The sequence below is a fragment of the Mytilus californianus genome, unplaced genomic scaffold (assembly GCF_021869535.1).
Source record: "Mytilus californianus isolate M0D057914Y unplaced genomic scaffold, xbMytCali1.0.p SCAF_7, whole genome shotgun sequence".
Lineage (NCBI taxonomy): Eukaryota > Metazoa > Mollusca > Bivalvia > Mytilida > Mytilidae > Mytilus > Mytilus californianus.
Genome location: NW_026262723.1, coordinates 55,689,153 through 55,761,241, shown reverse-complemented (window position 1 = coordinate 55,761,241; position 72,089 = coordinate 55,689,153). Strand labels below are relative to the sequence as shown.

Sequence of the window (72,089 nt, the reverse complement as noted above, 5' to 3'; positions counted from 1 at the left end):
ATCATCCTGGTCGTCTTGTAAATCCTCAATTTGTTGTTGTCTTGCCATTGCCCTAGTAACAACACAAGCTGGATACAGTTCAGTATCATCTTCAGGTGATTTATCATCCACCATCGGTTCACTGGTAACAGTTGGTTCAGCAACCACTTTGTTCCTATCTAGATCATTTCCTAGCAATAATGAAACACCCTCAACAGGGTGATTAGAACGAACATCTACAACAACTGTCCAGTAACTAAATCTGACTTCAAATAAATAGGATGGAGAAAAACATTAATACAACCTACCACCACACCCTGTAACAAAGGGGAGGCACCAACAGAAGTCTCCTTGGACAAAGGCAACACACCTAATAACAATAATGTCTGAGAAGCTCCAGTTTCCCGTAAAATCATAATGGGCTGAGGAGTAGTATTATCAGCAATAGAAACAAACCCATCAGACATGACGGGTTTGTAATCCTCCGTGTAATCACAAAAACTGAACATAAAAGCCTGACTCGCAGTACATTCCAACTTATTGGTAACAAGGGGTGTCATACAAGCAGTGGACTTGGGTTTATTATCTCTTTCATTCTTCTTCTGGAGTCTAATACAATCAGCCATCACATGACCATTTTTCCAAAAATAAGCACACGTTAGTGACTTCTTCTCAAAAGGATCAGATTTTGAACTAGACATATCATAACTAGACTGACTCTTATTCTGTGCAACAGGCTTACTATCATCATGCTCAGTACTTTGATTTTTGTAATTTCCGTTAGAAGTACTAAAATTTTGACCTTTGAAACTTCTTTAATGTGAAAGGGTATAATTATCGGAAACAACAGCTGTATTTTGCAAAGTCTCAACAGTTTTGTCATCTAAATGTGTGTTTTAGTCTAAATGAACTCTTCTAATAACATTAATTGTCTTATTTTATCAAAATTGTCATCTATTTTCTTTGACGTAAGTCATTCATCAAATATATCTTTTTTCCCCTAGCAAATTCAATATAGGTTTGTGATTCAAACTTTTTATTAGACCCAAATTTCTGTCTATATGCTTCTGGCACTAGCATATACGCTGTCAAAACTTTCTGTTTTACAGTGTCATAATCAGAACTTTTTTTTCTGACGAAAGCGCTGAGTAAATTTCAGCGGCCTTGCTCACAAATACACTTTGCAGCATTGTAGTCCAGTAAGACTTTGACTTTCTAAGTTCTGCCTGTTTTAATTTAAATTCATCTTCTTTTTCTTTTATTTTTTCCATCTCTAATCTTTCTTCTTTTTCCAATTGTTTTGATTTGAATTCATGTTCTTATTCAAGTTGTTATAATTTGATAGCATTAACATTTTCAACCTTAAGTTCAAGAGCCTCTTCACCAAAAAAATCTAAATCAACTAAATTGTCTATTACCAAATATTTTATAATATGTTTTATCATAGATACTCTAAAATCTATTTTCAGATGTTTAGCAAGCAACACTAATTCCTCTTTCTTTAATTTATCCAACCCTATGATGTTTTCAAAAATTTACCGGCATCAAATGCCATTCTGTAAAATTATGTTGGCTAATTCTAATTCAATAAAATACTGAAAAAATTATAATCTTATATTAACGTTATCCTGGACGAGCCCCCATATTTCTGTAACGGCCAGAAATCACCTTAAAATTGTAGCCAACAAAAATCGAAAATTTTAACAAGATTTATTATAATACAATTTTACAAGAAATATTATACAAATACAAACGTCAACTTAACTGTTAAAATATATGTCCGATACTTTGTCTTTTCTTCATCAAGAATTCCTCTCTTAACTTTAACGGAATATGTCCAATAAGTTCACAATCTAGTACGAGGTAGTTAACGTAAATAAAAGTGTCAGGCCAACGACTCCAGAGAACTTCTGAGAATACAAGTATATTTTTGTCTGTCTGAAAGTGTAACTTTGATGTCTGTATATATATATAGTTGTCACAGAAACTTCTAGAACACTGTAGAAGGGAAACTCCTAGAATATTATAGAAGTTTAAATTACACATCGTAGATTATGATCATTCCGAAATTATTATGCAACTCAAATAGAAAGTTCTAATCATTCCATCAGTATCTATGATTGTTCTAGTGATTTCTAAACTGGACAGTTATAACATTATTTTGTAAACAACTATAAGGCCACACAAAACAAATTAGGCAAATAAACATAATACTTACAATAGCATAACACATCACAAAGACGTAACATCTAAAATTCCAATTTATTTTCCAAATTAGTCTGTTCCTAGTGTATCCTACAGTTACACTAAAACCATTGCACCTAAAGTATTTAACTATAAGCAAGCATTGCAGGACCTTGATTTTGAAAAAAAAACCTTTAAAAAACTCAGACAATTGACAGTTCCCACTCGCCTTTTAGTTACAGCCCCTCTAGCCATGTTTTTACTGGGGATCTAAACATAATTAAACATGAACATCTCCGAAAGGTGATATTTCCTGGTCTTAAGTTCAGAGAACCCCAACACATCAGTTGGAACCATATCATCAAAATGATTATGGATTCCATTGAGGACTACGCCAGAGCATGAGCGAAACGAGAAGAAGTTGAACTGGGCAAATTGTCAGAATGGGTCAAAATAATCAGGTGTCTGATAAAACGTCGAATTCATAAGTTGAAAAACTGTATAAATGATCGACCAAAGTCCGTTTTCAGGGACAAAGATGCTGTGAAATATCTATCATCTCTTCACGATAAATATGTTGTTGTTCCTGCGGACAAAGCTTCAAATAATATTGTGTTTGCATGTTCGACAAAGGAATTGTCCATTAGATTGACAAAAATTCTGGCCGCAGTGAAAGAGGGTCTTCAGAAATACTGTGAAACTGTTTACTCGCGAAGTGGTATTAACCAAATGTGGATTCTAAAAAACTCTAAAGAACTTCTTGAAAATTATAAATTTCGATCCTCCCCCGAAATTAGTTCTATCAAAACTTTTGATTTGTCAATCCTGTATACCACTATTCTCCATTTGAAATTGAAACATCGTCTAAAAGAAATAATCCACAATGCTTTTGAATATAAAAATGGCAGTAAACGCTATAAAGTTATTGCTTTGGGATACAAAATGGCATACTTTGTTAATAGTGAACAAAAAGGTAAAACATGCTGAACAGTTGAACAAGTGATAAGCATGCTGGAGTTTCTCAACAAGTTATTTTTTTAGGTATTTTTGTCATATAGCTCTGTTTCGGTACTTATACATCCTCGGATTTCAAATGTTTGGCTTTGAGCGTTCCTGATGGAGGTAAATCCAGAAAAGCGCTTCGGGCGCATGAAATTATTCAACGTGTTGTTTTCAATTTTTTGTCGGCATTCCTAAGGAACGTTTAGACAAATACATGCTACACGGACGAACAATTGATCAGTATGCTGGAGTTTCTCAGCAAGTTGTCGGCATTCCTATAGGAACGAACTGTGCGCCTCTCCTTGTCGACCACTTTTTATTTTCATATGAGTCGGAGATCCTTCAGACACTTGTCAAAAACAAGAAAATCAAAGAAGCCCGATCATTTAATTTTACATTCAGATATACTGATGATGTTCTTTCCATTAACAATCCACATTTTTCTGATTGGGTTCCAATAATATATCCTCCAGAACTAGAAATTAAAGAAACAACAAACAAGGGTTAATCCGCCTTATTTTTAGACTTATACCTCGAATTTGACATAAGCGATCATCCTAATACAAGAATCTATGACAAGCAAGACGATTTTAATTTTGAAATTAAAAATATTCCCCACCTTAGTAGCAATATACCAACTTCACCTGCATATGGGATATACATTTCCCAACTCATTTGGTATTCAATAGCTTTCAGCTGCTACCCAGACTTTATAAAACAACACCAGTGTCTGAGCAGACAGTTGATGAGCCACGGTTATGTAAAAGAACGTCTCGCCCTGTTTCTAAAAAAGTTCATTGGAAGATACCAAAATCTTGTTAATAAATATTCTGTACCAATTACACAAATACTACATGATGGTCTTGAAGTATAGATTCTAGGTACTGACGTTGTTTATCATTTAAATTACGTGTTATAGTTCCCTTTTCTTTGTCCTTGTGTATTTTTTACATTTAATGTTTAGTCCATTTTTGATTATATACTTATGACGTGGCTCCGTACTTATACATCCCGCCATTGTGTTATTGTGCTATGGTCAATTTTGAATTCTTGTCTTTCATTTTGGCTTATGTACTTGGTCTATTGCATTTTGTGTTTCTTTGTTTGAACAGTTATTTATTTTTATAGTGATTATTGATTATATTACAATGTTGACTGCTGTACCCCAATTTTTGACGTTTTTACCTATTTTGTCTGTTTGTTTTGTCACACATTGTTGTCAATATAATGGAATTCAATGCGACTGTCATACAAGTGAATGGTTTAGCTAGCTATAATACACCATTTTCTACATAAGGAAATGCCTGAACCAAGTCAGGAATATGACAGTTGTTTTCCATTCGTTAGATGTGTTTGAGCTTTAGATTTTGCAATTTTATAAAGGACATTCCGTTTTGAATTTTTAATTTCCCTTGGAATTCGGTATTTTTGTTATTTTACTTTTTTCTATTCTTTCGAAATAAATATCAGAAAATTTAATACTGGTATCAAGTGAACTGAATATTCATGTTATTTGTCATATCATAATAACAAAAATGAAGAGAAATTTTGTAACAGGTCTACATCAAAGCACTTCTGACCTCGTGTCTTGATAAAGTTCTGAAATAAGGCTATTGATAAAAATAACTTGTTGTTTATTGCTGATGGAGTCCGCTGGCCACTCAAATCTTTCTACATATGAAATATATTGCTCAATTTGAACGAATTTAAAACTCGATCTGTAACTGGTTTTTATATGACTATTTATAAGATATTGTATCAATAGTCAGACATTTTTAAGGTTTCCTGTGTAATAAAGAAATTATATTAATACATTGTATAGGAAATGTTGTGGTATTCAATAGCAGGTTTTCAGTTCAAAACTCTGGCAGCTAGTCTGCAGGAATGAACGAAGTTGCACCAATGTTGCTCAGACATTTTTAAGGTCTCCTGTGTAATAAAGAAATTATATTAATACATTGTATAGGAAATGTTGTGGTATTCAATAGCAGGTTTTCAGTTCAGTTATTGGTCAAAAGCAATTCTAAATTTGTTTGCGTTGTAGACGGTTTCAATTCACCATTCAGTCGTAATTTTACTTTCATGGAACTTTTTGTTTGCGATGCTTTTGAAAAACTAAGTAGACGATATTGGAGGGCAATCCAAAACCCTAATTCAAAGAAAGACATAAAACACAATTAAAATAATCGAAACGACAACTAGGAGTTTTAAACACAGTATGCATTACATTAAGAATTAAACAACATTAAATCTACAAAACTCTGACAGCTAGTCTGCAGGAATAAACAAAGTTGCACCAATGTTGCTAAATATTTGTTACTATTATATAAATGGGTAGTATTCCATTTTTGTAACACGATTTACAGTGAATGAAAAGGATAACTGTTGAAAGTGCCTTTCTTAATTTAAGATGATGGACGATAGCATGGAAACAAATACCCCATTTTTAACAGTGCTATCGTCTCCTGTAGCAATATGACCACACGAATCATATTTATGTTCTTAGTCAATACTTCAAACGAACATACATCGTTTATAAAGAAAAACTCAACACTGTTATTTGGTTATCAGCTCGCCCCGACAGCACAGAAAGCTTATTTTATTACAAATAAAAACACAAATGTCCAATTTGCTGTCATTGACCGCTGCCATCACATATAAACACAATCTACAATAGAAAAGTATTCTATAAGTTGAAGAACAAAATCTTTACAGTATTACATATCATATATTCTATTTACTACATAGCATACTATGTACTTTCTTATGAAGTCTTGAAAGGGTGGGTGGGTGGGAAACGATACTGTACTGTCGGATAGGCGAACCTCGAATGACAATTCTAGACTATAATACTATAATTTAGCGCTTAAATTCTAGCATGAAGTTATCATGATTAATATTACCTAAACCGGTAATAACTTACTGTTTGTCCAATCAAATTAAACATAAACATGTTTTGATTTGAACGCACGTGCTTAAAGTAAACAAATACACGTGTCCCCGAGTAACCTTTATAAATACATTTATGTTCTTATTCAATACTTCAAACGAACATAAATCATTTATAAAGAACAACTCAACACCGTTATTTGGTTATCAGCTCGCCCCGACAGCACAGAAAGCCTCGAATGATAAAGAAAGGGACAAATAGAAAATAGAAAAAAAATTATATAAATAAATAAATGAAAATAGTAAATAGTAATAAAATATTACAAGCCTAAATGTTTTGAGACTGACAATCTGTTTTGTATACTCTAGATCTCTTTAACATAGCCATATTTGGCTTTATCACTTTTCCATCTCCCGTGTTTCTTAAACAATCGATCATCTATTCCAGCTTCTGCCGCGGCAGTAGCTCCTCCTGACCTCAAACTATGTAAGCCAAACTGTCTTTTATCAAGACATAAACTGTCAAGTGCTGATAACAATAACTCTCTGGCTCAAGTGTAGGAAATATGACTAGTCTTTCTAAGTTTGTATATGTTCAAAGATTTACAATAACAAATTGATCTAAAAATGAATTCATTAGATTCTTCCGGAATGTTAGCTAACTTTAGATAACGCTGAAGTACATCTACCGGGCATGTAACATTCCCTGTTTTTGAAATGACAACATCTCTCCCTTCCCTATATACATCAGTTTTACTCTTGACTAAATAAAGTGTAAGGTAAGTAGGGGAAAACTGTATATCAGACCTTCTCAAGTTAGCTAACTCGGAGAATCTTAAAAAACCAGCATATGCTAATAAACACATACATGCTATTCTTACATCTTTTAAATTACAAGTATTATTAGCATATTTACATACAATATTTTTCAAAATGTGTGGTGTGATAGGTTCTTTTTTAATAACTGAATGACCTATTTTTCTATGAGCCCCATCAAGAACAGATGCAACTAGATTATTTTCACTGGGATCAGCAACGCCAGCTAATTTGTGTGCCCATTTTATGGCGTAAAAAGCATCATTTAATTTAGAAACAGATTTTGCAGTTTCAGACAAATGAATTAAATATAAAGAAATATGCAAATGAGATGCCGATAATGGTGAAAAAGAATATTGACTAGTTCACTTACACCATGAATTGAAGGCATATCTATATTTCTTCTGAGTACTCTCAGCCTTGGATGAAAGAAGGAAATCTGGTAACTGGTTGAACAAACTGCTCAGCTCATTATTAGAGGCAACTTGTAAATTAAACTCTGACCACTGTCCTACTGAAAAAATATCTGAAAAACGTAAAATTGCAATAACATTTTATATACATATACAGAGAACGAATTATTCGCATATTTCAAATATCTATACACAGAGTAAAATATAATATATATATTCAATATTACCACGCCAGCTACAATATCATTATAGATACTAGGGCCACGTACTGTAAAACAACTGACCATGCTTGCTACAATATCATTACCGATACTAGGGCCATGTCAACATAAAAAACCATGCCTGCTACAATATATATATACATATACTAGGGCCATGTAACAAACAGACCATGCCTGCTAAAATATATTTACATATATAAGGGCCATGTCTAAGACGCATCTAGCAAAACAGCCAAAACTGGCGAACCAAACGGTTCAACTCCGAATATCGTATTCTTATTAGAACCTTGTTCATAAATACCATCAGTATTTTTAAACACAATAACATCTTTATAATCAAATGTTTATCGAATATCAATGGCCAGAATGCAGCAGAAGTCCACTTAGGCACAACTAACGTGCCTCGAGCTTTACAAGCTATAATGTGTTTAATCGATCTAATCACAAGATTAATTGGTGGAACCAGCCAATTATTTTCATTGGTCCAAACTTGAGAGAACGCATCAACTGCTTCAGAATCAGGTTGCCAAAATAAGGAATTAAATCTCAAAACTTTTCTATTTTCGACACTAGCAAATCTGTCAATCGAATAAGGACCCCACATATCACTTAAAAAATTGAAAAATATATGTGTGACTCCCCAGTCCTCGAAATCAACCATTTTACTGATATAATCAGCCTTTTCATTTTCTTTTCTGGGAATCCATTGAATATCAATTGATATTCCTTTCTTAATGCAAAATGAAAACATCGATTTTGCTATAATATGAAGCTTTCTTTTATACTTCCCGAATTAACAATTTTGACGCAATTTTGATTGTCAGTAAACCACTTTATAGTTTTTCCCGTGAAACTATTTTTAAAAGAAAATAGGGCTAACTCTATTGCTTTAAGCTCTCTCCAGGTGGAGCTTTGCACCATTTCACTACATGTCCACATCTAATGGAAAATCTTATTTTCTAATTCAACGGTATATGCACCGGCGGCAATATTACTAGCATCTGAGTATATAACAGCAGACGATTTACTGTAATGACTTAATTTACGACAGTTAATCAGAGTGACATTTTCTAACCAGAACTTTAACTCTGATAAGACTTCGACGGGTTTATACCCTGAAATGGGATTATCCCACCCGATTATACTTTCAATTTCCATGTAACAGAACTTTGACATGATTCTTGCCACATTTCCGATTACGGGAGTCATAGAAATAATTCTGCCTACGACCTGAGCTAAAGATCTAGCTGTAATATAAGGAAAATTAGCCGAAATAACATTCAATGAGGAAATTAAATCGCAAACTCGACGTTGAGTAATAGACAATTTGTATTCTTTCGAGTTCCATACTATTCCCAACCATTCTAACTCAGTAACAGGTTTAAATACAGACTTTTCTTCCTTTATAAGGAAACCAGCATCAACCAAAGACCTTCTCACGAAGGACGACTGCTCATTACATGTATTTTCATCTGGACTCATGCCAAATCCATCATCTAAATACAAAACAACTTTTATACCGTTTTCACGCCAAAATTTTACTAGTGGCTTTAAACATTTGGTAAAAATGTACGGACCAGTAGTAATTCCGAAGGCTAAAACAGTGTAACAATAAAATTGACCTTCCCACTGAAAACCTAAGAAAGTCTGTTGCTGTGGGCAGATGTCGATGTGAAAATAACCAAATTTAAGGTCAAATTTAAACAGATTCATATTTTAGTCAAAATATTGTAAAGCTATCTTCCAGTCCTCGAATTTTATTTTTTTCGCGCTTTATGTGTTTATTCAATTGACTCATATCTAAAATAAGTCGTTTCTTACCGGACTTTTGAGTAGCAACACTCAATGGATTTACCACATATGGTTGGAAAGGCACTTTTATTACGCAACCTATTTGAACTAAATCTTCAATTGCCTTTGTGACAAATTCGGTAATCTGCCTTGCTGATCTATTATTTGTGTGATACATATTAGAAGGTGTATCTATAAATGGGATAACATAACCATTCTTGATTGTATCAAGCACAAAAGGACAAGCGCCTATATTTTTCCAATACTTTATATGACTTGCTAATCTACTTTTCACCCCTTTAAAATTGTCGTATGACTGACAATTTTCAAAATATTGAACTTGTTCTAAAAAAAAATTCTATATGATCGTTATCGTGAAAGCATATTGAAAATTGGTCATTATCTAAATACTTATCATTCACGATGGCTGAAGAGTGAAGTGCAGGCTCTACTTTACGACTTTTGGTAGGTTGTGGAGTTGCTGTTGGATGACCTAGAGCTGGCGAGAAGAGGACAGTTCTTTCTCCAGTGGCCTTGCTGCTTGCAGTAGTGGCACATGTCGAGTGAGCAAGGCTCACGCCTTGCGAAGCTCCCACGAAAGGGCGGCTGGTGAGTACGTTGATAATGCTGAGCATAAGCAGGGTTACCATAAGATTCTGCAGGTTGTTGACGAGGCGGATTCTTAGGGTAAGGTTGCTGGCGAGATTTAGACTTCTCCTTAGAGGTACGGATAGCTCTGGTCTCTCATCTTCAGAATCTGAAGCCACGGCATTGGCTTCATATTCCTTTACGGTTCCCCACCCAGCAGGGGAAGATCAGCTATGCGAATTTTCTTATTACGGCCTCTAAGCTTATCTGTAAGATCAAGAACTATTTTATAGGCTTGCGTATTAGAGGAAGGGATGAATTTTAACAGTTTGTTTACTGTTTCTAATAATTCCTCGTTAAAAGTGTATTGGATTCTGTTACCTTCACCCTTGAACTTTAAAGTGACGTCTTCCTTAATCTTTCTCTTAAGGCTGTCTTGCTCTTGGATGAGTTCTGACTTCAACTCACCTGATTTGCTGTCTAAGATAGTCTTGAAAAGCTCTGCGGTATCAACCAAATCAGACGACTTATCAGCTGCTGTAGGAATCTTAGGTTGCGGTATATCTCCTGCAAGTAGAAGGTCTTCGTTCAATTCTAGATGTGGAGACGATTCGGACATTTTACCAGTTGACAATTTACGAAAACGACACTGTATATCGGATAGGCGAACCTCGAATGACAATTCTAGACTATAATACTATAATTTAGCGCTTAAATGCTAGCATGAAGTTATCATGATTAATATTACCTAAACCGGTAATAACTTACTGTTTGTCCAATCAAATTAAACATAAACATGCTTAAAGTAAACAAATACACGTGTCCCCGAGTAACCTTTATAAATACATACCCTTGTTTTTATTAGTTCAAGAACTAATAGTATTTTAAATATATCGATTTCGTAATGTATAGATGTGTGTAAGATAGAATAGGTAATTCATTAACACTACAGTAAGCAATTAAATTTGTGTAAATTTATTTTTATAGATATTTATTTAATTCATAGGAAAATTACAACCCAAAAGTGATGTCGATCAAAAACTTGCCTGTTCCGTTATTGTGCCTAGAAATGATACGTTTGTATTGAAAGTTGTTGACTGCTATTCAAAATACTGGACAATATGTGTAATATATGGAGGTAAATTTTGTCAAGAAAAGTAAGGTTTCCAATTTTCATTCCTGATTCAATAGTATACAGTTATATAATAATTACACTTACTAGTTATCAGGATTAACATACTTTCTCTAAAACTTGTTTTTATATAACTTTAATTGATCCTTTTACAAAATTGAATGTATACTGCATCGATTCATTATAACCTTGCGCTGTTATTACATGACGTTGTTTCACATACTCATTTAATGATTAACATCTGTACATATTCTTCACTCAAAAATGGAAAAGTGTAAATTATAGGAAATATTGCATATTGATATCATAAAATATTAGCCACAATTCACAATATGAAGTTTTAAAGTGATTATTTGTTGATACAATTATCAATTTTGCGTCCCATAAACATATTTTATGCTACCAACAACATTTCAGGACAAATAGTCAATGTCTTTGTCCGTCCTGTCATTCGTCTATTCGACTGTTTGTACTCAACCAATTGTTTTCCGGATGAGAACTTAATTTCCCGAGCTTGATTTGCATGGAAATAGTACTGATACTGATGTAAGACATTAGATAGGAGAAGATCACTATTAATTTGTGAGTCAATAGCTCTCAAAATAAAATAAAAAATGGGACAATTGGTTTCCATTTGGTAACTATTTCCCTTTCCTGATTGGAATGAAGGTTAAGTTACATTGAAATATTACTTATTTTTGTTAGTGTTAATAGTAATCCCAATATCTGGCGGGCTAGACAGTCAGAAAACCTCCTGCCCAATGTGTTTAAAATTGAAGCCTTCACAACATTATATTTTGGGATGATAACTTGCGTATATGTATGACAATTATTTTAATTTCCTCTCAATAATGTTGCAGTAAGGTGAACAAGTGTTGGCAGTGTCAACTTCCCATCTGTTTAGCTTGTTTGTCCTTTTGAAAGTTAACTGAAATCTTCTGATGTCAATGTTACGTCGTAATCAGTTCTGTTTTCCACAGTAATAAAGCTTTGATACACAATTTACGGAGCAAATATACAGGGTAAAATAGGTTAAGGAAAGTACGATACATTAATCATGTTAATAGCGTACAGATACACTCAATGTATGGTCAGCTCTGTAAGTGCCTTATAACATTTTAATGTAGGAGTTGCCTTTAACGTTGGCGATATTAACTTTTCATTGCGTCGAAAACAAACCATTAATCTTACAGCGGAGATTTTTTATCCGATTTAGTAATTACTTTAATAAATCGCTAATGAATTTAGTAATACATTAACCTGTTTCAAACCGGTCTACATCGAGATATTCTATCCATCAATGGTTTTTATTTTTTTATAACAGGACACGTTTGTACTGACCAGGAAAATCTATCCAAATGTTCGTTGCATTTCAAAGATGGAATGAAAGCATCTCCATTGTGTTGCTTGTAGCTCCAAGTTTATTTCGAGCTTTTTCTGCATATAGCATGTATTAATGAGTGAATTGATAATTTATTTTTATTTAAGGTTTAATGTTGACAAGATTGGTATATTAAATCATAACAACATTCCCGTTGGGTTGATAGTTATACTGGTGAACACCATCATCTAATCGTCGACTTCCGTAAATTAACTGTCCGCAACGAGGATCATTATACATTGTTTTTTGTATATGTTACTTTTATATCTTTGGTCAAGTCTCTACAATTGTTGTTTCCATTTTAGTTACTAGACAAATGGGATTCACAGAAACTTATCAGTTGGCAATTAGTAGGTGTTCCTCGTTAAATGGGACAATACTTAGCATCTTCGACAATCTTGATAATTTGGAGGATGGAACAGAGAACTGGTCTAATATCTTTAGATCCAGGTTTCTGAAATGGATAACTAATGAATCATTCGATGAAATCTGCTGTAGGTTTATATGTTTAACAATTGTTGCATTAAATTCGAATTGTTCGTACAACGCTAGCCTCTGGTAGCGTTTATGTTAACGATAATGGTATTTATTAATCATGCAAGTAAACTTAAAGATACTCGATCCAAAACGGTCCTCATAACATGTTAACATGATCATTGAGGAGTCAGAACTTTAGTGCAGGAACGTTTCTTAATTGGTAAAGTTTAAGGTTTGAAATTTACATAACTGATGGTTAAAGAATTTAGTGATGTTAGCGTTAGATAATGGTCAGTTACAATCAACTAGTGTGCAGATTAATCACTTGCATTTACTTATTTACGTATTTTATAAGAGGACAACGATGAGTATCACATGGTGAGCAGGATCTGATAACGCTTCTAAAGCATCAGCTGAGATCACCCGAGGGTTTTTTTTTTTTTTTTTTTTTTTCGTGTTGCTCAGTTTATAGTTTTCTATGAAGTGTTTTGTTGGCTTTTTTAGTTTTTACGTTGTTTTTTTTTTTTTATACGTTTGTCTATGACGCTTGACTTTTGAATGTGCTCTTGGTATGTTCAGCCTTATTTTTCAAGTTAGTTTATTTTTTTTGTTAGGACTACTTGAAAAAACACAAAACGGGTCACACATTAACGTCCACCATTCGTTATGTATTCAAATGAATTTCTTGTAGAGAACTGCAGACATGGTCTGCAAGCTGCAAAACATATTCTCGAGACAATTTTGTGGGTAGCTGAAATACCTAAAATGATTGAAGCACAATTAGCTAAACTGAGCAACGAAAAACTGTCGATGATTTTGGAGTAAAGGAAAATGATTTTAATTTATTTTCTATGTTAAATCAAGCTCGTTCTAGAATCAAAGCATTTGATACTGTGCAAATGATATCTTCATATAATAACATTCCAATACATGAGATACAAATCATGTAGTAGTAATATTAACATATGATATCGAATTAAGTACACAAAACACATATTTTTGGAGCTATGATCGGGGGTAGCTAAATAAACACACGAGAGAATCGGAACCGCACGACTTTTCAGAAAACTCAATATCAGTCTTCCGAAATTATTGACAGACTTTCCATCCTTACAATAAACTTATCATAGATAACACGGTTGAAATTTTGTATGACAGAGGCGCGTTTCATCTACGAAAGATTCATTAGTGACACTCGAATCAAAAAGATAAAAATGTCAAACTAAGTACGAAGTTGAAGAGCATTACAGACCCAAAATTTCAAAAGGTTTTGCAAAATAAAGCTAAGGTAATATATTCCTGGGAAAAAAATCCATAGTATTTTAAAACGATTCAAAGTTTTGTTATAATTATGACCATATCAATGACCATATCAATGATAATATTAATGATAATTCATGATAATATAGAGGACCTCTTTAAACAAATATTATCGGTTTTTTGGAAATTGCTCACAGATCACTCTATATACATGTAAGCGATATAAACCCTACTCCACGTATTCTCCATGTTTAATAGTATACATAAAAAGTAAAATAACAAAAATACCAAACTCTAAGGAAAATTCAAAACGGAAAGTCCCTTAGCAAATGACAGAATCAAAAGCTCAAACACATCGAACGAATGGAAAACAACTGCCGTATTCCTGACTTGGTACAGGCATTTCCTTATGTAGAAAATGGTGGATTAAACCGGTTTATAGCTAGCTAAACCTCTCATGTGCATAATATACCAAAATGTTGATCATGGTGAGAGAGAAATTGTATTAAATTAGTCTTATTCAACACACCAGTCACGTGCACTTGGTTTTTAGGTACGTCCGTACTTTATTAAACAAATTTATATCGGCATCACAGTTAACATTTGGTTGGTTTTTTGCTTGTAAGCTATATGAACAAGACGAGTTTTACGTTTTGATGTGATAAACGAAAAATCAGTCTAATGACCAATTGTAAAAAGCAAACTCGCTGTTTGTGGCCAAGTTATGAGACACTTCTTTGCTTACTTTAAGGATATTTATATATTCAAAATATTTGTCATGAAGAAAGAAGTGATTCTTCTAAAACTCTGAAAGACAAGACGATAAAACGAGACATGTTAACACAGTAGAAATCCTATGTTTTGATACCTTTCATTTCCCCTCCTGCTTTATTTTATGCTTTAAAGACGTCTTCAAATGTACTAGGAAAATGACAGAGCTTTTGTGAAGTCTAAAACAATTTACATTCCTCCCTAAAAAATCCTATAAGATGTCCTAAATTGTAGTCCACTTTCATAGCAATATATCAAGTCGTTCAATATTTCCGTAATTCTAATGTTAAAAAAGTTTGATAATTATTAAAAACAACCTGTTGTTGACATACACGATTTTGAAGGAGCGCATTCTTAAAATTGATCAATTCCTTTCAATTTTTTATGGTTGTATGGTTTAGGTGTTAATATCAATTTTCATCCAAATCAAACTTCGATTTACGAAAAAAACTAATTAAAATATTCAAGCTATTTGTGTTATTATCTCTTTCAGATGAAGTAGATGGATTGTTGAATGTTTATTGTGTATATTTAACAGTGAAGTACAGGAAGATTAAGTATATTCCATTGCCTTGTAAATACGTACACGACCATCTGCAAACTCAAACAACCAGGAGATCCAGCCGTCATTAGACAGTGTCAAACTAGTAAAGATTTTTAATATTTTTGCATAGTACTTAATATGTTCTCAAAAAACGAATATAAAAATAGGAACATTGAAATAAAGTGCATTTGTAAAGGAAAGGCGAAAGATACCAAAGAGATATTCAAACTTATAAGTCAAAAACAAACTTACAATGCCATGACAAAAAAACGACTATAGGTCATGTTTACTTAACAAAATTTTCAAAAGGATAAATTAAGGTGACAGAAGATGAATGATGTTCAAATCTCGTAAATCGATTTCGAAGAGACAAATCAAGGTAACAAACAAAAACTGAAGAAATCGTATAAACTCCATTAGGAGCAAGACCGGATGAGTCGACAGTGGAAGGGGTTCCTTAATAAAACAGATAAAGATGCGTATTTAAGAAATTTAAAGTAATCAGGTAAAATTACTGATTAAAGGAAAATGAATGTAAAATATAAAAAAAAATATTTATTTAATATTTCGGTATTTTGTTGCAATCATTTTTGATTAATTGTTATCTGTTCGACGACCAATAGCAAATACTTCAAGCATATTCAGGTCGAGAATAATAACAACAGCATTAACAATAAATCAAAGAAATAGGTTTAAAAAGTTGATTGATAAAGGCTGGCTAAGACAACCATTGCATCACATTGAGGTATAAAGATCTTTATAGGAAACTTGATCATGGTAGTGAAATATAATTGGACATATTGTGGCGTGTATTTACTGAATTTGACCATAAACCATAACAGTACAGGCACAACTTTGATATTGAGAGGTTGAATTAGTGTCCATAGGAACACCTATAACCTGTCGATAAATTGTACTGCAAAAAGTTCATAAATCTTATCAAGAAGAAGATTATCATCTTACCATAAGGCTTTATACGAGTTACAGCAAATAATTTTGCAACATTTTTTCAAACGACTATTTCATCAAATACCAAAAAATGTGTTTGATACGATTATGTTAAAGTGTAGTGTTAACAGTCGAAAAGTCAAAACTGTCAATTAAAAGGACTATCACAATCAAGGTGAAATTTGATTATGCACACACTTCTTGATTTTATCATTCCTCAATGTATGATTTAGAATTTACTTAAACATGTGTAAATATATTGCACAGAAATGTTTACTACAGCAAGTACAAAGGATGAAATACCAACAAGAGAAAGATCTACATCAAGTACAAAAGAGGAAATCTCAGCAGAAGAAAGCAAATTCACGTCAACGACGATTTTAACCTCGTCTCATGAAAGGACGGACGTAACTGCATTTTTAGCATCGAAAAAGTCAACAATATTTTTAGGACCATCAATGCCAATCAAATCAATAATAGTTGTAGCATCATCAACGCCGAGCATGTCAACAGATAGCAAATCAACGAATTTAGATTATACTAAACTTGTCAACAGATCTTCGACAAAGGAACTTCATTTCAGCGTCACTACCACATTTAGTGAGTACTTTTATAATTTGTCTGTTTATCATTGGTACATCAATGTCATGTTTTTACATAAACACGTTGATTTTTTTAACGTATAAATGTATATGAATGTTGCTTCTCTGTTTTGTATGGGCAACACGAAAAACTCTCTCAAAATGTGTTATAAAAGCAATTCAGTCTTTGATACATCGTCGAATTCGCAAGTTTAAGAACTGTGTAAATGTCCGACCTAAGTATGTATTCAGAGACCAACAAAATGTGAAATTACTGTGCTCTCCTTTCAACACATATGGTGTTGTTTCTGCAGAAACAGCTTCAATCTGTCTGTGAATCCTTTTACAACAAGTGTCTTATCTGAGAATTTGAAATAAATCAACGTTATGTGATGCTACGTACAGACATGTAATTTTTGACGAGGATGATATCTTAGCAAACCATAAGTCCATCATGTTCTCGTTTAATACTTTTATGAGCAACAAATCTGACATCTTACCTTGGTTGTATTGATTGCACGTTACACGTAAAATTCACAAAAGACGGTACATCGCCGGATAATCTGTATGTTACTTTAAGAAATTGTCCATTAGTTTAACCCAAATTCGTCCGTAGTGCAAGAGGGTTCACAGAAATACTGTCATTCTGTTTTCTGTCGTAGTGATATTAACCATATATTTATTTTTGAGAACTCAAATGAACTTCAGACACATTTAAAATCTCTGTTATTCTCTGAAATAAATTATATCAAAACCTTAAATTGTTCTACCCTTTACACCACCATAACCCATGAAAAATTGAAAAAACCCGACGTCAAGAAATAATCCACAGTACTTTCTACCGTAAAAAAGGTACCATACGCTAGACATTTATTGGTTTGTATACACTTGGGCATATTTTGTCGAAAATGAGCCCGAAAATAAAATATGATACACCAAAAAAACAAGTGATCAGTATGCTCGACTTTCTGATTGACAACATGTTTGTTGAATTCAGAGGTAGAATTTTCCGGCAAACTGTCAGCAATCATACGGGAATCACCTGTGCGTCTCTTCTGAACGATCTTTTTTTCATATTAGTCGGGATTCCCTCAGATCCTCAAAGAATGTAGATCATTTAATTTCACATTCAGGTGTATTGGTGATGCTCTTTCCATTAACAATCCAAACTTTTGTGACTGGGTCCAATTACTATATCATCCTGAACTGATGAGCAAAAAATCATGCACAGAAACAACTTCCTTCGACTCATTTCGAATTAGAGTATGGTAGTCATCTCAGTACCAGAATCTACGACAAACGAGACAATTCCAATTTTAAATTATAGATTTTCCTCACCTTTGCAGCAATACAACAACTTTATCCGCGTACGGAATATACATTTATTAATTCATATGACATTCAAGAATGTTTAGCTGCTATCCAGATTTTGTAATATCTCATCAGTGTCTGAGCAAAAAATTAATGTGCCAGTGTTTTTGTAAAGAACGTCTTGCCCTTTCATAGTTCAACTTTATTCTATTACGGCATACGTTTTACCTCTAGCCAACGCTCTATCTGATTAAAGTGTCATCTAAAATTGTTATCATTTGCTTCTGGTTGATCCACTTTACATCTCGTCGTGAATTTGCATGATATATTTGCCACTGGACATCAAGGGAGCAATTAATTAATCAGCACCATTTAGTGATGTTTAATTATTAGTCTTCAGTTGATAATTATCTCAAGCAGTTTTCCATTTTTTTGTACTTGATTTTTATTCATATTTGATTTAATAAGCGTATACTTTATCGTTTCTTTCCTCATTTTTCTCTCTGCATTTAATCTTTTTTTTAACATTAAATTACGTAGTCCACATCAAGGGTTACATTGTATCCTGTCAAGCCAAACTAGGAGGAGGGGAGTAGAACAGAAAAACAATCTTCACTGAGTGGCAATAACTCATATATTGAAGTGTGCAACGACGGCAGTCTCGTCTAGGTGACAAAATTTGCTGTTTCAAGTTTTTTTTTATACCTAGTATAATAGTTGTTATAAAAGCAAAAATGGATAAAAAAAAATTGTTGGCAACAGTTTATATAAGGATTCAACTTATTTCGGCCGTTTCATTTATTTTTTAGATATAGTCTCACTGATCAGTTTTGTTATTCAAATTTTTTTTCATCTACGATTGTCCTAGCAAAAGTCGCAAAAATGTGTTAAAATCAGCCATGCGAATTATTTGAAAATTTAGGTGACCTTTGTTGTTGTTGACAGATTTCAATCATTTAACTTGTGTGTAGATCGTTTTCCCCCCCTCAAAGAGTTATTCAAATGGTTCTTTAACGTATAGATAGCGTGAAACTCTCACTACATCAGGCATCGGATATACGACATTTTTGTTTCGACCGGATGAAGCTGCGTATTTATATAACCGAGCAGCCGAACGGACGCACCTCTTTAGCAAGGGTATACTGTCGGACGGGAGAAGTCTAGAGATGTCAATATTTCTATACCCAAGTCAATCATTTGGTTTTAAATAAAGGGGGACAAAGGTATGCATTAATGCGACAGTAACCCAACGACACCGACAAATCAAAATATTAAGAGTCAACATAGTTTTTTGTTATAGAAAGATGCGTATAAATGATAACAAGCTCAAAACCGTCCCATGACTAACAAATACGGAGTTAATTAAAAAATATTTACCGTCAAAGATATCCCAACAAACACATTTGATTTAAAACTATTTACCGTTAAAGATATCCCAACAGGCACAAATATTTGGTTGAAAAATATCACCTGCCCTTTTTTGATTTCGATCGGTGGAAATTAAAGAAGGTGCAATATAAACCAGTATAAGAAAATACACTTCACTGTATAGTATAACGGTAAAATAAATGATGATAATGAATAACGTCCAGCGGCAAACTAAATGAATATTCAGGACGATAACATGTTTACAAATATAATAACTTTGTACCAGACCGACACGCTGAGCCGTTTTTTTGACGCGCAAGTTCACAAGATATCAGTTCGCAGGAAGAAAGACACCTTACCCGGAAACATTTCTGACTCCGAGCCGACAAGTCAGTTGCTCTTACTCTTAAATGCCGCTTGTTTAGCATTGAAACAGCAAATACCAATTTTAACTTCTTTGTTTGACAGGGTCTGGATTCGAACCAACGAGCTCCCGCTCTCGAGGCGAAAACACTCCCACGAAAAAAAACAAGGATAGCGGCAGTATACAGAATATCATACAAAAACTAATGTACAACAAATACAGTTTCACAGAATTTCATAGTTACTAAAGCGAGCTAAAAGTATCTAACATAAATTAGATGCGTTAAATGATATTGGAAACTACACGTAAATATGGATGGCCGACTTCAGATTAGATTTCATGGATCAACGCTCTCTGCAAATAAGAAACTCTTGCACTAGTTATTTAAGGGGTGTGTATGTGGCCGGATGTGGTCTCTTGCACTAGTTGTTTAAGGGGTGTGTATGTGGCCGGATGTGGTCAGCAGTTGCAAAGCTAAATTTCTGTTATTATTCAATATTCCCTCAAATTCTAGTGGTATTCCAAGTTCCGCGTCCTACCTCACTGTCGACCTCTTATTGCAAGACCTACCTATTGTATTTAAAATTTGTGTGTTCTCGTCATGAACGTGCATGAAATATTTACCTCTGGGCGTAAAGCAAACAACAATCAATCAACTCCATAAATTATGTCATGTACATAGTATACGAAGACAAGATCTTGTAAAATGCTATAATGTAAAATTTCCATTTAAATCACTCAACAATAGTGCAATTTTTTTTTATTGTGTTGCAATTGACATGTTCTACATAACTGAACACTTATAAAAAAAAAAAAAAAATTTTTTTTACTATGGTTCTTATCTACTGTTTTATTACGATTTATGATAAATGATTTTGTCAGGCGATTATAAAAATAAGAAAGGTAAAAGTTTTTTTTCAAGGTGTTTGTTTATGCTACATTAAGACGTGAAAAGGGAATAACGGACGACTAAAATAAAAGTGTTTATTGTCATATAATACATTGTATTTCAATTTAAGAATGATGATCAACCTTGCGAAAATATCTCATCTATAGACGTTTTGTTCGAACTACTCAAACCTACATAACTTGATTCTAAATATGTTATATTTAGGCTATTCAAAACGATTTTATTCATTGGAGTTGACATGCAGAGTTTTTATTTTAAAAAAAAATCAAAAACAACACGATTTATTAATTTATTGAACTGAACAGACAACACTAATTGTTTTGCATTTACATGTAACCAGAGGCGGATCCAGGCGTTTTTAAAAAGTGTTCCAACCATATGTCCCCATTTAAAAGCATTGATCTTCAAAAAAGGGGGTTTCAACCCCCCGGACACCCCCTCCCCCTTTCTTGGTCCGCCATTGATGTAACGTAGTGTAGGAATATAACAGATTCAAAACCAAAATGAACATTTACCTGAATATTGTGAAGGACCTTATGCATCTAGGTCTGTTCGATTAGAAGTTGTGAAACAAGCTGTTTAAATAGCTAATTGTTGGAAGAGTTTACTTACTGTTTTCATATGGTCTGGTCTTTACGAATGTATTTCATGATTACTGACAGATTAAAGACATCAAATATTTATAACAAGAAGTATTTGTGCAGAACATTCATTGGTCAGTTGTAAATGAGGTCTGTATAGGGTTTTGATTCCCTCATTTATAAAATGGAAAATCGTTATATTCAAAAATACAAATTTATCCCTTAATTTTATAAAACTATCCTATGGTATTACTTTGATTGCTAAAAAATTATAATACAAAATAATTAAATGATGTAATGTTATTGAATCGGTCCGTCTCCCCGTTTTCAATGCAATTGGTCATGTGTCTATATCAGTCTGAGAACTGTTTAAATCTCGTATGAGTTGAATATATTTAGACTCGTCCAATTCAGGGAAATTAGTTTTCTGTAAGATATTTTTTGTGTACTTTTCTTATGTTTTGACGGTTTGTAAGTCAGTAAAAGTTCAATGATTAAGTTGATATTGACATTAAAAGACCTTCTCACAAAAAGGGCTGTTCAAATCCCCTCGCCCTTCGGGATCGGGGATCTCAGCATCCCTTTTTGTTCGAAGGTCTTTTAATATCAATATTAACTTATCATTGAGGTTTTACTATTACTTAAAGGGAATGCTGCATGGCTAGAAAGAACAGTTTTTATGTGTAATTGAACGTTATTGCACACGAATTGGTTTAATGGGATGTCTGACGTTAAACTTGGTAAAATTAGTCTGTAAGACGGACTTGTATGGAATATCGCAGAACAGTTTTGTTAAGTAGGCTCTCCTTTAGTGTAAGTGGTTGTTGGTTCGATCCCCGAAAAGATAAAATCAAAGGTTTTCTGCCTCTTTGCTAAAACGCAACATTTAGAAGGAAGAGAATACATTTCTCGGCCCTGAGTCAGAATACTGTGTGTGGTAAGGGTTACATGTCTCCCGGCGTAATGTTTATTTGTGAAATAGCACGTTTCAAACTCGTCTCAGCAGGTCGGTGTAGTCCAAAATAGTGTTCATATTCATATGGGAGGAGCATATTCTCGTTTGTTTGGTAGTTATACAGTCATTCATCCATTCATCATCATATTTATTTCTAGTATCCACCTTTTAACAAATTATCAGTTATATTTTGCTAGCAAGTTATGAATGTTATGTATTTTTATATGCAAACTACATCACATGAACAGTCATTGCCTATTTATGGTTTATATCCTGTCGATACTTCAAGTTATATTTTGACGCTGCACTACATTGGCAAAAAAAGCGTGTCGTTTTAATTGTATATTCGCATCGAAATTCTATTATCTATTTTTTTTATTTATGTTTCTCACTTATCACAAATTATCTTCAATGATTTATGCAGTATAAACAAATTCGGTAACTTCTATAGATGGTTCATCCATAAAATTGATAAATGACTATAAGTTAATATACTTCAAAAGGGATATAATAAATTTTGCCTGGAAATATCTTTTGTATTTGGTCTCTTGTAGCATTTTAAACCGTCATTCCCAATAAACAGAACACGACACATAAACATAACAATTCTTAATTCTGCACGCCTTCTTAATTACAATTAAAAGATTTTTAGAGAATTTTGTATCTATAAATTGTATCATAAATAGAAAATTCTTTCTTTAATTGGATTCAAAAACAGCATTAGTCCTCCAGATAACATTGCGTAGTTGCGTACTCACATTAGTTTGTACTTAAACGATATGGTTCTCTTTGGTACTGTTAAGTGTCCTGATTCTCCTCCTTTGATCTCTTCATTTTTTGTTTTTAATAAATACTGTGACATAAATATTTGCACAATTTATACAAACATATGTAACATTGTCCTTAAATGAGAGCTTACATAAAGGCAGGATTACTTGGATGTTGGATATATACTGATTGATATTTTAGTTTAAGATACATGATGTTTTATTATTAGTTGGTATTGACTTTGAACTAGCTGTCAGTAACTGCGAGTACTCTCAGATATGTGCTTGGTGTCGTTTATAGGTACCCCGCAACGTCCACCCTGTGTTTTTGTTAGATGTTTGTCTATTTGTATCCATCTGATGAGTTAGGCCTTTTTCAACTGATTTTTATAGTTTTTTCTAATGCTGTACTATAACACCAAAGTCCCAGTTTAGGGGAGGGTTGAGCGCTCACAAATATGTTTAACCACGCCACATTCTGTATGTACCTGTCCCAAGTAAGGAGCCTGTTGGTCAGTGGTTGTCGTTGATTCATGTCTGTCATTATTTGTTTTTCGTAAATTGTTTTGTTTTTAATTAGGCCGGGTATATGCTTTAAAAGGGATACTAATGCAGAAACTATTTTATAATCGTTTTTTACTATAATTGTGTGCATCTATGTTTAAATATGTACAATAGTTTATTTTAGAGATGGCCAATACCAAAGATTGATTGCATTTGCATTGTATTCTCTACTTTTAAGAACAGTAGTACCTATTAGAATGTAAGAAGGCGTGATTTATATTTTGAAAGATTATGTATGTACTTTGAAATTGCTTAAAAAGCACATGACAACTTTCTGTGCTACGGTATTGTTAAGTCTTGTTTGTAATAACAGTTGTCTTCTAAAATACCACTATTGTTCACCGTTTAGCGTCTCTTTCTGCTACTTATATAAATAAATACAGTATGACTATAGAGTCTCTTGTAAAATACAAACATCTATGTTTATACCAATCATCAATCTTCTAATGTATTTAACATTTACCAAGTAACAATAAGGGGCACTCAATTATATCACGTGAACCTCTGGTTTATAAAAAAAATGTTGAATGCCCACCTATGGTTGTTGGTATTACATTAATTATATCGAAGATCCTTTACGGCTTCAGGGAAAACTGTCAAGATAAGGGCAAAGAATAATTATTAAAACAATTTGAAATTTAAACCGTTGCTCATTATTTAACTCAAACTATATGTTTTAGGTAAAAATGAGGTTGACGAGATATAATTAAAAAAAAGGCAGCACAATGTATAGCTTCATATGCTTTTGTTTTATCGTAGGTATAGCGGTTCTAGTGATTCTTGTAGTATTTGTTTTAGTATGTCTCCAAGTATCACTGTACGTATTATCCATTTCCTTATTTTTGCCTTTTCCAATGGTTTTGACATTGTATGATAGACCCCTTTGTCGATATTCCTGATTCACGTAACAATAGAATTCATTATACATCATTATAATAGGATAATATGAATTCAATTAAACAAACAGTATCCGGAAGATCAATAGCGGTTTGCGATGAAGTTTATATCAGTGAACTTTATTTGCCCATTTCTCACATTTTGTTGTTATGATATTTTACGTTTAACTTGATTTACTTGCATTATTTTCTTCTATGTGTTGGTCGCTACACAGAGCATTCACATAACATAAAAGATCAGCACTTGTTTTGTAACTTAATGATATATCTTCCGACAATTAGTAATTTAAAATATGACATAACCATCAGAATAAAATCGATGAACCATACAAAAGAACAAGGACGAGGCATGTAAGTCAGCTAGACATTTGAACAACTAGAATAGACAGTTATCGAACTTCCAATAAAAGACATACGGTAAAAATGAACACTTAAATTTAAGATGGGGGGTCAGTAAAATTAAAATAATCTAGCATCTTTAAAATAGATAATAACTGGATTAAAAAAAACAACCTGTACATTTCTATATAGGATAGTCCAGCGTTCCTAAAGGTGGCTGATAAACAGTATGTTTATCTTACATGATCTGTTTTAAAATTGTCGTCTAGATATATAGTTTTTGTTCGACCTGTTCGATGGGAGCATGAAACACGAACAATTAGTTGATTAAATATTAGTTCTTCAACACACTATTAGCGGTTGGCTCATGTTTCATTACCATGCGAAATGAAATGAACAATCTTTAAACGTGTTAAAGTTAGTAGTTGTACTATTCTATCTGGAAGTTCATGTGTATGTTAACAAGATAGGGTCAATTACCACTGGATCTATTTCACACAAGGCCCATTTTCAGAAAGTCTTTTAATCTTTATTCAAATTCACAGAATACACTTTGATGTTCTAATAACATTATGGCGTGTGTTTTTTTGAATATGTAATAAATTTCTGTATTTGTCTCAAAACTGCAAATATGGAAGATTTTGGTCAATTTTGAGCTATTATCGCTTTCATGAAAAGGGACATTTTTTACCAAATCAAATGTGTATTCGACGTTTATGTGTACAGCTATGTTTTGTATCTAAGATACAAATGCACTCATGTCAGTTTATGGTGTCCGTCAATGCACAATGTGTTCAAAACTTGCGAAATTTGTATCAGAACTTCGTCCAACAATAATGAAGTGTGCGGAAGAACATCTTGTTTAGATGAATGTTTGTAATGTTAGAAAGTCGAAAATATATTTTATTTAGAATCTTATCAAATGTTGACACTGGGAGTAAAAGTAATTTTGAAGAATATATCCTACTTCTTTCCAGGTTGGTATCAATGTGCACAGCATCTGCTTATTGCCAAATTGTTCTAATCATCCAATAAATCATCAAAACTAATTTTGTTTCTTATCTTAGGACTGGCATACTCCGTCGTCTTTGGAGAGCAACACAAGAAGGAAGTCAATATGAGCTGACTTCACAGTTTACGACTGAACCTAGAATGTATGCACAACCAGAAATACAGCATTACGAGGTTGTTGAAGACATCCCTTCATAATTGAACATTTAAAACGCGTCGGTGCACTAGATTATAAGATTCGTACTTTTTTTTAAATTTTTATATCGTATTAAAAGACAATTTTATTGAGTGAAAAAGCTTATATAAATAGTACGACGATATCTTTCTATGTGCCACAACTTATGTTTATCTTATCTTGCAATCTTACTAAAAACCTGTAAGCTATATGTATAATTTCTGATGATTTTAAATCTTCAATTAAACTTACATGTATTGTGTTACTTATTGAAATAAAGGTTTCCTAATAATATTTGCAGTTTATTACGAGTGTTTGTCCGAGATGAGCGGGGCTGTTCACGATGCATTTTAGTGACGTTTTTTGGCACTATTTTATTTAGAACAGAATAATAATCCTCTTACGTTCGTCGTAAAGAGTTTATACATAGATATACCGGTCGTTATTCCGTCCTAATAGACACTCTCACTTGTTCAAATCTTGCCAAATATTTATTTATTTCTATCAAAGGTTTATATCAGCAAGTTCTTGAACAAGTTTTAAAACCAAAGCATGTCGATCAACATTGTTTAAAAGAATTATGACCCTTCGAAATATATATTATATTGAAAATTGCATTGTAAACGCTCCCACGTGTAAAAAACTTGCCAAATATTTATGAAATTTACACCAAAGGCTTAAATCAGCAAAACCTTAAACAATTTTGAAATACAATGCTGATTAACTATTTTTAAAAGAATTATGCCCCTTGAAACAATGAAGTATATATATATGTAAGCGCTCTCATGCCTACATTTGATGTAGGATTGTTTTGAAATCATATCGAAGGTTTATATCAGTCATGTCTTGGACAATTAAACTATCAGCACTGGTTAATTGTTTTTATAGCTAAAGTTATGTCCCTTAGAATGTAAACTCATTGAACATTGCACTGTTAACACTCTTACTCCTATATCTCTATTCGGATTTTTTAAAGTTTATATCAAAAGCTTATATCATTAAGATCTTGGAAGAGTGTCGCCCAAATATTTTACCAAGGAAATAGTAATATATAGAAAATGATATTGCAAGCTATATCGTGTGTACAGGATTACGTTAACACTTACAAGTAGCATTTAAATCTGGGATTGTCTCAAAGTATAAATATAAACCGTCCTTTGAAAAAACAAGGACCAACTTCTATGATGTTTTTTCTATAGCTGATCATTAACAACGGCGTTTTTAAGTACCCAATAATTATTCTACATAGTGTTATCAAGGCTGGACATGCTGTGAAAAAACGCTGAATGATAGAATAGACACACGGTATTGTTAAGTCTTGTTCATAATTATAACAGTTCTCTCCTAAAAAGGCAGCACAAGGTATAGCTTTATATGCTTTTGTTTTATCGTAGGTATAGCGTTTCTAGTGATTATTGTAGTATTTGTTTTAGTATGTCTCCAAGTATCACTGTGAGTATTATCAATTTTTTTAATTTTCCCTTTTCCAATGATTTTGACATTGTTTGATATTCCTGATTCACTTAACAATAGAATTCATTATACATCATTATAATAGGACAATATGAATTCAATTAAACAAACAGTATCCGAAAGATCAATAGCGGTTTGCGATGAAGTTTATATCAGTGAACCTTATTTGCCAATTTCTCACATTATGTTGTTATGATATTTTACGTTTAACTGGATTAACCTGCATTATTTTCTTCTATGTGTTGGTCGCTACATGTAGCATTCACATAATATAAAAGATCAGCACTAGTTTTGTAACGTAATGATATATCTTCCGACAATTAGTAATTTAAAATATGACCATCAGAATGAAACCGATGAAACCATACAAAAGAACAAGGACGAGGCATGTAATAATAAAAAGCCAGCTAGACATTTGAACAACTAGAATAGACAGCGATCGAACTTCCAATAAAAGCCATACGGTAAAAATGAACACTTAAATTTTAGAGTGGTGTCAGTAAAATTAAAATAATCTAGCATCTTTAAAATAGATAATAACTGGATTAAAAATATTTATATATATATATATGACGACAATCTGTACATCTCTATATAGGATAGTCCGGCGTTCCTAAAGGTGGCTGATAAATATTATGTTCATCTTACATGATCTGCTTTAAAATTTTCGTCTAGATATATAGTTTTTGTTCGACCTGTTCGATGGGGGCATGAAACACGAAAAATTAGTTGTTTAACCATTCGGTCTTCAACACGCTATTCGCGGTTGGCTCATGTTTCACTACCATGCAAAATGGAATGGACAATCTTTAAACGTGTTAAAGTTAGTAGTTGTACTAGTCTATCTGGAAGTTCCAAGTGCATGTTAACAAGATAGGGTCAATTACCACTGGAACTATTTCAGACAAGAACCATTTTCAGAGAGTCTTTCAATCTTTATTCAAATTCACAGAATGAAGGCTTTATGAATACCCTCTGATGTTCTAATAAATGTGTTTTTTTTTACATATGTAATTAATTTCTGTATTTGTCTCAAAACGGCAAATATGGAAGATTTTGTTTAATTTTGATCTATTATAGCTTTCATGAAAAGAGACATTTTTGACCAAATCAAATGTGTATTCGATGTTTATGTGTACAGCTATGTTTTGTATCTTAGATACAAATGCACTCATGTCAGTTTATGGTGTCCGTCAATGCAAAATGTTTTCAAAACTTGCGAAATTTGTATCAGAACTTTGTCCAACAATAATGAAGTGTGCGGAAAAACATCTTGTTTAGATGAATGTTTGTAATGTTAGAAAGTCGAAAATTTATTTTATTTAGAATCTTTTTTTTAAATTCAAACTCCAGCAGAATTTAACAACGTTCGAATGTTGACCCACGGAGTAAAGGTAATTTTGGAGAATATATCCTACTTTTTTCCAGGTTGGTATCAATGTGCACACCATCTGCTTATTGCATTATTGTTCTAATCATCCAATAAATCATCAAAACTAATTTTGTTTTTCATCTTAGGATTGGCATACTCCGTTGTCATTGGAGATCAACACAAGAAGGAAGCCAATATGAGCTAACTTCACAGTTTACGACTGATCCTAGAATGTATGCACAACCAGAAATACAGCATTACGAGGTTGTTGACATCCCTTCATAATTCATAATTGAACATTTGAAACGCGTCGGTGGACTAGATTATAAGACTCGTGCTTTTTTTTTAATTTTTATATCGTATTAAAAGACAATTTTATTGAGTGGAAAAGCTTATATAAATAGTACGACGATATCGTTCTATGTGCCACAATTTATGTTTATCTATCTTGTCTTCCGATCTTACTTAAAACCTGTAAGCTATATGTATCTGATAATTTTAAATCTTCAATTAAACTTACATGTATTGTGTTACCTTTTGAAATAAAAGTTTCTTTATAATATTTGTAGTTTATTTCAAGTGTTTGTCCGAGATGACCGGGGCTGTTCACGATGCATTTAAGTGAAGTTTGTTTGCACTATTTGATTTAGAACAGAATAATCCTCGTCTAACGTTCGTCGTAAAGAGTTTATACATAGATATACCGGTCGTTATTCCGTTCTAATAAGCACTCTCACTAGTTCAAATCTTGCCAAATATGTATGAAATTTCTATCAAAGGTTTATACCAGCAAGTTCTTGCACGTTTCAAAACCAATGCATGTCGATCAACACTGTTTAAGAGAATATCCCTTCGAAATATATATTTTATTGAAAATTGCATTGTAAGCGCTCCCACGTGTAAAATACTTGCCAAATATTTATGAAATTTACACCTAAGGCTAAAAGCAGCAAAACCTTGAACAATTTTGTTGATCAACTATTTTTAAAAGAATTATGCCCCTTGGAACAATGAAGTATATATAACATTGTATTGTAAGCGCTGTCATGCCTACATTCGATGTAGGATTGTTTTGAAATAATATCGAAGGTTTATATCAGTCATGTCTTGGACAATTAATCTATCAGCACTGGTGAATTGTTTCTATAGCTAAAGTTATGTCCCTTAGAATGTGAACTCATTGAACATAGCACTGTTAACAGTCTCACCCCTATATCTCTAGTCGGATTTTTTAAGTTTATATCAAAAGCTTATATCAGTAAGATCTTGGAAGAGTGTCGACCAATATTTTACCATTGAAATAGTAATATATAGAAAAAGATATTGTTAGCTATATCATGTGTACATTTCTTGTAAAATATAAGTAAGAAATTAAAAGAAAACATATTTGATTTCAGTTATTGCCCTTTCCTCATGCTCCTTTCCTGGTACAATGGTGTAACAATAAAACACAAAAACAAACTACAAGAATCAGTTGAAAAGGAATTTATTCATCAGATAGATACAAAGCTAACACATTTCCACGAAACCACAAAAGACACAAAATACAGAGTTGAGAGTGCTCACATTTACTGAAAGCTTGTTTAAAGCCGATAACAAACAATACAAATTATGTTTCTTAGCCTAAAATGTCCATCAGTACACATCAATCCTCCAATGGATTTAGTGTAACGACGTCATGAACAGTCAGAAAAACAGCATCTTGTGCAATGGCCAAAAACATGTTGGTTTTAATCTACTGATAAAACAAATCAATATCTTTACTGATAAATCAATATTCATAGATCTAATTACAGTTTGAATTGGTAACCTTTTAGATTGAATATGTTTATAGGGTCGATAAATTTATCCGGATTGTATCTAAATTTACGTGCCTGGTTAACAACATCACCGTAAAAATTAAGATGTGCTTCCCGTTGGTAATAATTTCGACAGGTACAGCCAAAATTCCATACAAAATATTGTATCTATGAAAGCTTTTAGTAAAGGTTTCAGGTAATTTGTGGTAACGAAATCCTTGACTTAAAAGTTTACCAGAAATACATATATTACGTTCATTGAAATCCGTAACATCACCTGAGACACGGGCATAGCGAATGCGTTTGAATATATAAACACCGTAAGGTGGTGCCAAAGTAACATCACGATCCAAAGATAATGTTTACTTTTTCAACGTAAAATATCATCAAGATAAGATACACCTACGATTAGGATTACGTTAACACTTACAGGTAGCATTTAAATCTTGGATCGTCTCAAAGTATAAATATAAACCGTCCTTTAAAAAAACAAGGTCAACTTCTATGATGTTTTTCTATAGATGATCATGAACAACGGCGTTTTTTAGTACCCAATAATTATTCTACATAGTGTTATCCAGGCTGGACATGCTGTGAATATACGCTGAATGATCGAAGAGACAGACAGCATTTAATTAGGTTGACATGAGACACACACGAATTTCTGCAATTGTCAGTGCAGTGGGTTGGTTGGAACAATAAAAAATAAATTTCAACAATACTTGGGGTTCATAAAGGGGTGATCAACTGAGGAGCGTGTTGACAATATTTAATGTTTAAACTTAGACATATTTTTTTTCCATTTTAAACGATGGGGGAATACAACGAGCAGGTATTTAACAAAGATTTATCTTCACTACATTTCACTCTCTGTTTGTTATAGTTCATTACTTTTTTTTCTGAGTAGGGCAAATAATTGTGTCTACGTTATTGGTCAATGGAAAAAAGGGGGGAAAATACGGAAAAAAAACATCGTTATCAATGAACATCTTCATGTCAAAAAATTTAAAATATTCGTATCCCTGTTGAAATATAACAATTATAGGTGTACTTAAATAGTTAGAATTTTACTATCTATGCTTTTTACATATTAAAAAAATGACAACCGTTTTTAAAGTTGTTTTGTGCATTTTTTTAAAGATCGTGGGACATTTAAAGATCGTGGAAAACATTTAAGTATAAACGTTTTCTTTCACGGTGGTGATTATTCACTCCCATTAACGTGGGTGAGTCTGGTATGCTCGAAAAAATTAGCAGTGACTCTGGATCCGAGACTTTAAATTGTACGTTAGAGTGCACTCATGACTGACAAAGTTTATCGGCAAAGTTGGTTCATTCCAAGGAGATAAAAGGTGCAAATATATATCAGGTGAAAAGTAATTGTTAAACAAATCATACACTATTTAAGGTTGCAAAACAAAACAAAAGTGTAATCGTTTAAAAGAACAACACCCGATATTAATATTTCAAAAGCACTGCGCTGTGGTGGGTTTAATCATTTCATCTTTCAGTTTGCTTGTCGCATTTCCCGTGATTTTCAAGTGTACATGTACCGTTTGTGGAGTATCCTCTTGACGAAATTTGTTATGATTTTGCTAAACTGAAAAAGGTAAGACTCATATTTTAATAAATACATAACCTAACAAGAAGACTAAGTACTCTGTTTCTCGAGGAAAGCGCATGGTTCTCTGCTGTTTATGATGGCCAGTGGGAGAGGAAATATATGCGATATACCCAGTATTGACACCTTATACAAAGTAACAGATTGTTCGATAAACATCGTAATTATATATAGAGAAAGCGTAGAAAATCAAATAACACTACTTACACACTATAGAGTAGTGGTTGAACTCTACATCGGGGAATGATAAAGATATGTACAGCAAATCAGTTTTGAAACACAAAACATTTGGGTCGCAAACGCAAAGTCGAAAATGCGAAAACGTGAAAGGGTTTCTCATTTTGTTCTTCGAGTTTTTGACTTTGCGTTTTTGCGTTTGTCAATTATTTCCTCCTTCTGTCAATCATTTCGATCTTTTATCTGATTGGATAAAGATTAACAATTTGAAGATAACCTGACTGGATAGTATTACTTTCTGGATAGTATTATCTTCAACTATCATTAATTTTTACAACGAGATACTTATGTTTATAATACTAGTATATTTATTTAAAGAATTTCACTCATTCGGATTAAATCAATTTTCCATAGGGCACACTACAGTGATACAGTATAACTACAGGAATGAAACATACCTTCTCCCTTATGTATTACACTTTGATATCTTCAATAATCATTAGATATTAGTATGTGAATTTAGGAAATAGGTCTACGTAAATGAGACAGCACACAAACGACACAAAACAAAATTAGATGTCAGCATACTGGCTTCAAAAGTACTGGACGTGTAGCTCTATAATATGTCATGCTCTAAACTGCCCCAAGTATAAAACAATCTGCCATCAACACCATTGTTTCTAACGGCAAAAGATTACTAAGGCTCTTGACTCGGTATACATATGAACCTAAGATATTGTGAATTTAAGCACACATTAAATGATTTTTAGAATATGTTCCTCGTACGAAATAAATTCTCGAATTTAGTCCCGCCTGTTTTAAGAATGTAGGTTTATCTTGTCTGGTTACATTTTCTTGTTGATTAAATTATGCATAATGGGGATTGTTATGTTGTTTTTGTATCCGTTATATTGAATTTGACTCCGAAGGTTCAACTTAAAGAAACGTAAAACAATATGAAGTTGTAATCCTAAAATTTCAAATATTTTGTAATTAAAAACTCTAAAAGTAAAGATATTTTACAGAAGTCCACTACGGACTTGGTTTTGATCAATATTCTAGATTAATAACTAGAATAGCATACCACTAAAATTTCCTTCAACCAAATCGGCATATCGCCTGCTAAGTCTTTTAAAGAGGCACCAACTACAGGTTTTCTTCCATAAACTCGCAATACATTCAAAGGTTAACCATGTGAGAGCTACTGAAGTTTTTGTTTTCTTTATGAATACAAATTTTGTTTTTATATATATCCTCCTGTTCATTGTATATTTATGAAATAATTATTGTTTTAAAGTAGATCAAGGAGATGAATTAGTTGTTTTCGAAAAACATGGTGTTGTTCATTTCATCTATTCGTCCTTGAAGTAAAGTTCACTAAAAGTAACAACAGTCAGCTACACACACTGTGCCGAGTTTCATGTTCTTTTTTGGGCAACATATATTATGATATTTATTATAAAAGAATGTCAATCGAACATCTCTGCATTCAACTTGTATATGATACTTTATTACACGATTAGTTTCACTTTTTCAAGATCTCATATTGCTATTGTTTTGTTCTATACCGAGAAACCAATGTAAGTTTTCCCCACGGCTTTTCCTACATGTATATTTAAAGCATTCTGCAATTGTAATTTTTTCAATTGAAAATTTTAGCAGTCTCGAATGCAGACACTTCTTCTCAAACAGTGCAATGAGAGGATATATATACCATTCATCTAAGCTAGTCTTGTCTCATGTTTTGTAAAGACACTACAATATATAGCTAAATGGAAAAATGTTCTTTATGAAATGTTGACGCAAGACATAATAACGTGTTTTTTCTTCTTTTTTTCAGCACTGGATAGATACCTCTGCTGGTGACCTATCAGTCCCCGAGGGTATCATCAGCTCAGTAGTCAGTACTTCGGCCCTGACATGATTTATAACAAACCTTTCTAAAATTAAAAACCAATTGTTCAGAGAACAATTGAAGGTCTTTTCACCCATAAAGATCAATTTTGATATAGAACTATTAAAATATCATATCCAGCGTCAAATGATAGCTTATTGTACACTGATTCCAAAAATATATGGTTTTTATACATTTTTTTTTCTAAATAAGGGAGATACATTGTTACTTCCGGTTTGAAAAATGTCACTTCCGTTTTTTTTTATAGTTTACTTGATACTGATTCCAAAAATATATGGTTCAATATACTTTTACATTTAATAAGTACAAAAAATAGCTACTTCCGGTTTACACCAGGTCACTTCCGGTTGGCTTTTCAATAGTCAAGTGGCTTGCCACGTAATGCAAAAAGTCCCATGGCTTTATCATGTATACATATGAGGTAAAAGCAAAGGTCAAAATCTAGAACGTCAATTTTACCTATGACCTTGAGCTCAATTTCAAGGTCATAAACCAAGGGCTTCAAATCAAAAGACTATAGATCTTAATTATATATGGTTAATGAATTATATCACTATATGCTTAACTTTTAATAAACGAGGGGAGAAAACTCTAATTTAATGTTAGCGTACCATTTTAACCAAAATCTATGTGTTACGACATGTCGCAACTTACAATTTAGTAAAAATATGTTGTCGATATCTTAAACGGTTTTTGAAAAGAATTGAAAATAAGCCAAAATCAAAATTTAAAATATGACCTTGACCTCTGACCTTGACCTAATTTTCTAATTTTTGGATCAAGGACCTCAAATCAAAAGGTCTCTATCACTTATGGTTTACAAGATAGAAATGCATATCACTTATATCAAATGCATAAGGGCAAATAACTCTCATATCGCTTCGGTCAAAATAGGACAAATCATGCAAAGGATATAACGAGCAATTTTATAAAATAAATTTGTCGCTTTCTTTTACGGTTATGGAGGAGATGCAGTCACAAGGAAAACAGTGTTTGGGGAGATAACTCCTACAAAGAAAATTGTTCGGGTAGAATGGGTGAAAATAAAAAGCGCATAAACTGTATGATACTATATAAGAAATATCTAAGCGACATCTTGCGAAACAAAAATTTTACGCGAGAACAAAATTTGGCGGAAGAAAATAATAATAATAATCAGAACAAATACAATAGGTCTTTCCACAGAAAAGTGGAAAGACCTAATTAAAAACCAATTGTTCAGACCACCCATGTAGATCAATTTTGAAAAAGAACTATGAAAATTCAGTTTGAAATATCATATCCAGCGTCAAATGATAGCTTATTGTAAACTGATTCCAAAAATATATGGTTTCTATACATTTTTTTCTAAATGAAGGAGATAAATTGTTACTTCCGGTTTAAAATATGTCACTTCACCTTTTATTTGATAGTTTACTTGATACTGATTCCAAAAATATATTGTTCAATACACTTTCCATCAAATAAGTACAAAACAAAGCTATTTCCGGTTTACACAAGGTCATTTCCGGTTGGCTTTTCAAGGTCATGTAAATTGCAACCTAATAAAAAAAGTCCCATGGCTTTATCGTGTTTAAATATGAAGTTAAAGCAAAGGTCAAAATCTAGAACCTCAAATTTAACTTTGACCTTGAGCTTAATTTCAAGGTCATACACCAAGGACCTTTAATCATATTACCCTAGTCTTTATTATACTTGGTAAATGAGTTATACCACCATACATGTAATTTTATATATAAAAAGGGAGAAAACTCTCTTTTACGGTCAACGTACCCTTTCAACCAAAATCCATGTGTTACGACATGTCGCAACTTACAATTTAGAAAAAATATTTTGTCGATATCTTGTACGGTTTTTGGAAGTAAGTGAAAATAAGCCAAAATCAAAATTTAGAATGTGACCTTGACCTTTGACCTTGCCTATTTTTTTATTTTTTTTTGGACCAAGGACCTCAAATCAAAAGACCCTAGGTCTCTATCACTTATGGTTTCCCAGTTAGAAATGCATATTACTTATATCACATGCATAAGGGGAAATAACTCTCATATGGAGTGTTCATATCGCTTCGGTCAAAATAGGACAAATCATGCGAAGGATATAACGAGCAATTTTATAAAATAAATTTGTCGCTTTCTTTTGCCGTTACGGAGTAGATGTAGTCACAAGGAAAACAGTGTTTGGGGAGATAATTCTTACAAAGAAAATTGTTCGGCTTAGAATGGGTGAAAATAAAAAGTGCATAAACTTTATGATACTATATAAGAAATATCTTAGCGACATATTGGGAAACAAAAATGTTACGCGAGAATAAAATTTGGCGGAAGAAAAAAATAATAATAATCAGAACAAAAACAATAGGTCTTTCCACAGAAAAGTGGAAAGACCTAATTATCCGTTAATAAATTTTGAAACTCCCGAGGGGCAAAGTTGACCTCAGATGGATTTTCTGCTATTTTTTTAGGTCCTTTTTGGTTGTATAGCTCTTCAATGTTCAGTTCCTATACATCCTTGGTTTTCAAATATTCGGCTTTGACCGTTCTTGATGAAGGTACATCAAGAATTGCACTTCGGACGCAAGAAATTATAACACGTTGTTTTCATTTCTTTTTATATAAATCGTTACCTTTTTTGACTCTTTCAAAAAAAGAAAATGCAAAAACAATGGTCAACTTTGTATCCTGATATTTAAAGGATGGCTAGTACAGCATCGCCATAGAGAGTACAGGTAGAACGTATCATTTAAGCAACCAACAATTCATCTTTTTGTTTGTTTTTTTTTCACTCAAAACAAATATATTTTTATTTAAAAACTGAAACAATTATTTCAACACGTCAATGTTTTCGTTAAACGATATTTGGTCTTGGTATACAGATGGAGCTGTGTGTGTTTATGTGTAAGTAAAACTGGTTTAATCCTACCACAGTTTGTGCATGTAAAAAGTAACCCTAATGAAGCATTCCTGTTCCGAGACAATTTCAGAACTTTTTGCAATTTCATGGCGGCTAGTATTTAATGGATGAGGAGGCAGGAATGCCCGAAGAGAACCACTGCCTTGTTTATATTTGCATACCGTACATGAATTTCAATATGTTATTTATGTGTTGTTAAGTCGGTTTCTCGTTGACATACATGTATACCTCGCACCTCTTATCTTCGTCGTATATTTTTAGTTAAAACACAGTTAAATCAATGCATGAAACTCAGCTAATTTGTTTAACTGTCACAATTTATTATGTTGATAAAATTTTGAAACTCATTTAGGCCAACACTAATTTATCAATGAAAATCATTTGGAATGTTTCTCAAAAGAGTTGGTATTGAAAAGTTATCTGATTGGTTATTTCAAAATATTGCGGTTCTGTTTTTGTTTTTTAGATCAACATTATACTAGTACTATTTTCTGTATGTTTTTTACTAACAAATTACAAATAATCGTCCTTTGTCCTGCCATAGTTATTCTGATAAAATTGTAGGTAACATGCTTATTGACCCATAGAATTACATTCATCATTAAAAGAAATTAAAAATGTTAACTGATTACAGAATAAGATATGAAGCAGCAGCACCCTCTTATTTTAAACGGAAAAACAAAAGACTAAAACTTACATATTTATTTCGCTTACTATAGTTATGTTTGAATAATCTATGTTTTTTTTTGGCGTATTTGTGTTGTGCCCAAGGTTGTCCATGAATGTTCGGTAATTTTATTTTGCTTGAAAAGAAGTCGCTTTGTTACAGATAATCTTTAGTCTTACTATATACTCAATAGTATATCCAATTTACAGCAGTTTTATAGTGTGTTTTGTATATTTAAATATCAGATTGTAATCCTTCTATTTTTAATGGCTACTTGTTGTGCGATTGCTAGAGAGGTAAGTTGGCTACAAATTACACCGTGTTCATTGCACGCTACGGTCTTACATAAACTTGAAATATAAGGGCACATTTCAATTCGGAAAACAACAAAAAACACAGCAAAATCAGTACACCCTTTTTACTCAAATGACGAAAAGTTGAGAATCTTCGGTCACGAACACACATCTCTTCTTGAAATTTTGCATCTTACTAAAAAAAGTATCGCCTGATTTGATTTTTTGTTTTTTTTTTCTTATGAAACATTTAAGATAAATCAGTTATCTACATCTGAAAAAGCAATTTAATGTAGAATTCTGAATGAGTGTAATTTTTTTTTTTGGTGTACGTTTTTTGTTACCTCCAACATGTAACTACTGTGCGAATCTATAATTGTTTCATTTTGTTGTTTCGACTTAAATAAAACAAAATGACACTGTCTCGTCAAAAATGATTTAGACCATGTGAACGATCCAAATTCACTCATGATGGGATTTTTCTTCATTAGGAGCATCAAGCAGATCACAAGCTTAAAAACTAGAAATGTTTTCGGAGTGGTGATACACAAAAGTGCTTATAGTACCCTTTTAACGTTTCCCACTATTAATCAAACAAACCCAATTGTAATGTATACACGGTATTACTAGGTTTATCATTATAACCATCGTTCAGAAGAATCTGTTTTCGTTTGTTTTTGAGACCACTAGTATATATATATACGCAAACAACAAGATGTGTTCTCCCTGTCAGTGGTAGTCAAGTGTCAAATATTGTTTGTTATCGAATGTGCAAATTTTGCAGCAAAAACGCAATATTCAATCCATTTCATAATATAACTTTATAATTTAATTTATCAGACCAATTTGCTGAGTCGGATTTAAACGTGATTACTCACAAGGCAATAGTTTGCTAAAAGACACAATACTTATCGTCACATTCAGACACATTAATCTCCATTGAAGCCTTTAAGCTCAGGCTCTGACTCGGACAAATAATGTGCCTATCAGAAAACATGCAAATACCAGTAAGACGTCTTTTATTTGACCCGATCGATGACCGAACAAGCGAATCTTGACACTCGTGGTAGGTATAATGTTCAACGACATTCAATTAGATGAAGACATATTGTATACGAGACTCTAAATGCTATCTTTTTATGCGTCAAAAATGTCACAATAACTGTTGTTTCTGGTTAAGAACAAAAAATCATTCGCAGAAATACAGAAAATACCATTAAATAAAAACCCTAGGTCATCATTGATAACTTTATAAGATAAAAAAAAATCATAATTACTTTATTTTTTTATAATCATTGTTTCTAAAGTTTTAACAAAGTATATATATTCAGCCATTCTATCCTCTTTTATTATTATTTCCGCTATGAAAAAAAAAAACGTTTTTAATAATCCTAACAGCTATATCAAAATGTGACGAAGGGTCTATTGTTTCAGTACCAAAAAAATATTGGGATCATATTAATTGCATTAAAGTATAAATAACAGGAAATTATTGTTCTATTTTATCAATTGTATGTACGGAAATAGGTTCTAAATCAAAATGATGTGAAACGTAATATGGAATCAAAGTTAACTTTGATGGTTTTATTTCTCCTGGGTTTCATACCCTGTAAAGTAACAGCAGGTAATTTCAAAACTTACTTGTATGCATGTATCTTGGTTATCAAATTGTTTAGTTTTTTTAAGTTAGTGTAACACCGACTGAAAGTTCAATACCCAACTAAAACAAACATTAATTGTTGACGTATTTCATAACAGAAAATTTTAATAGAGTTTGAATGAAGACCCAACCGATACAAAATGTCAAACAGTAAGATTACAGCTAAAAATTGTTAAACGAATGATACCGATAATATTTCCCACGAAATGTGTTTCTTGTATTTTATTTTCGTTAGATACATTTACAATGGACCGAGTAATTATTTGTTACTTTGTTATTTTTAAATACTTTCTCGTCACCAATATATTTGGTATCTATATATAACTGGTACCAATGATGTTAAATAAATGCTCGCCTAAAAATCATTGTTATAAATGATGCTGTTAATTTCTTCTTGAATTGTTTAAAATGCTATCATGTCGGGATCTTTTATATCTCTACACATTTAAAGTCTACTTACATGAGCAACACGTCGGGTACCATGAGTAGAGCACGATTTTCAAACCTTTCGAAGCACCTAAAATCACCCCGGTTTTTTTGTTTGTTTGTTTGGTTGGGTTCGTATTGCTTAGTCTTAGATTTGTATGTTGTGTTTTGTATACCGTTGTTTTCTTTTGATCCTTTTTTGCTTTTTGCCATGGCGTTGTCAGTTGTTCATCGACTTATCAGTTTGAATATCTCTTTGGTGTAAAAAAAAAAAAGTATCACGGGTTAGTTTTATCCTATATTTGTCGATAAAGTAAAGGCTTCAATTATTTTAGATGGCCCCCAGATTTGCATTTCTAAACATTTTTTAACAGTTTGTCTGCCATTTATTATTCGGAAAGTTGTATTGGAGTTATGAAACGCTGTTTACACTAACACATAATCGATTCATAATTTTGAGTTTAAATAAAAGACGATAAATACGAAAATATATATACAATATATGTAAATTGTCGGAAAATATAAAATTTATTTGTATGAGCTTTAGAAACAGGACGAAAAGCGAGGCTCGCCGAGCTTTTCTCCTGTTTCGTAGGGAGTACAAATAAATTTTATATTTTCCGACAATGCACATATATTGTTTTTATCCTGAAATTTACACCCAACTCTTGAAACTTTAGTTGTAAAAATTTAAATCATTGTCTCCAATTTTTCAAAGAAATCGACATAGTTGAAACGCGGACCGCGAAGAGGACTCCAAAAATGAACTGGTACGCAAAAAGTAATATCCACATTACCACTTGCTCAACATGAAAGAGGGGTAACAGGAGACTTTATTTATATAAGTACAAATAAAGCAAAAATGTATTTGTGTACCTGTTATTTGTACAATAGTTAGCTGATTGCGGGATAAATATTTGTATTGTGTGATTCATATTTGCAACACTTTTGTGATGCTATATTATATATTAATGAATGAAGCAGAAGATACCATAGAAACTGGCAACGTCATGACAAAAAAAAAGACAACGAAAAGACAAACGAGTTTACAAAAACTAATGGCACCATTGTGTTACTCATTGTAAGTACAAACACGCATATGAGTCCTATCGATTATTCGGCTATATATCACAATCGACGGGATTGTGGTTTCGAACATTGAAACCTACCCAAGGTCGTATGTGGCACAGATATTCCAATTTGGTCTACCAAATTTTTTGGTTAAATTGTCATTATAATCATGATAAGTATGTAATCATTTGTGTGCAATTTAAATTCATTATATGAATTGGCAGCTTACTCCTTATGAATGCACTGCTATACTTTGTTACATTAAAATGTAAAGTTCACAGTTAGGAAACTGAAATCACCCTTCTTGTAGTAAAGTTCTGTTTTCAACCGACCCTTATCGTAAATTTATAGACTTATAGATAAGGCAGGCGTAACTTTTAGCTTATACGTAGGTTTCAAGTTCGATGAGAAAGGTCATTAAAAAAATTTAAATTATTTAGTGAGAAGGCATCATCTATATTATCAATAAACAAATGAATAAACGATTATTGAAACTTAAAATTGCAAAAACATCAAACTTATGGAAAACAACTGTCATATTTCTGACTTGGTACAGGCATTTCCTTGTTAAGAAAATGGTGGATTAAACCTCGTTTTATATCTAGCTAAACCTCTCACTTGTATGACAGTCGCATAACATTCCATTATATTGACAACTATGTGTGAACAAAACAAACAGACATAATAAGCAAAAATGTCAAAAATAAGGGTACAGCAATCAAAATGATTTTCAAATGTATTATTAATGGTATGAGTTTATTAATAACTCTGAATTATTCGGGCTACTACATTAATTTCATGTATTCGTTTATTACCCTCTTATATTGACCATCATTGAAAGGAAACAGTATTTAAAGCTGGTTAAGAAAAAAAAACATATGTCACATTGTCTTTTAATATAAATGGGAATACTTAGAAATAACTGAAACGAATAATCTTAATTTTAACACGGTAACCTCATTATCCAAAATTACTCTTCCTGGAAATCAGATATACGAATAGTAGACGCTCAATCTCTAGCTGTAGGGACAGCGATACATACCCCTCGATCTCCATGATTTGAAATATCTGACTCATGAGATGTAAAGTACGACAGATAAATAAAAGGTGGTAACTTTTACATTTCATATGTTTGTGTAGTCATGCTGCAATGCATAAGGGGATTATTTTTGCTAAAGATAGAACCTATCCAGTTCTTATTTCAGGCCGTGGCATGACAGTCACACCCGGAAGAATGACTTGGCTAGAGAGCTTTAGTTTCTGTAGCCTAGCTTCTGAGGACAGTTTGAAATATTTAAAAAAAGGAGAATATAGAGGTTGGGCTGGTGGCATATTTTTAAACACACAGTGGAGGACTCATCAAGGTATCAATAAAATCAATTAGATATCAAAAATGAATGTCATTGTTTCTTACATTAGCTGATAATAACATGGAACGGCAGCAGTTTTGACAGTGGCCGACTGATGGCAATAACTGAAAAAGAAGTTCGTGCAATATGTACACTTATATAATGTAAGAACGACCACTCCCGTTTCTCAATGAACGACAAATGTTATTTTTCGGGTTTAGGATAGATCAATTTGTTTGAACAAAAGAAGAGGTTACTTTGTTACTGGCTCATAATTTGAGCAGACCATAGTAATAGCATTACACATTTTTCTGTGTCTAGAAATGCATTTGCAATTTGAAATATTTAAAAGAATACACAACGATTATTTAATAAAAATGTGTATACAAATCAATAGATATAATGTAGATATTTCGCATAACGGATAACCGTTATCAGTTAAATCTGCCCGATGCAAAACGGCGCCTTATTCCATGTTATTTTTATGTTATCCTAAGGTTTATACGTAATTGAATATTTGATCATGCTATTATGCAACTGATTATATCTTTGATATATAATGATTTCATAAAATTTAACAGATTGATCGATTTATGTGAATGATGTGCCCATTGGACATAGAAAATTGCTTATCTATAATCGTAGTCCGTATTTTTTTATGAGTTTCCTAGTTATATTGGTTATATAGTTTGTTTTCTTAATCATATAATTCAGAGTTCCACATCGAGCTTGTGTTTCGTTTCAGTCAAATCATTTTTTGCAGTTGTGGTGGTAAGACACAAACACTGGTGTGCTTCAGAAGTTAAGTTAGGTAAGCAATATATTGTTGGCAATACTTGGGTCTTTAAATAATAATTTGTTCACAATTTATGGAGATGGATATTTAAAATTATACCAGTAACAACATACTGTTTGTACTCCGTAAGTGTTAACTCTTCTCTGTATTCTAGGTTGTTATAGACATTCTGGAGCAATGCATAGTAATGGTGTTCATGACATTAAAAGGTTAACATCGGCTCTTTGTTCAGAGAAATGTAAAATGATACCATATTTTGCACTAAAAGTAAGTAACATGTTTTGCTTTGTTTCTTTTGTTTAGTTGATGTTGTTGTTATTTGTTTATAAATGTAAAGCTACAGTTGCATTTTTTACGGCTTACCTGACCCTTTTCTGTCTTTGGTAGCTGTAATACTTTATGAACTAATAGTTGTCCAGAAATAAATGGCGCGCACTGTCTATTCGGTGTTATAATTTTTGTTTAAACCTGTGTATTGAAATGTTTATGAAAACCTGTGTATGCATATGTGAATGTTACTAACAAACACACAATTACGTTAATGGTCTTTTTTCGTAATTCAGTCTGTTCTGTACTGAAGGTACCCAATTGTATTTGTATTGCAGTACAACTGGTGTGTTTGTCTAAATTCCCTTTACAATATGGATGATGCCGATTCATCAAAGTGCACGTACAGATGTAAAGGTTCAGACAATGATGTATGTGGAGATAGAACTCATTTTACAGTATACAAGCATATTACTGGTACGTGAATTTATTGCCTGCTTCTTTAGTATACACAGAGCTTTTCTGTTATTCCCACCAATGACCAGAAACACTAATCCTTATTCATGTGTATTATTTTTCTCTAAATTATATTCGTCTCGAGTTTAAGCGCTTGTCAATATGGAAAGCAACACACCATACTAATTCTGCTATCAAAACAAAAATTCCGTAAAAAAAGTTCATTAAAACATAATAAAACACAACCACCGACGAGGTTCTTGACTTGGGACAGGCACGAATCAGTTCAACAAGTATTTTGAATATATGAATAGATGTGTGTTAGAATATTCAATTCATTCAAACTACAGTAAACAATAAACCTTTTGTTTATTCATACTTATTAATGTTCATTTAATTCATAGAAAAATTCAAACCAAAAAGTGATGTCAATCAAAAACTTGCCTGCTCTGTTATTGTGCCTAGAAATGAAACGTTTGAACTAAAAGCTGTTGACTGCACTAAAAAATACTGGACAGATTGTGTGATATCTGGAGGTAAATCTTATCAAGAAAAGTAAGATTCCCAATTTTCATTCCTGATTCAATAGTATGCAGTTATATAAAAATAACTCCTAACAGTTACCAGTATTAACATACTTTTATTAAAAAATGTTATAATATAACTTTATTTAATCCTTTAACAAAACTGAATCAATTTATTATAACCTTACGCTGTTATTACATGACTTTGTTTCACATCCACTGATATCGTAAAATATTAGCCGCAAATCATAAGATGAACTTAAAGTGATTACTTGTTAGTAAAGTTATCAATTTTGTCTCCTATATACATAGTTTATGCTACCAACAAAATACCAAAATGAGCTTGATTTGAATAGAAATACTACTGATACTGATATAAGACATCGGAAAGGAGAAGATGAATTAATTAATTTTGGATTAATAGTTCTAAAAATAATCCGCTTCTAGTTGGTAACTTAATTTTTCCTTTCTTGGTTGGAATGAAAGTTCTAATTAAAAACCATTGCCAAATGTAAAATGTGAAGTCTTACAAATTTATATTTTGGGATGATAACTTGCGTATATGTATAAAATTTATTTGTATTTCCTCTCAATAATGTTGCAGTAAGATGAACATGTGTTGGTAGTATGAACTTTCCCATCTGTTAAGCTTGGTTGTCCTTTTGAAAATTAATTGAATACTTCTGCTGTCATTTTGACATCGTAATCAGTTCTGTTTTCTATATTAATAAAGCCTTGATACACAAAAGAGGGACGAAAGATACCAGAGGGACAGTCAAACTCATAGATCGAAAACAAACTGACAACGCCATGGCCAAAAATAAAAATTACGGGGCGAATGTACAACGTGATTTAGGAAAGTACGATACATCAATAGTGTACCCATAAACTCAATACATCGTCAGCTAGGTGCTTGCCTTAAGCAATTCTAATGCAAGAGTTGCTTTTTACGGTTGATAATATTAACTTTTCATTGCGTCAATAGCGAACAATTAATCATACAGGGGAGATTCATCGTCCGGTTTAGTAATTACTTTAATAAATCGCTAATGAGTTTATTAATCAATTAGCATGTTTCAAACCGGTCTAGATCAAGACATTCTATCCGTCAATGGTTTTTATATTTTATAACAGGACACGTTTGTACTGACCAGGAATATTTTTCCGAATGTTCGTTGCATTTCATTGCATATAGCTACAAGTGTGCTTCGTGCAATTTCCGCATATCAATAAGTAAATTGATTTTTTTTCTAATGAATATGTTTAATGTATAACAGAGTGATTTATTAAATCATAACAACAATCCCGTTGGGTTGATAGTTATGCCGGTAAACACAAAAATCGAATCGTCGACATCATTAACCACAAAGTCCGCAACGAGGATCAATATATTTTGTTATTTTAATATCTTTGGTCCAGTCTCTTCATCTTTTTTTCCATTTTAGTTTCTAGACGACAAATGGGATTCACAGAGACTTATCAGTCGGCAATTAGTAGGTGTTCCTCATTAAATGGGACAATACTTAGCACCATTGACAATCGTGATAATTTGGAGGATGGAAGAGAGTACTGGTCTAATATATTTAGATCCATGTTTCTGAAATGGACAACTAATGAAACATTCGATGAGTTTTGCTGTAGGTTTATATGTAAAACAGTTGTTGCATTACATTCGAACTGTTCGTACCACGCTAGCCTCTGGTGTAGTGTTTATGTGAACGATAATGGTTTTCATTAAACGTGCAAGTAAACTTAAAAATACTCAACAAAAAACACATGTTTGCACTTTCGTTGAGTAGCCCAGACCTTTAGTACAAGAATGGTTAGGAGAGTCCAAGTTCAAAGTATTCTGTGTGCATGACTGGTCTTGCCGAAGTTATTAAGTCGATTATGTGGTAAAGGAGCAATGTAAAGTGTCAATTTGGTTGCTCTTATATTACAATTATGGACTGTTTGCTCCTGAGAAAGTTGCTCTTTCTATTTTTCATTTCCCTATTTTGTCATTTTGTCTTAATGCATGTTTTCTTCGGCGCTCATATCAAAGATTTATATATATATATATATATTTTCATTAAACAATCGACGGACCAAGTGAGATTTCTAATTCGATCAAGTTTAGGATTAGAAATTTACATAACCGATGGTTAATGAAAAAGAGATGCAAACGATACCAAAGGGACATTTAAACTTATAAGTCGAAAATAAACTGACAACGTCATGGCTAAAAACAAATAGACCAACAGACAAACAACAGAACACAAAACACAACATAGAAAACTAAAGACTAATGAAGTTAGTGATGTTTAGGGTTGGATAATGGTCTATTACAATCAACTATAGTGTGAAGATCAATCACGTGCTTGTACTTTTAGACGCGTTGCATAGGAGTATTACGACGGGTGTCACATGTAGAGTAGGAACTGCTAATACTTCAATAGCAATTGATATCGCCCGCTGATTTATTTTTTCTTGTTGCTCAATTTATACATGTTATAGTTTTCTATGCAGTGTTTTGTTTGCTTTTTTTCTTGCTTTTTTTCATTTTTATACGTTTGTCCAAGAGTTTTGAATGTGCCCTTGGTATGCTCAGCCTCTTTTTTAAAGGAAGTTTGATTTCTTTGTTAGGGCTACTTGAAAAAATACAAAACGGGCCACTCATTTACGTTGACCATTCACTATTTTTTTTTCAAATGAATGTCCTGTAAAGTAATGCCTACACCCATCTGCAATCTGCACAGATTATTCTCGAGACATTTTTGTGGGTAGCTAAAATAATTAAAATAACTGAAGCTTCTACACAAAAATTAGCTAAACTGAACAACGAAAATTGTTGATGATGCCTGGAGGAAAGGAATATAATTTGATTATTTTCTATGTTAAATCAAACTCGTTCTAGAATCAAAGCATTGGATACTGTGCGAATGATATCTTCATATAATAAAATTCCAATATTTGTGAAACAAACTATGTGATAGTAATAAACAACATATGATACCGAATTCAGTACACACGACACACATTTTTTGAGCTATGATCGAGGGTAGCCAAATTAGCACACGAGAGAATCGTAACCGTACGAGTTTACAGAAAACAACCATATCAGTGAATGGAAAAAGTTGACACAATTTCCATTCTTACAATAAAACTCATCTTAGATACTAGGATTAAAATTTTGTATGCCAGACGCGCGTTTTATATACGAAAGACTCATTAGTGACTTCGTATCAAAACGTTAAAACGGTCAAACATAGTACGGAGTTGAAGAGCATTATTGACCCAAAATTCCGAAAAGTTTTGCCAAATAAAGCTAAGGTAATATAATCCTGGGGAAGAAAATCCGTACTATTTTTTTATAAAATTCAAAGTTTTGTTAACAGCTTATCCATTATTTTGACCATATCAATGATAATTCATGATAATATAGTTGACCTCTATTCCAACTTAGCTAAAAACAAATATTAAAAATTATTTTTGTTAATTATTCACAGACTTATACATGTAAGCTATATAAACCCAACTCCACGTATTCTCCTAGTTCAATAGCTATATATAGTATACATGTGCATAGTATAACAAATGTTGATCATAGTGGGAGAGAAATTGAATTAAATTAGTCTTATTAAACATACCATTCACCTGCACTTAGTTTTAGGTACGCGTGAATTGTATCAACAAATTTATATCGGCATCACAGTTAACATTTGATTGGTTTATGCTTGTAAGCTATAGGCACAAGACGAGTTTTACGATTTGATGTTATAAACGAAAGATTAGTCCAATGATCAATTGTAAAAAGCTAACTCGCTGTTTGTGGCCAAGTTATCAGAAACGTCTTTGCCTACTTTATTGATGTTCATATATTCAAAAATATTTGTCATTACAAAAGAAGTGTCTCTTTCGAAACTCTGAAAGACAAGAAGATAAAATGAGACAGGTTAAAACAGAGGAATTCCTATATTTTAATACCAATCATTTCCCCTCCTCCTTTACTTGTGCTTCAAAACATCTTTAAATGTGCTAGAATAATGACAGAGCTGTTGTGAAATCTATTACACTCCTTTCTCAAAAATCGTATGAGAAGTCCTTAATTGTAGTTCACTTTCTTAGCAATGTACATGCGGATCAACTCGTTCAATATTTCCGTAACTCTAATGTTAAAAAGGTTTGATAATCATTAAAAACCACAAATTGTTGACATACATGAATTCGAAGGAGCGCATTCTTAGAATTGATAATTACCATTAAATTTTTTATGATTGTATGGTTTAGGTGTTAATATCAAATTTCATTAAAATCAAACTTCGAATTACTTGAAAGAGATAACTAATTAAAATATTCAAGCTAATTGTTTTATTATTTTTTTTCAGATGAAGCAGATGGATTGTTAAATGTTGATTGTTTATATTTAACAGTGAAATACAGGAAGGTTAAGTATATTCCATTGCCTTGTAGATACAAGTACACGGCCATCTGCAAACGCAATCAACCAGGAGATCCAGCTGTCATTAGACAGTGTCAAACTAGTAAAGATATAATTTGGCATACTTTTTATGTATATAAAAATAAGGAAATATGGTATGATTGCCAATGAGACAACTGTCCACCCAAGTTCAAATGAAGTGGATGTAAACTATTATAAGCAACCGTACGGTCTTCAAAAATGAGAAAAACCCATTCCATATAGTCGGTTATAAAAGGCATCGACATAAAAAATATGAAACAATTCAATTTAGAAAAACTAACGGCCTAATTTATAACAACAAAATAATTACGAAAACCAAATATGACAGACATGAACCAACGACAATCACTGAACTACAGGCTCCTGGCTTGGGACAAGCACATACAGAATGTGGCGGGTTAAACATGTTTGTGAGCGCTCAACCCTGCCCTAACCTGGGATAGTGGTGTTACAGCACAACATAAGAACAAACTATAAAAATCAGTTGAAAATGGCTTAAATCATCAGATCGATACAAAGCAGAGAAACATCTAACGAAAACTCAGACCGGACGTGGCAGGGAATTTGTACATCCCTAACAAAAGACACAAGGTACAGATATGAGAGTATTCGCAGTTACTGACAATTAGTTCAAGGCCAATAACAACTAATAGAATAAATCATGTATCTTAGACGAATATATCAATTAGTACACATCCAACATCCAATGGATTTAGTTTAAAGACTTCATTAACAGCTAGAGAAAAAAAAATGACCTTGTGCAATGCTAAATTATAAGTATCGACAGGTTGTAGTACCGTTCTAGTTCTTCAGATAAAACGCGAATATAAAGAATAGGAACATTGAAATAAAATGCATTTATTAAGGAAAGGCGACAGATACAAACGAGATATTCAAATTCGTATGTCAAAAACAAACTGACAATGCCATGACAAACAAAACGTCAATTGCATGATCAAATTTCCTTTAGAGGTTCTTATAGTTCAATGTGATGCAAATTGCTATCTTAACCGGTTTTTATCAATCCCCTCTTTAATCTATTTATTTGATTTATCGTTAATGTTGTTGTGACTGATCTCAATCTGAATATGCTTGAAGTATTTTGCCGTTTACAGACAATGCTACCACCACAATCACAAGTGATCAAACAGAACCAGAACACAGCAATAAATCATCCAACAAACCAGATCCCACTTCAACAACCGTAAGCACCGAGACTGTGTATTTAACATCATCGCTGGTGACCATGTCAACACATTTTGTATCGACGACTTCAGACTTTACAAATTCTGTCACCCCATCGTCCACAAAGGACATGTCAACAAAATTTGTTTCGACGAATTCGGATTATATCTCCAGTGAACACACGTTTGTATGGTATAGATCAAGTTCTGTTTCTTTTTCCTCGTCGCAAACAAGCATAAGTGATACTACTGTCGCTGCATTTATGGAATTAACAACCTTAGATGCACAAATGGATAATGACGACAGGACCGTGGCAAATGAAACTACAAATGATGGTTTAATTTATAGTGTCATTTTTTCATTAGGTACGTGCTCAATTCACTTTTTCTAACTTTAATTTTTTTAATAATGATTAACATAAAATTATAAACAACAAGAGTATAATATCAAATGCATATTCAAAATCAGAACGGATTATCAATTTATAGTAAATGTAGGTTTTGCAAGGTGAGGCTACTGGGATGTAGAACAAGCAATTTATTGAAAATGAATGCTAGGTTGGGACAGAAAGTTGGCAAACCGGCTACTTGCTGATCCTGAAAAAGTTGTGATGATGATTACTTAACATACTCAGAGTTTGACCTTCTTTTTGCACAATTTATAAGTAAGCATCAACAGGAAAATAGAAACTAAATGTCATATAGGACTAGAATCATGTAGAGAAAACATCAAAAAGCCATACACTGGAGTTTGTACAGTTAAATAAACATGGTGCGGAGTTAAACTTATTTTAGTATGTATCAATTCAATCCTTCTCCTTTAAAATGGGTCAGTGACATTTTCAAAGGTACATTGAGTATAATAGTTATTATTACAGAAAAAGGGACTCAAATCTACAATATATGTATTACTAACAACAACATACACACAAACAGTTTCATTACACTAAGGTCTTTATGAATAAAAATCAGAATATTCAGTTTTGGCAAAATCTCCTAATCCCTTATCTTTATTGTGTTTTGTATACTGTTGTTTGTCTTTTCGTCGTTTTTCGTTTTTTGCCTTGACATTGTCAATTTGTTTTCGACTTATGATTTTGAATATCCCTTTGGTATATTTTGCCTCTCTCTTATTAGAGTTATGACTTGTTAATATAATCGTATACAAAAAATATGCATAATTATGATAAACATTATAAGCATAAAATTCCCCGAAAAAATTATATGTTCATTGTGTAATCCAAATTTTACTGTAATAAACCCCCAGTCAAAAGTGCATCTTGACCTGTATCAATGTCTTTGTAAAACGAAATCATATCTGTCGACAATGGCGACAATAAAGAACTAACATACATACAAGACAATAATTTTTATCCTTGGTACTAGTATATGAAATATTACTTAAAGGAAAAATCAAGCAAACTGCCCCTTATTTTCCTGATCATCAACTACTGTTACTGTTCTAAATCATGATCTGATAGCTGCTCCAACTTTCGCCATTTTGAACAGATTCTGACCGTTCAACCCTAGAACTTATCAAGCCAGTTCTACCTTAATCAGGTTGGGACAGTTTTTTTCCCTATAACTGATTCTGACAGTTTTACCCTAAAACTACTCTATGTAGAACTGTTTCAGAACAAAAAACAATTTAAAATGATATCAACTGACATGCGACTAGAATACGACGTCTCTCTCATTTGTAGAACTTATTATAGCATTTTATTTTATTTAAATAATCTAGGACAACAACTTCTGAAATGAGAGGCGAAAGATACTAAAGGGATATTCAAAGTCATAAGTCGAAAACAAACTGAACACAGACACTGATAATTATAAAGCACACAGAACAACACTTAAATATAAAGCAAGAGCCACACGAACCCTTTTAAACAAAACTAGGGGTGATGTCAGATGCTCGGGATGGGTAAGCAGATCCTGCTCCACATGAGTCTCTTGACAATTCTAATCATGTCGACTTGATGATCATTTTGACTTTTTATAATTTTTCGCTTTTGAGATAATTGCAAAAAACGCAAACATGCGAATAAAATCCAATTTAAGGGCAATAACTCTCACTAGGAGTCATCTGATTAATGTTGGAATATTAAAAGAAGGAAGATCTTGATATTCCTAACATTTTACTACGTAAGAATGTCTGTACTAATGATGGTTAATAAGATATTAGATAATTACTTGTATGTTATCCTTCTGATCTATATTTAGGTATGGCGGCAAAACAAACATACCTCATACTAGACACACGGAGGATATTCTGTTCCAAGTTTTGTTAAAATTGGTCCTGTGGTTTACGAAAACAAACGACGGACGACAACCTCGACAAATATCGACGACGGACACTAAGTGATGGCCACAGCTCAAATGACCCACCCATAGGACAATTACATTAACTGGTGATTAAATAAATGTATGGTATAGTAGTGTTGAAAGATCTTTTTTTCACAACTTATAAAATTAAATTCTTATTTCAGTTCCAGCCTCTGTTGCATTGGCCATTCTAATAATAATGGCAGTACTTATAACTGTAGTACGAAGGTACGTTATAAGAGTGCACATGCCAAAAGGTATTGTACTGGTATGCGATACAGCGGAGGTATGCATTGCCATTGCACGAAAATCACTTATTCAAAACAAATCATTTTTTTCTGATAAATATTCCAGTATTGTATAAATATTGATAAATCATAATACAAATGGAAAATTGTTTTTTTTTTTTTTTTTTCTGTTTAATTCTCTATTCTACAAAATGTTCATTGCATGCGTAGGAAATTAAGGATAATGGGGAAAAAACAGGGCCATTGCCACAAGTATCTCTTTAATTAACATTTCCATCTTGTTTTGATAATTCTTCAATTGAGTTTAAAACTGGGAAGTTGGTTTTAGAGCAGAAAGTATAAATCCATCGTGACAACCGTACTTTTCCCTTTCTTATTACAATACAAAGATGTGGTATGATTGCCAATGAGACAAACTTCCACAAGAGACTAAGTGATGTTAGCAACTAAATGTCACTGAACGGTCTTCAACAATGAGCAAACTCATACTGTATAGCAAGCCATACAATATCCGAACATTCAAACAACCACATCTATGGAAAAAACAATAAACAAAAAACAAATAAGATATACAGCAACAAATGACAACCACTAAATTACAGTTACTGAAAGCTGGTTCAAAACCTATAACAACTAATGATTAGAAACAATCATGAATCCAAGACTACAATTATACCAATCAGTACACATCCAATCGATTAAGTGTAGCGACGTCATAAACAGTAAGAAAAAATGATATTAATTGCGCAATGCAAAATGTCAGTATCGACAGAATGTTGGACCGTAAATGTTCATAGATGTTTAGCAATTATACTATTTAGTTATGTCCTAATTCATTTAACTAGCTATAAAACCAGGTTAAAACCACCATTTTCTTCAGAAAATGCCTGTACCAAGTCAGGAATATGACAGTTGTGCTTCACGTTTGTCACTTTTTTCACCGCTGATTGATAACTTTTGATTTTGTCAGTTTTCATGAACTTTCTCTTTTTTTACTTACCTTGAAGTTCAGTAATTTTGTTATACTTTTTTATTGAAAAAAAAAAGAATCTGATTCAATGCTTGTACCGATAAAAACGATTTCTTTTTAGAATAAGTCTATTTAAAGGACCGATAAGTTTACGCTGATTGTATTTAAATTGACGAGCTTTATAAACAACATCCCCGTAAAAATTAGGATATGACATCCCGTTTGTAATACGTTTTTCTACAGGTATAGCCAACTTCCAAAACCAAATCTTTGTTGATTTGGGTTTATGTCTTGCATTCTTGGTTGTACAGATGAAGAAGATTTGCATCTGTCATTTGGGAGAACAAAAACCGATCATTGTTATTTTTCATAAAAGATACTAAAAACAAATCCAATTGCAATCTGTATTCTTCTATTAAACCTGAGTGAGTTTGATGGAATTCAATAATTGTATACTAGAATTTACTTCGCTATATTTCTCATTTATAAATACGTAAAAAATAGTTATATTTCAGAATTATTTCAAAATCGCTTAACAAAATACATTCCATGCAGTGTTGTTACTAGAAAAACTAATGTTTTTAGGAACATCAAATAACGTATCACTTGTCTTAATTTTGTACAAATGAAGGTTGCCTTTTACGAATCAGGATTAACAATTGTTGCTTGCTATGTTACTCAATTGCTTGTATTTTTCTTTAGACGAAAAAGGGAGAAAGCCTATCCTGAATGTAATGGACTTCAAATCGAGCTTGGCGCACTAGAACCGATTATTGAATATGAAAATAAGTCAAACGATAACCAAAGAAATTATTGGAAGACACAAGATAGAGGCAATCCTGATTGCCAAATTTATGATAAGACGAACGATCAATATCAACATCTTGATTTTGATGTACTAAGTAAAGCACCAACATGTTTCGAAGCTGAATATGATTTTGCTATGGCAACAACGTCATTTCTGAAGCCAGACCAAAAGAATCCTTCCAGCAATAGTGCATTAAAAATCGCTATGGCAAAACGTGCAAAAGTGCTACGAACATCATTACATTTTCTTCAAGGCCAGTTTTCAAAGCAGAAGTCTGAAAAAGAAAATGTAGCATATTGTGACAATGCAATAGTGCACACCAAATTCTTGTATGACACACCACAACAATCTATAAAGCATGTCAACAAACCTTAGTACACTGTATTTAGTCTCAGCGATTACGAAAGCATGCGTGTGTCATCGAAAGCAATGTTATTTTGAATCAGGAGCTCAAAGTCAAGACAAATAATACTTAATATCCTGGGTTTTTTTTTAAACAATGCCATGACACTATGACGATGTTATTTAAATTGTTCAAGTATCACAACACGTCAAATGTTTTTTATAACATTGCAGATGACTTGCTATTATTGACAGTTTGTTACTCCTTAAAAATGGCGTCCTGTTAACAACAATCAGTAAGCATCCATTAGAATTCCTCAAAGTAGGAGTAAATTTATTTTTGAAATACAAAGTCTATTCCTTTTAAAGCAGGGTCTGTTTATCATTCCGCAGCACCTGATATCACTCCCATTTTTAATGGAGTTTGATTTGCTCAGTTTTTAGTTTTCTATGTAGTTTTTTTTTTTGTAGACTGCTGTTTGTCTTCTCGTCGCCATTGATTTTGCCATAGTAATGTCAGTATTTCTAAGACTTCGGATTTTTGTATTGTTTCTTTAATGTTTTCTATTACTTTTATTAAAAGACTTTCATCATATACCTTGTTTACATTTGTTTCAATTCAATGCATTATACATGTTTCATAATTGTCAATACCGGCTGATAAAGTGTTAGACTGAAAACAGTTATAAAGTTATCTTCAGTACCTTTGGTATTATAAAGGTTTGAATGCACATTGGAAATTTTGAATAGTTTTCTCAAAGTTGTGCTTGCAGTTTCGATCAAGTTAGTGTTTTAAAGCTTTCATTAAAATTATTATGATTTAACCTATTTATTCTTATATTTTTCTTATTCTGTTGAATAATTGTCCGTTTTTACATATTTTTTTAGATATGATTAAGATGTACATAATAAACTACCTTGAAGTGTGGTGGCATTCATTATTGTATATATTGTACTTACCCATCTAATAAAAAAAAATCCTTTAATTTTAAAAAGATACATGTTTTTTGTAATATATTGTAATATTCAAATAGATACGAACTAGCACTGTTACAATGGTTTATAGATAACACAAGAAATCTTACAAATCTCATTTATTTAGGAATGACTGTAATATTTTTTCTGTCTATGAAAAAATAACATAAAAAATGTGGTGCACACTGAATAACCTGGCTAATTACGGTTATTTAAATTGTGCGACACATTTTTTAGGTTATTTTGAATAGACAGAAAAATATTACAGTCGTTCCTTAAAATTGTATTCTAAATTCCATTTTTAAGGAGTAAATCATGACAAAACGTTGATGACGTCACGGTCACAAGACGTGATACATCCAAAATTAAATTATATGTGTATCCAGTAAATGTTGAACTACACCTGTTGAAGTTCTGGTTCTTCTGACTGAGGTTCTTACTACCGTTAACCAACTATTCATAAATTAATAAATTTGTGTGACAAAGTTGATGCTTATAGCAGAATTGAATATTTCTGGAGTGTGAAAAAACTGCTTGGAAGTCTTTCGAAAACGCTAATTTCATTCAAGGTCCGTTTGTCTCCTTCGACGGCAATTACATTTCGATTCTGTTAAACTTGACAGACAGATAAAGAGGAAGTTAGTATGTTGTTCATTTCATTTTCTCCTAATTAATTTGGTTTAATTAACTTGGGCTCCGTTTATATTTTAAGTCTAAATAGGCAGTGTTTGCGCTTCAATGGTATATTTTGATTGTTTTTAATTGATAACGTGATCACAAATGTTATATGTATGTATATTTGTATATATGAAAAGTTAATGAAAATAAATTGTGTTATTCCACAATACACAGTTTATGTTCTTATTTTCCTGATCAGTAAGCTTCTAAGACCATATGTTCTATTTCACATGTTCAACCAAACATTAAGCATTTCTTTTCTATACAGAGCTCAAAGAAATAAAGACAAATCTTCTGTAAGTTTGCAAAATCTATTTCAAAGAAATCATTTTATAAAGCAACAGAAACATGTTTATGACATATGTAACCAGTAATTTTTAATCAGAATTAAGAAAAATAAATAAACATACTGCAAATTGGGCAGAGTAGATGCAAACGTATACGCATAGCAGAGGGTGTAGATGTGGTTTACAGAATAAAGAATAATGGGCAAAAAATATTAAGAATATAGAAAAATGGACCAAAAAAAAAATAGAGAATAATGAGGTGCTAAAATACACATTAATAGAGAATAATGCGCAAAAAGTATAAAGAATAGAGAAAATGGACCAAAAAAATAAAGAATACAGAAATGAAGGACCCAACCCCCTAACCCCCTCCCACCATCCAGACCCTAATAGCGGGCCTTGTAACGAAAGGAAGTGTATCTACCACCAATTCTGCTGTTAAACTATTCAACCTTAATATTAAGTGTTCATTTGCCCATTGACTTACAAAAAACAAACATTCAACCAACTTGTAAAGAATTCAGCTTATTGTATAATCAACAACACCCACAATAGTCTGATAAAGTACAATATTGCAATGCCATGCGTTTTAGTTTGATGGTGCTTCTTGTGTACTATTTCCTAGAATTCTAGATTAATATTATAGGTCCTTTAGCTATCATTAAACAGTTTAAAACTTGTCAACATAACCGCAAAACAGCAAATAGATTAGAGAATTGAAACGGGGAATGTGTCAAGGATACAACTACCCCACCAAAGAGCACAAAACAGCCCAAGGCCACCAATTGGTCTTCAACGCAGCAAGAAAATCCCGCACCCGGCTTCAGATGGCCCCTGAACAATAATGTATACGTGTTCAACAAAACGGACGCCACACTGAATTTCGAAACATACAATTGAACCAAAATTTAATAAAAAAAAACACACAAGACTAACAAAGGCTAGAGGTTCCTGACTTGGGACAGGCACACAAATGTGGTTATTTTGATCATGGTACATTATAAGATGATTAACATTCAGAACGACACTTAGATCCTTTCCACGTAGTGTTCAGGGGCGGATCCAGGATTTTTGGAAAAGGGGGGTGGGAGTATGTAAATATCGCCGAGCGGAACGAGGCAAACATTTTTTTGGACCTTTTTTTGGCTAAACATAAAATAAGAGTAAAATGCACCTTTTTAACGGTTCCTGACGTAAGGCATGTATATTTTATAGTTAAAGTGTAAGGGTTGGACATTTTTGATGCCGTATTCTCCCCATTAACTGTCTATTATAAAATGATTGGATGGATCCAAAGCTATGTACTAATATATTTGATGTGGGACTTGTCAGTAAAAAATTGACATGGAAAATTATCGTTTGTTGTATGTTTAGTTAGCATAACATCACGTATTTCTTGTTGTAAACAAGATATACGCCGGGCTATTCAATGAAATTTACAATACGACCGACACGAGTTAAGAAAGACAAACAAGCAATTTTTATCCAAAGGTTTGGTTGAAATGTGAAGTGAGGGGTTTCAAATCAACCAAAGGCTACGAATGAGTCTGAAATGACAACGAATATATGAATGACGGTCGACAAATGGAGACATAAAGGCCACACCCAGCAGGCAGGTTGCAGTCGGGCCTTGAAAAAGTATTCAGTTTATCAGTTCGAAGAAACAGACATTCCGGTCAGAAATGGGACTTACATGCAAACCCCCGGCCCCAAACAAATTACGCCCGTTTTTTTATTCATCATGTTCATTTAATGCTAAATAATTCTGTTGGAAATTTTTGTTTCTAATAGCAAAAAAAGTGGACAAGATTATTGTTTTCAATCCAGATACGGCCAGAATTTTTGTTTAAGGCAAAAATCAGGGTCAGAATTTTTTCTCTCAAACATCTCAGACTGCCCCCTCAAATCAAATGGTCCGTACCCTAGACTTTAAATCTATCTACAGCTTATTGACTGGGGATCATTATTCAGCTATGTTATTGATAGGCTGGGGCGTGTTGGATTAAACATGTTTTCGTAGGTAAATAATATTGCTGTGGAACTTTTTTTTCATGAAAGTGTAATAGAGTATTACTTTCTGTTCGGTGGAATTGTAAAATAAATACGTTCTTGCTCAATCCTTTGTCGCTTTGAGGGTGTCATGCTTGTCATCCTCAGCCTAAGCAATGTGTTACTGTAATTTGAATTTCAAAATGACTGAGTGACGTTTTTTCGACGCACTGGTCAACTCCACCGTAGCGAATCACATGATTTTGACACAATCAATAATATATATTACAGTAAATACGAGCGAAACATATCTTTATAAGTAAAGAATTGCCGCATAAAAATTAAATACGCGGAAAATGGCAAAGTTCACGAAGTCTAGTCTGATTAATCATTTAAAAAAAAAAAAAAGAAAAAAAGAAGTGCAAGCAAAAGGGGGGGGGGGGTGTACGCCCTCTACGCCCCCCTCTGGATCCGCCACTGGTGTTATTTCACGAATGTACTTCATTTTTAAACATGCAAGTTATTAAAAAGGATTATGACATCCCATTACGATATTCTTATTTAATTGCAGTGTCAATTTAAACTTTTAATATTTTTTATAAATTATTATACATTACTTCTATAAATATTATCAGCGGTACGTTAAATTGTTATACTGTATTATTTTTTCTTCATCATTTTAAAATCAATTTAGGCATAAAAAAAATCAATCTAAAAGTCCTTTTTTTAAATCAATCATTATTTGTTAAAAGCTGTATCACTTAATTAATAATTTTTTGAAAATCGTGTTTGATCAGTTTTCAGAATATTATATATCAATTGAGGACAAGGTCGTGTTAATTTATACGGAAATACTATTATTATATTCATTCAAACACTCTTCCGCTTGAACATTTTCATCTCTTGAGACTAATAGTCATTGAAATTGTATATCCATTTAGTCTGGTTTTATTTCTGGACACAATTATTAATCATCTTTTGAAAAGAATTTATACATTCCCTATTTTTAGATTTTATTGACTGTAGTCAGTTTGATCTCTTGATACATCGGCGGATCCAGGAGGAAAGGGGGGTTCGGGGTTAGTACCCCCTTTTTTTTTCTTTTTTTTTTCCAATTAATTTCGTTTTTTATATATATATATATAATTATATGAACGTTTCATAGTGTTCCGGGAGTTGGACCCACCCCCTTTCAAAATGACTGGATCCGCGCCTGCTTGATACATGTTATGCAAAATGCCTTTTCAAGTCTTAAATTATTTACCTCGGTCTATTAAAGAACCACATCAAACCCGCCATGTTCTAAGTGTCAGTTCTGAATCGAGAATGTTTTAGGGTTTGTGTCCTTACCTTCAATATCCTTGTCTATTTGAATCCATATAATGTTGTTTTCAAACGTTTGCGAGGAATTTTGTGACAACATTTCTAGGTTGGGTCTGATTAATAGAGTTTACTATTATTCGGTCGTAAGGACAATGTAAAACGCTCTTAGTTATGAAATCTCTGGTTGGTTTCTTGGTAGCTCATTGATATCTTCAAATCATATTATATTTCTTATACTGTAGAGATTCTTTTACAAGAAGTAGTTAAAAATACTTTAAAAATTTATTTTAATGGTTCTAGAGTCTAAAAGCAACTTGGTTTCAGACCGTTGTGAAGCTTTATTTGTAATTATGGTCAAAGTCATGTCGGGGCCTTTTATAGCTCACACATTTTTTGCTTATTTTTGAAGGCCATTCGGTGACCTATTATAGTTGCTTACATCTAGATCATTTAGTCTTTGCTGATAGTTGTCTCATTGTCATTCATACCATGCATATATTATCTTATTTGTTGATCGAAAAAGTTGTATTATATATACATGTAACGAGTAAAGTATATGTACTTATTTTTAGATTGAAAACAATATTTAGCTTGAGATTCATTTTCCGTTTACACTCAATACCACTCGACAAAATCGTCCGGATACTCTACTTATCTGTCTGCTAATATATTACAGATTATTGTTGTGTTTATTTAAAAATAAATCTTTAGTTACATGTAATATTGAACGGTTATACCTGCGTTTCACAAGAAATCTTACGACTAAAATTGAGCGTTAATATTGATCATGACTTAAACGTTATTTGTGTCGTTAGATTTGTTTGTGACATATGAAGGCCTGAATTCCATCAGCAATGTGATCTTGAATACTGTACATTAAGATGGTTATATTCATAATAAAAGAGATACAAAAATATAGATGATATCGTTTTAAACAAAATATGGGCATATTGTTATTTATCTTACCTCCTATACATTTCTAGGAATATCATTGGTTAAAAGCGACCTCGTGGAGACCGTGTTCATTTCATATGGGGTTAGAAGACGTGGTTTAGTTCAGTACACGGTTAGTAGTGGTGTTACGTCCCTTTATAAAAACAACACGAGAGGAAAAATCTGAAACGTTTCGCCGAGACAACAGACGAAGAAATTGGTGATGAACGATTGAAATAAATGCAGAAAACACATTAAAAGCTAACAAGTTGTTATTGTTGGCATTTGTTTTTGTATAGACCAATGGAAGTAGGTTCTTTATATTGAAGACTTGATCACTTTGATAGGCCACTAGTCTAAATGCAAGATGTTAAGATAGTCGGTAAGATAAATTCGTTACACAGTGTGCTAGTGACCTAATACGATATATATGGGATCAGTAAATTCCATATGAAATTTACTGACCCCATATATATCGTATTAGGTTCGCTCTCACCAAAAATGAAATTTACTGACCCCATATATATCGTAGTAGGTCACTACCACACTATGTAACTAATAATATTTCACTTTAAACAACCTGCAACAAAACCTTCTGATTAGAAAATCGCAAACCTGTCTGTCTTTGTGCAGAACGCTTTATTTTGTTTATCAGTTGTAAATTGACAAAATTTAATACATATATGCTAGGATTAATTGCCTCTGTGTCTTCTTTCTTCATATTGTTAATAAAATAAGTATGTGATTTATGTATTTTTGTGCTTTAAAAGCTAGCATGTTTGCATGGCAATTCCTAAATTATTGCACATCATCATTTTGTAAGGGTTCATATACCTCAGTTTGGACCTTTCTGAAAATTAGACTTAAAACTTGAACTTGTTAACAATGAAAATTGTAAATGTTAAATGCTGTATTAAATATAGCAAACCATATACAGGAAAGACCTACTCTGATATAGATGTGATCGTTTGAAAGGAAACATTACATCGAATATCATTCTTACAAATTGTTACGCAAAGTCATGGATGGGACTATGTTAATTTGTTTATTGATAATCATTCTTTTAGGCGTAAAATCCGGTAAATATATATTATTATATCTTTTTGGGTTTTTTATGACTGATTGTTTCCTAAATATACCATATACCTCGAACAATTCTAGGCCCGTGGGTTTAAGTGAAATTATTAATTGTGCATGTTAAATTTTCGTAAATTGTTCATACTGAAATGTAATGTCCATGGAAAGGTAAAAATGTGTGTCAATGTAAGATGTATTTTTTGTTATCGTTGACAATGTGACACAAAACGAAACAGGCTAAGCACACTCATGATACTCTAAATAAAAATGTAGACAATTTCGACTAAATTTATTTCTCATCTGGTAAAATATGATGAAGAAAACTTCAACCGTGTATTCAAATTAAACACATAAAAGCTTCATATGTGTACTTCAAGGTTGTAACAGCATTTAGTTGTAATGCCAAACTTTTACACATTAATTCAATGAATGGAATGATTAAAGACGAAGGATATTGTTAACCAAAACCAAGCACTATCGTATATGCCTGTCCCTAGTCAGGAGCCTGTTTTCAGTGGTTGTCGTTTGCTATATGTATTATTTCTTTTTTTTCGTTCAGTGTTTTGTTCCTAAATCAGGCCGTTATTTTCTCGTTTGAATTGTTTTACATTTGTTATTTCGGGGTCTTTTTTTAGCTGACTATGCGGTAGTGGTTTTTGCTCATTGTTGAAGGCGCGGTGACCTATAGTTATTAACTTCTATGTCATTTGGTTTCTGGTGGAGAGTTGTCTCATTGGAAGCCATACCACATTTTCTTATTTTTATAACTATCGGAAGTTATGCTACATTTTATTTTTCAGATGCAAATTCAGTCATTTTGGTTAAGAATATCCTTCGATGAAAATGTTCTTTATCTATGGAACGCCACAGCTGTCTTATGTGGTATCTGATATTACGTTATGTGGTTTATTTATTACTCTATTATATTTTGTCATTACATGATATGGTTTTGAAATTACTTATTGATGTTTTGATATTACTTAATATGGTTTTGTCATTACTTAATATGGTTTTGTTATTACTTAATATGGTTTTGTTATTACCATAATTTAATGTGGTTGTGTCATTAGGCAATGTGGTTTTCACATTACTTGATGTGTATGTGGTTTAACGTAATATAGTTGTTTCATTACATGATGTGGTTTTGTTATTTGGTAATGGTGATTTGTTAATTCGTTATATGACTTTAACATAACATAATGATATTTCGAAATTTGACGATTTCACACTACATGATGTGTTCGTTCCAGTATTTGATATGGTCCTGTCATTCTTTGATGTGGTTTTCATATTACTTGATGAGGTAAAACCACGTGACCATTTTGGAAAAAAGGACTTTTTTTAAACCGATTTCCATATGTCGTTTGTTTGATGTGTCTTGGATGAGTGTCGCTATCCATTGTGTTAATGTTCAAACTAAAGTTCGAGTTTATGTTCAGAGTTATTTGGTATGAAAAAAGGGGAACGGCAGACAAAAATAAGTAAAAAAGTACCGCAATATGCAATTTATAGCACAAAATAACAGTTTGATTTGATGGACAGACCAAACGTTCATGTAAATTCCAAATAGTATATTATTTACACACTACAATATTTAGGTTTCATTAGTTTTCGGATTTTAAACCGTGAGTGATTCAAATTCATTGGCAATTGGCCCTATAGATATGTTCCTTTTTTCAAACGCATAATAAAACTGGAATATGAACCTGATTTGTACTAGACCAACACGCTGAGCCGGATTTGTTACATGATCATAGTTCACAAAGTATGCAATGTAATATATCGCAGGAAGACATGTCATTCTACCCGGACACATTATTCTGACTTCAAGCTGATCAGTTTCTCTTGAACTATTAAACTGGTTTCAATCGTTTGCTGAACAATATCCTTATTTCACATAGGTTCCCATGCAGCTGTAGCAGACACATATCCAAAGAAAGAATTTTAACCATGCAGACATTCGGATTTTCGGCAGCTTAAATAAGATATAACAGATGCAAATTCATTCATTTTGGTTAGAATAAGAATAAGAATTTTATTAGTTTAAAATCCCAATTTGGTTAAGAATTTATGTCCTTCGATCAAAATTTCTTTGACCGCAATATGCAATATATAGCAAAACATAACATTTTGATTTGATGGACAGATGAAAAGTTCATGTAAATTCATAAAAGTATATTATTTACACAATACAATATAAAGGTTCATCAGTTTTCGGATTTTATACCTGTGAGTGAATCACATTCAGTGGTAATAAGCCCTACGTGTACCTCTTTGCAAACACCTAGTATTTGTTATATGAATATAAAACCTACTGTGTACTAGACCAACATGCTGAACCTGATTTGTAGCGTCTTAGTTTACAAGCTAACTTTTCACAGGAAGACATGTCATTCCACCCGGACACATTATTCTGACTCCTAACAGACCAGTTTCTCGTATGCTTTTGAACAATTGTCAAGAGTTGAACCTTCTTTGAACAATATCATCATTTCACGTATGTTCCAATGCATCTGTAGCAGACACATATCAGAAGAAAATGCTTAACCAAGCAAAAAACGAATTTCTGGCATCTAAAGTATGATTAACAGAAACGGCCGACAAGACAAGACTAAATGTGATCAATAAGATACTGTAGGGGTGTAAGTCCCACAACAGAAGAATCAATAATTTGTGTGGCATATTACTTAGTACAAAATCAGATACAGAGAGACAACACATGATATGAAACATCCCTAGCAGAGCATTTGATTTAAATTCTATGAGTACTGTGCAAAAAAAAATATCCGTGTTAATCATTTTCCGAGCATTTTCATTTAAGTTAATCAGATTCGATAAAAAGAAAATGTTGGGTATACTTCACTAAAACATAAACCCAACAATACACAAACAAAAAACAAAAAACAAAAAACAAAAAACATTTTATATAAAAAATTCTTTATGTGCCTGTTCCATGCCATGAAAATGTAATCAAGTGATTGTCGTCTGTCATAATTTGTTTATAGTTTAAATCAGGCCACATGTTTTTTTTTTTTTTGTTTTTTTTTTTTTTTTTTTTGTTTTGTTTTTTTTTCATATTAATTTTTGTTTTTTTTTTTTTTTTTTTGTCATCACAGGACTTTTTATAGCTTACATTTTTTGTATTTTACGGCATGGGGTTTTGCTCATTGTTGAGGGCCGTATGGCGACCTGTAATTGTTCAGTGCACATATTTTTTGTTACAAAAAAGATGTGTCGTTTAGAATGAAAAACATCACCACGATCAAGTCTATACAGCATTTCAAACCGTGTATCACACATTTTATTTACCGTAACAATGCGTTCCCAATATCCAAACATTCTTGTTTTAAAGCAGACAGACATGGGTATTCTACCAAGTTCTCCATAAACAATGCAATTAGATGTAGTTTTTTTAACTTTCACAATATATTTCCAAATTTCTAAATGCAAAAATTCAACTATATCAAATATTCTTTCATTATTCCATACCGCAGCACCATACAATAGAATAGGTGCGACAATAGCTTCAAACAATTGTAATTCTTGCGTAACGCAGTACACAGAACATAATTTTTCAAACTTGCAAAAGTCTAGATTTATCATGAAAGCATTTCCAGTCTGTCTGTCCTTGGAAAATACAACAACATAAGTTTTCCATCGATTTGGGTAGATTTTCATTCATGACATAAAATGTGTTCATGCATTCACTAACCGGAAGCACTATGTCGTCAAGACGAACGGCGGTATGGATGATTTCCCTAAATATATGTTACACCCCTGCGTTTATCAACCGTCCTTTAACTTTACTAGAATATACAGTATATCAGCTTTGTCTATACATATAGAGATTCTAAAAACAATATTGGAGTATTCCCAAACAACACTTGATCAAATTATAAATGGTCAAAGATGATTTCAAGTTGCAATTTTGGAAGTTTTTTGCGTGAATTATTTGTCAATGGGCGTTCGGCAAATAACAAGCAATCAATCAAAACTTCACGAGACGGATATCGTTACTTAGAACCAATTGCAATATTCTATATGAAGTAAAGCTATAAAATGCTATAATTTTTAAAACGACAACTAATTCAGGTCGAAATAAAAGAAATATCAAAAGCCAAATTTTTAAGAGATTCCCAACTTTTTATGATGTTGATATCATTTCTTCAAAGAAGTAAACATGAACCAATGCTAGTATGATTCGTTCGAAGCACTGCTTCGTTTGTATCTGCATGTGAAATAGATCAAGGGCAAGAGGACTGCTACTGCCATTAAAGTCTATTTTTTACACAAGAAAAGTTCAGTTTCTTAGAAATTAAATTTTGCACATAGTTCAGGAGAGTACATAAAATCTATAAATATAAATTAGGATGACGTGATTTCAAATTGTTGACGTCATGTATGTATCTGTCTATTTTAACGGAAATGTAGAAAAATGCCGATTTAAGCAGTTTTCAATTTATTTGTGAACTTCTTTGGGGGAAAATCGTGCACAACAACGAAACAACAAAGCAAACTATGAAAAGCTTTCATATATTTGTTTATATGATCTCAGTAAATTTGTATTAGACACATCTGTGAGGGTGTAAATTTACACAAAATATTATGATTATTAGAATTCAATAGGTAAGGAGGGTTATTTCAGAAAAATTGATCATAATTAATGGTAAAGCCTATATAATAAATGCAGGATCTTTATTCAAATTTAATAACATCTGGGTGTAAATTAAAATTGTTTCTTAGATGGTCGATTATTTGTCCAATCAATAATCAAAATATAAAAAAAAAATAGTTACGGATAAAACAGTCGAAAAAATACCAATTTTCGTCATGGCATTTTTAAATATGAACTTGTACAAATGTATCTTATTTTTGTTTACACCTTATACCTTAGTCATGTAAGGATAGTATTACGATAACGTACAGTAATTGATAAATTTTCAATTCTTTCTAGCCAGATATGTATGGGCCTTATTTTCGAAATCCTTTACCAGCAGAACAGCAAAATTCTACATCGTTAATTCAACAATCAATATTCTATCCATAATGGTAAGTTATGTTGACACTCTAGTAAATAATTTACTAAACACAAGGAAAAGTTTAATAGGAAGAATGAAATAATATTTTGAAATATGAAATTTAACATAATTTGAAACATTATTTTCAGATGGAAATAAAACAAAAGACAATACAAATTCCTTGTCATCGATATTTATTTCTACAACAGCACTGTACGTAAAGAATTCATCAAGAATTAACACCTTGAAAACGACTTTAACTGAAAATAAAAGTACAGTTTCTTCAAATGTCAACGTAACACCAACGGTCTATTCGGCCTCCCAAATTGGAAGAACTGGAACGTCACAAACCGAACAACAAAACATGCTAACAACTACCCTTTATTCGGTGACGACAAATGTTGCCGAAAATTGTAGAAACTTTTCCAAACCATCCACAACAGTCGTACCAATGTCGACAGTAAACAATACAACTTTACCTTCATCAGAACCGAACAGCATATCCCATAGTGATGATACAAGTAGTATATCGACACAATCCGATATTGAAACAGATTCGGTTAATTCGACTCTAAAGTTTTCCACGGCTAGTATCGATTCTAGTGGTTTAAGCACCTTCAGTATAACAGAGACAAATATTGGCAAAACTACGTTAGACCAAAGTACAAAAACGATTGGACAAAAGAACAAACCCTCAGTTACTACATATCAACCTATCGATACTACCATGTATCATGAATCTGGAAAGAAATACATTTCAAATCCGTTTACAGGTAAGATTGGTAAGCTAAACTAGTATACATTATTGTTTAGGGGCCAGCTGAAGTCTGCATCGGGTGCGGGATTTTCTCGCTCAGTGGAAGACGTATTCGTGGCCTTGGGCTGTTTTCTGCTCTTTGGTCGAGTTGTTGCCTCTTTGACACATTCCCCGTTTCCATTCTCAATTCTAGTTTTGTACACTTAACATCTAAACATCTGTGAATGTTCTTGTCTTCATTCTGCTAATATACACTATTTTCAAAACACTTTTTAAAGGTGAGTAAAAAAAAAAAAAAAATTAAACAAATATTATTTTCTAAATTTCCTTAAAAGAGATAATTAAGATGTAACTATAAATATTCCAAAACTTACTATAAAACGTAAATAACCGTTATTTAAAAAACAAAACCATTGATTCCTAATCAGAAAAGTAGATTATATTGGGTTTCATATCCATGGTTATCCTTGAGTTCTGTTGTGAATAAAACAAACTTATAGATTGGTATAAATTGAGTTTTTGGGTTAACATTATTTTTTCTTTTTCTCTTTCACAATGAAAAAAAAAAGAAATCCATTCTCGCTTTCATGATGTAACACAAACTCAAGTAAAATTTGGTTGATTTGCAGTATTATCTAGTATACGTAGCTTCTCCTGTAATAAAATTCTATGTCCCTTGGAAAAATCACAGATTCATTGATGTTTGTACAATTCATAAAATTGTAGTTTATATCTTTAATATTTCTTAAGTAATATGAAGACAAAAGGATTTAATTAAGTGAATTTCCAAGGAAAATCTTATAAATAAATTGTATCCTTATGTTGCAAGTTTAAAAGCACGTATGAACCTGACTTTTGAAACAGGCAACCAATTAAACGCCCAATTGAGCTTCATGTTCACATTATCTTTACAAACGAGGTACAGACCCAAAACGGCATCAAAGGAAATATTGAAATCAATATATATATATATAGTTTTAGCATTAAGTTAAGGTTACACGATACCGAATGACGTTACGCCACGAGTTATCGTTCCTGCTGTTGTCGACATCCATGAAATTGACGGCAAACGTAAAATGTGATGTTTTATAATAACTTTGAACGAATTAAACAAACAATTTGCCCCAGTCTGGTATAAAATAGTTGAAAGATAAATGTTTCTTTATTTCAAATAAGCAAATATATATGATTATATATTAAAAATCCCTTCATTTTAGCATCGCTTTCTATATGTGTCATATTCAATCACATAACAAAAACTTTACATAGATGCGATTCAAATGAAAGATCAAAATTGAGAAAATAAAATCACACTTATGGGATATCTAAATAAAAATCAAATACTTAATATAATGAAAAAATAATGAATTAACCTTTTATTTTTAATAAATATTTTTAGTAGTAACTTTGAGTGTTGAGAGATTTGATGCAATATGTTATTTGACATTGATTGCTTCGTCGTCTTCCTCCCATTTTCTTTCTCATTCTTTACATTTAAATATATATTCTGTTTCAATTGATAAGTAAGCATTTGTACGATTTAGCTATATGTGTTCTTATGCACAACAGAGTAGTTTAACTAGGCTATTTGGCAGAACAACTTTCTTAATGTTTCAAGTGTAAACAGTCTTTGAAATTTATTGGACTGTACAGAAGAAATACGATATGGTTTCGGAAGCTTGTTTAAAATAAACTACTAGCATTGCAATCGTATAAGCACAGTCTACACAGGACAGCTACGTCGGAATGAGGAGAAAGTAAACAAAGGCATATGGGATGTCAACACTCAATTTGCACTCGGTTAGGATGAAATAAAATTAAATCATTCAGATCCCGTTACATTTTTTTTTTCAATTCCATTCTGAAATAAGTTATTTTCTCGAAATTTACAATCATACGATTCATTAAAAACCCGTGGCTCCACAATAAATGAATTATCGGTGCTTCGATGAAGGTAAATCCAGAAAAGCGCTTCGAATGCAAACAAATTATAAAAAGATATTTTCATTAACCTATTTCATTCAAACGGCAAAACCAAATTGATTAAAAAAAACGAGTTCCAATGCCCCTGTGTTGCACATATTTTATCTGTCCATGACCGTTATAAAAAAAAATGTTTTGTTTGTTCTTTACTTTTTTTTTATAAATATCTTTTATAGAGAAATGCTGGCTTTAGAGCAAATGCAATGCAATTTCAGATATAATTAATATTTCCAAGGGGCATAACTATTTTAAAAATATTTGATCTGCACTGACTTTTGAAGTTATACATGACAATGCTAATATAAACCTTTGATATAAATTTTATAAAGATCTGGCAATAATTGTACACGTGAGAGCGCTTACAAAGCATTTTTCCATATAATCAATATTTCCAAGGGACATTACTCTTTTAAAATTAATTGATCGGTAATGATTTTCAAACTTGTCAGCGACAATGTTGATATAAACCTAATATACAAGTATTATAAAAATCTGGCAAGAATTGTACACGGGAGAAAGCTTACAAGACTGGACGGACAAACGGGCGGACGGAATGACGGACGCCCGGTATTTCTATGTCCCTACAACGCGTCGCGAGGGGGACAAAAACCAACGAGTTCTTACAATCATTTTTATTTTAGATTCATATTAATTTGCATTTTGGTCTTTCGGGATGGGTATGTTTTTGGTGTTTTGAGTTGGACATGACGTACAGGTACAGCTGATTAAAAATACACCTTTTTCACAAAGTGGGGAGACAAAACGACTCACAAATGATTAGCAAAGGTGCCGTTTTGGGGTATGGGCATATTGCTCACAAAGGCGTCGTGAAAACCCGAGAGTATTCGCAGTCTTTTAAGGCGTTTTTACAACAAGTATACAAGTGTGTATGTAAATTAAAGGGGTTGTCATTTCTTTGTGTGCATAAATGGAGATGTGGGATATACAATAAAACAGCAACTGACAGGGCCAATTAACGACACAAAACCAAATACATCTAGATAACACGTGACTAATGCAGGATGGAAGAGTATTTTTTTACTGCTAATTTGTAGTTTTAGTAAAGATTCGTTGGTCCCTTGAATTGGAAAGTTTATAAGCATATTTAGTATAGCAAGAATTATAACATCAAATGTTCACAACATAATATAGATATAGGAAGATGTGGTATGAGTGCTAATGAGACAACTCTCCATCCAAGTTACAATTTATAAAAGTAAACCATTATAGGTCAATGTACGGCATTCAACACGGAGCATTGGCTCACATCGAACAGCAAGCTATAAAGGGCCCCAAAAAATTACTAGTGTAAAACTATTCAAACGGAAAAACCAACGGTCTAATCTATATAAAAACGAGAAACGAGAAACACGTATGAACTACATAAACAGACGACAACTACTGTAATCAGATTCCTGACTTAGGACAGGTAATAAGTCAGATTTTAACTATAACAGCAACATATTTCAGTCTAGTACGGATTTGTTATTCTTTAAACTTCTTGTATTCAGGAGAAAACTCAAACCATTATGAAATAAGGAGATGTGGTATGATTGCCAATGAGACAACTTTCCATCAAATACTAATTGACGTAGATGTTAGCTTGCTTACATTACTACATTTGAGATCTCCCAATAGAACATCATCATATAGGCTAATATATATTTTGCTCCCTCGACAAAATGCTGGTAGCATATTGATTTTCGTTCGACATTCCGTCCCACACTTTGTATATA

The 72,089-nt window shown here is 32.5% G+C and overlaps 1 protein-coding gene and 2 long non-coding RNA genes across 4 annotated transcripts in view; all 3 read left to right on the top strand.

Annotated features, from left to right (window-relative positions):
- The window catches only part of LOC127709110 (uncharacterized), an 18,248-nt gene extending 5,364 nt beyond the window's left edge, over nt 1–12,884 (top strand). Inside the window, exons 2-3 of the long non-coding RNA XR_007985501.1 lie at nt 10,890–11,021; nt 12,702–12,884. This is a non-coding gene — a long non-coding RNA (uncharacterized LOC127709110). The remainder of the gene's footprint in view (nt 1–10,889; nt 11,022–12,701) is intronic.
- A 31,012-nt stretch (nt 12,885–43,896) lies between these two features.
- Nucleotides 43,897–44,995, top strand: LOC127709111 (uncharacterized). Its single transcript, XR_007985502.1, has 3 exons — nt 43,897–44,014; nt 44,353–44,491; nt 44,875–44,995. It is a non-coding gene; the product is annotated as an uncharacterized LOC127709111 (long non-coding RNA).
- A 5,492-nt stretch (nt 44,996–50,487) lies between these two features.
- Nucleotides 50,488–55,928, top strand: LOC127709104 (uncharacterized). 2 transcript variants are annotated; one of them, XM_052214453.1, is made up of 3 exons: nt 50,488–51,006; nt 53,130–53,193; nt 54,886–55,928. In XM_052214453.1, exons 1-3 carry the CDS (start codon nt 50,703–50,705, stop codon nt 55,364–55,366), a joined length of 849 nt encoding a protein of 282 aa, XP_052070413.1. In that variant the 5' UTR covers nt 50,488–50,702; the 3' UTR covers nt 55,367–55,928. The 2 variants fall into 2 exon arrangements, with proteins under 2 accessions (XP_052070413.1, XP_052070414.1); XM_052214454.1 differs by lacking the exon at nt 50,488–51,006 and having other exon boundaries at nt 52,877–53,193.
- Nucleotides 55,929–72,089: the final 16,161 nt, after the last annotated feature.

Bases quoted from the DNA above. Each gene is read 5' to 3' on its own strand.
- LOC127709104 (XM_052214453.1), top strand. From the start codon at position 50,703: ATGTCAACACATTTTGTATCGACGACTTCAGACTTTACAAATTCTGTC. The intron at 51,007-53,129 runs GTACGTGCTCAA...TTCTTATTTCAG, and splicing joins TAGTGTCATTTTTTCATTAG to TTCCAGCCTCTGTTGCATTG. The intron at 53,194-54,885 runs GTACGTTATAAG...ATTTTTCTTTAG, and splicing joins CTTATAACTGTAGTACGAAG to ACGAAAAAGGGAGAAAGCCT.